This window comes from Puntigrus tetrazona, chromosome 25 (assembly GCF_018831695.1).
Source record: "Puntigrus tetrazona isolate hp1 chromosome 25, ASM1883169v1, whole genome shotgun sequence".
In the NCBI taxonomy this organism is placed as follows: Eukaryota; Metazoa; Chordata; class Actinopteri; order Cypriniformes; family Cyprinidae; genus Puntigrus; species Puntigrus tetrazona.
Window position 1 is genome coordinate 6911819 of NC_056723.1, and position 56723 is coordinate 6968541.

At 39.9% G+C, this 56723-nt stretch overlaps 1 protein-coding gene and 2 pseudogenes across 1 annotated transcript; 2 read left to right on the plus strand and 1 right to left on the minus strand.

Annotated features, from left to right (window-relative positions):
• The first annotated feature begins 9400 nt into the window (after positions 1-9400).
• Positions 9401-21486, plus strand: LOC122331112 (cryptochrome-2-like). The gene is given in 14 exon segments (XM_043228572.1): positions 9401-9783; positions 11251-11358; positions 13465-13607; positions 17883-18156; positions 18305-18311; positions 18314-18444; positions 18810-19121; positions 19205-19333; positions 19335-19357; positions 19585-19787; positions 20107-20190; positions 20346-20452; positions 20454-20579; positions 21029-21486. Coding segments are annotated over 13 exon segments (1803 nt in total). The 5' UTR covers positions 9401-9621; the 3' UTR covers positions 20574-20579; positions 21029-21486.
• Positions 21487-23985: 2499 nt separating this feature from the next.
• LOC122330374 lies at positions 23986-37370 on the plus strand (annotated as a pseudogene).
• A 1994-nt stretch (positions 37371-39364) lies between these two features.
• On the minus strand, positions 39365-42052 carry LOC122330504 (annotated as a pseudogene).
• Positions 42053-56723: the final 14671 nt, after the last annotated feature.

The window sequence follows — 56723 nt, forward strand, 5'->3', positions numbered from 1 at the left end:
CGTAGAACTATGGTCAAGGAGCAACGAACCAGTCACCAGAGAGTAGATGATCATTTAGTACCTTTACAAGAGCGGTGTCTGTGCTATGTGATGGACAAAAGCCAAATATACAAAGAGAGCATTTTCAGCTAGAAAAGACCGAAGCTGGGAGTCAGCAGTGCTTTCAATAACTTAGCAATCGTTGGTAAATTTGAAATTGGTAGAAGAGATTAGGGTTGGGTTTTTTTGCGAATTTGGGTGACAGCAGTTAAGCAGCTGAAACAATATTTACGATTTGTGGCTCTTTAGCCTGCCATCGTGATAGATGCCACGTCGGTTAAGCGGCACATGAACTGATTGTATTTTCGTGTATAGCATAAAATAAGCATGAATGAACATCAGAAAGTATTTTATTTCAACAACAAATAAAAGATGTAAATACAATTTTTTTAAGTTTAAATCCATCAGCGTTAATCTACTCTCCTGATTTTTTTTAGCAGAGAAATTGGTGGGTTCGGGATTTTGATTGGTCAGATTGCCTGTCGATTATGTTCCCTGTGAAGGGTTAACCGCTCACAGAAAATTTGCCTTTGTGTTTATCTTTTACTGTACAATGAATGGTTCTTTCTAGAACCAAAGTGGTTCTTCTGTGGCATTGCTGCAAAAGCGTAAGGTGAAAGCGTAACAATGAAACGTTTGCTTTGTATTTTTATTGATTTAGAATTTAACAACAGCAAAAGACTCACATAACTCAACCAAATAATTATCTGCTGACACTAAATAAAAATCACCAGTATACAGTATACAGAACCAATGTGCAGCTTTATTTACAAAGTAATCAAAATACAAAGATAATCCAATCAGATGGAACTTGACTTGAAACAGATTTGACTATTCAAAGAAAAAACAGCATACAACAAAAATACTACAAACGACATAAAAACTACAGAAATCCAAGGTATGAGAATTGTTTGTGCAAAGCTACATTTACATGATGCCAAGAATATAAATGTAGAAAAATAGTTGTGCATGCTTTACCTTTTTATTACAAAAGATGTATTAAGGTATTCTCCTCCGTGAGAAAGCGACATGTTTTTCAGATCCTCGGGGAGTTAACGGTTTGTAGCCGAGCTCGTCTAAAATGTGCTGACAGACAGTTTGTGTGTAATTAACCCTTTCAAAGACAGATTCAACCTCCAGCTCTCTGCATTGGCACTTGAGTCCTCAACGTCCCATACTTATGTGTTGCTGACTTGTTGATTTTGGCTTTTGTGTTGTTATGTATCCAATCCCTCACACTTTTTTCCAAAGAAAGACACAGGAATTCGTAGACCTCCTTGGTTTTTTGGAGTGGATTTCTGGCCAGGTCTTCGTATCTCACCAGCATGTACCGTCCACGAAGCCACGCGACGTCGGCTCAAGCTGAGTAACAAAAGTTGTAAGGTTCTGACCCGTGGCTTCTTTTCTTCTTCTTTTCTTACAGCTAAGAGGTGACAAAACTAGGCCAAGGAGAGCCGCTGTCCTGCAATATCCAGATCCAACACCAGTTAATCTGAACCAGTTCATCAAGGTCTTGCTAGGTGTACTAGAACTCTCCAGGTAGGTGTCTTAAGGCAAGCTGGACCTACACTCTAAAATTCAAAAGGTGTTTCACAATGCCATATAGAAGAACCTTTAAGAACCTTGTCTAAATAGTTCCATGAAGAACCTTTAACATCTAGTGTGGTTCTTTAAAGAACCATTGACTGAATAGTTCTTTATGTACAATTAAATATTAACAATAATAATAAATAAAATAATAATAAAAATAATTTTTATACAAACACACCAAAAATGAGCATACATTTAGAGTTTTGATAGCCTTTTTGTTACAAAGGTAGACAGATTTAATATAAATCTTAATATCTTCCGAAAATGAAAACCATTGGGAGAACTTTCATAGTTCTAAATTTGTGCATAAAATATTTGTCTGCAGACCCAATCACAAGCTCACAGTCATGACACCACGTCGTTTTTATAACATCAAATAACTAGTTTAAAGTTTTAGAAATTAACACTTGCACATACATCAGCATGATAAGAACTACCTAAAATCACAGAAACTATCTTTGTAAAAAAATGAGTTGAAGTGTAGTTTCAGTTTGTCTCATGTCCCATTAGATTGCATGGAGAGCGCGGGTTCATGACCTGTACTGCAGCCAGTCACCTGGAGGCGATCGACCGGACGGCCTCGCTCTTCAAGACTACATGAGGCCAACCGGACTAGATAGACAAAGGTGAGTGTTACTATACACGTGACATCTGATTCACATCATGCTAACAATCCTGTCAGATCGGCCATCCTTGTGTGAGTGTACAGCTCGCTCAGTCTGCTCTGTTAATATCTCTGGGCGGACAAACAGAGAAAGGAGGAACCTTTCCCGAATGACGACATAAAGGAAGATTCCAGATTGGGGATTAAATTTTTCTCAAAGGCGAAGCAAGATACACCTATCATCATTTCTAGCCACTGGGGCTAGGCTAGGAACTTATTAATGTTAAAAAAACTCATAAAGTGAAATTTTCATACCATAGGACATCTAAGAGCCTGTAATTCGGGTTAATCATGTAACTTGAAAAAGCTAAAAAGAAAAACTTGATTTTCCTCACGACAGTCACAGCTTTGACATCTTTAAAAATTATTATTTTCCCTTCATTTACAGATGTCTTCTAATTACACAGATGCTGCCATCCTTTCTTGCCATCCTCACTATTTTTCACCCATGTTCTAGAAAATAGCCTACCATTTAGGAAATCATGTAAGCAACTTAAAAGCGTTCATACGAAATTAATTGGTTGCTGCCATCTAGAGAGTCAATTTGTAAAATAAATAAATAAAACTAGTTTTCAATTTTAAACTGGGTTTGGTTTAACATAAGGGATATTCTAAAGAGATATTTCAGTCATGTTAGTGGATTTTCAAGACGGCAAACATTGTGCAACTAATTATTGATATAATAAGAAACGTACAGCACTAGAGTGACACTGAATTAAGTGACACAAAGAAAGTGTTGTGTTTATGCAGCAATTTTATTTCCACTGTTAAATTTGACATCACGTATGATCTTTACTCTTATTATACATTATTAAATAATATATAAGTGACATAAATTATATATATTGTGACGAGCGTCGAGGATCGATCAGTTGCCCTGGGAACAAACACGGAACACCTACACCAGCCACTCCCAACGACGGATTCGCCACACCTGGAGCTCATCAGCCGCGGGCCAGATAAGCCCGGCCAGGCGGCGGCTTCAGTGAGCCACGAGACTCCGAAACGCAAGCTAACCTGTTGTCTCTTTCTTTGTCTCCCAGAAGCTACAACGTGTGCGGGCCTGCCTGAGCTACTTCCCTACTACCTCACAGTGGACTCCTCCACGTTACTAAGCCACGGGAAACACCGAGACGACTCACCGCTGCACTCACCGGATTCACCGCTACACCACCTCGACTCACCGCCGCACTCCGCGACGGACTCACCGCTCACCTTCTGTGTATTGTCCTAATAAATACACCCTCCGGGGTTTTCACTGCACCTGTTTCTCTTGTGCTTCCTCTGCCTCGCCACAAGTGGTGGAGAATGCGAGCAGTTTTTAAGCGCAAGAGAACGGAGGAAACAAAGAGAAAGGAAGAGCGCTACTCGCCGCCTCTATTAAAGGTTCCCCACAACATCAACTTCTCTCTTTGTTTTCCCCCAGGCAAGCGCCGCTTCTTCGGCGAAGATGGAGGAATTCCTCAACGCCTCTCAGAGGTTTCCATTCGCCAGCAACAGATCGTCGAGCATTTGGCTACCCGCCAGAAGCGAGACCGAGCAGGAGGCTTCGCTGCTCTCGCGCCGCCACTCAACCACGCCCGCCGTGCCTGGATCCCCGGATGCAAGCCACACAGCTGCTACCCAAAATGGCCGCCAGCGATGACCCTGAAATATATCTCGAGATGTTAGAGAGCCGCCGCAACCACGGAAGGATGGGGACCGGAGGGATTGGGCACGTAGCGTGGCCCCGCTGCTGTCAGGAGAGCCCAGCAGCGCCTATTTCAGCATGCCGGCCGACCTGGCGAATGTATAACGACGACCTAAAGAGGGAAATCTTGGGCAGGGTCGGTCTATCACGATCGTCACGCGCAGCCCAAGCCTTCCAAGAGTGGGTCTTCCAGTCTCCGCCAGCGGCAAGGACCCAGGCCGCCGAACTTACTCGGCTAGCGCAACACTGGCTCCTGGATGGGACACCAACCCCGCCATCATTGTGGAAAGGGTGGTGATGGAGACCGGCTCCTGCGGGCTCTCCCCGGAATTATCGCCAGGCGGTCGGGTATGAGAAACCCCAAGAACGTCATGAGTTGGTTGAGGCGGTCGAGCTGGCGGAAGCCGCACAGCGCCGAGGCCGGGAGCGGCGCCATCTTTTCCCGGAGGGTGTCCCAGGAGCGGCCAGCGCGCGGAGGGCACCCGGCGACCGACATGGAGAGGGCGGCGGTCCCGACCGTGAGAGATGAGCCGATGCCAACCGAAGAGGCTTCCAACTCCTCTAGAGCGTGGCTGGCAGGCTGCAGTCTCCACCGGGGAGCTTCCCGCGCGCACCGAAATCCCCATCGGCCTGAATGGACGGAAGTTCAGAGCCCTCCTTGACTCTGGCAGTACCATCAGCCTGGATTCAGTCCCCGCCTCCTACCCCCGCAAGACGAACCGCTGGAAGCGGCTGCCACTGACCTGCGTCCACGGGGACACCAGAAAGTCTCCACCGTCTCATCACCGTGGACGGACGACAGGAGGAAGCTGGCCCCTGGAGGTGGGCCTCGTATAAGACCTGCCGGTACCAATCATCCTCGGCGGGACTGGCCGGGTTTTGAGGCGCTACACACGCGACACAGCCTGTCAGCCCCCTCAAAGCCCTCGCCGAAGAGGCGAGAGGAGAGAAAACCGCCGCCCTGCCGTTCTCTAGCATCGGACAGCAGCGGAAGAGATGGTAGAGTCCCCTCGAATACTACTAATGTATTCTTTGATGTGTTCCAACAGGTAGTCGGAGGGGGCTCGTTCGCCGGGCTCAGCGGGAGGATGACCGGCTCAGAATTGCTGGAACCAGGTACATTTCATGGATGGAGAAGAGACGCGGCCCGGCCCCATCCTCTTCCCCATTTCATTGTGGAGAACGGCCTACTCTATTGTGTCGCCATGCGAGAGGGAGGAGAAACGGCTCCTGGTAGTGCCCCGAGGAAAGTGGACACCATCTTGGAACTCGCCCACGCCCACCCACTGGCGGACACCTCGGGCCGCCAACACTATCAAGAGGATCCGGACCCGTTTCCACTGGCCGGGCTCGACGGAGATGTGAAACTGTTCTGCACAGGCCTGCCCCGGTGCCAGAAGACCTCGCTTCGCCACCTCCCCTAGTCCACTTATCCCGCTGCCCATAATCGAGGTGCCCTTTGAGCGCATCGGGATGGATCTGGTGGGCCCGCTGCCGAGGTCTGCCGCGGCCACGAACACATCCTGGTGATCGTGTGGACTACGCCACCCAGTACCCCAAGCCATCCCACTCCAAGCAAAGCCACCGCCAAGGCGATCGCCCAGAGCTCTTCACCCTGTCCACCAGAGTGGGGATACCGGGAGATACTGACCGACCAAGGCACCCCGTTCATGTCCTCCGAGTGATGGCCGACCTCTGCCGGCTACTCACGGATCCAGCAGCTGCGCGCCTCAGTGTACCACCCCCAGACGGACGGACTTGTGGAGCGGTTCAACCAGACACTGAAACAGATGTTGAGAAGGGTTGTCTCCGAGGACAAACGGGACTGGGACCAGATGCTCCCCTACGTCCTCTTCGGGTGCGAGAGGTGCCCCCAGGCCTCCACGGCTTCACCCCATTCGAGTTGCTGTTGGCCGACAGCGCGAGGCCTGCTGGGCGTGGCAAAGGGCCTGGGAGCAGCAGCAGCAGCGGATGCCCAGAGGTCGGTCGTGAGAACACGCCCAAGCCATGCGGGACCGAATTGAACGGGTGATGCCCCTGCGTGCGGGAGCACATGACGCAGGCCCAGCAGCAACAACAAGCGGCACTATAACCGCCCTGCACTGGCCGGGAATTCCAGGTGGCGGCGGGTCATGGTACTAGTCCCCACCAATGCATGCAAATTCCTGGCCACCTGGCAGGTCCATATACCATTCTGGAAAAGATCGGCCCGATTACTTACGAGTCCGCCAACCAAACCGTCGGCGCACCGAACAAATATACCACATTAACTTGTTGAAGAAGTGGGTGGGGACTAGGGAACACCTTTCCACACTCGCCATTCAGGAGGGCCCGGTCATCGACACCAACGCGCCCTGCTCGCTCCGCACAGAAGACGGAACTCCAACATTTGGTCGGTCAGTTCTCGGATGTGTTTCGTCCACGCCCGGGCAGACTAACCTCCTCCAGCACGAGATCCGGACCTCCCGGCGTCATGCGTCCGGCAGCGGCCTACCGGATCCCTGAGGCTGCGTCGGCGAGCTATTGAGGAGGAGGTAAACCAAATGCTGAAGTTGGGGTGATTGAACCATCGAGCGAGCCGTGGTCAGCCCCATCGTCCTGGTTCCCAAAACCAGACGGCACCCTCCGCTTCTGCAATGACTACGGCGACTCAACCAGGTCTCCGAGTTCGACGGATATCCCATGCCCGTGTGAGACGAACTGCTGGAACGCCTCGGAAGGGCCCGGTATATCTCCACCTCGATCTCACCAAAGGATACTGGCAGGTTCCGCTGTCAGAGGAAGCCAAGCCAAAGCGGCTTTCTCCACCCCGGCGGCCACTGGCAATACCGGTCCTTCCCTTCGGTCTACACGGGCACCAGCCACCTTCCAGAGACTAATGGACATCTTACTCCACCCCCACCAACAGTGCGCACGCGCAGCCTATCTCGGACGACCTTGTGATTCACTCGGAGACCTGGGAAGACCATCTGGAGCGCCTGCGAGGGGTGCTTCGGGATCTTCGACAGGCTGGACTCACCGCCAACCCCAAGAAATGTCACCTGGCGCTCTTGACGAAGTACCTGGTTATCGAGTTGGACGAGGACTGATCCGCCACAGAGAGAATAAAGTCACCATGATCCAGGAGACCGAGGCCCACCAACAAAACCCAGGTGCAACGCCTTCTTGGGGGGTTGGCAGGGTATTATCGTTGTTTCATCCCCGACTTCTCCTCCATAGCGCCCCTCTGACAGACCTGACCAGGAAGGGGCAGCCTGAACGGGTTCTGTGGAACCCCACGCGGAGGAAAGCGTTCCAGAGGATTAAGGCCGCACTCACCTCAGACCCTGTCCTGAGAGCCCCGGACTTGGCTGCCTTCCTGCTACAGGCGGATGCTTCTGATGTGGGTCTGGGAGCCGTGCTGTCCCAGATCCAGGAGGGTGAGGAGCATCCGGTCTTATATATCAGTAGGAAGCTGACCCCGCCCGAGAAAAAACTACGCCGCGGTGGAGAAGGAGGCCCTAGCCGTCAAGTGGGCAGTCCTGGAACTGCGGTACTACCTCCTGGGCCGGCGGTTCACCCTACTTACCGACCACGCACCCCTCCAGTGGATGGCCAGGGCCAAGGACACGGCACGCCAGGGTGACCCGCTGGTTCCTCGCGCTCCAGGACTTCCACTTTGACGTGCAACACGCGCCGGGACAGCCAACGCCAACGCCGACGGCCTATCGCGGATGGTCGGCTTTTTGCGAGTCTGTCGAAGTCACTCCCCACCCACCCCAAATTTCCCGTTATTACGCTCTGCTTTATCCACCAGGACCAGGACAGCGCTTGGGGAGTGACGAAAGCGCCCTGAGGATCGATCAGCGTTGCCTGGGAACAAACACGGAACACCTACACCAGCCACTCAGCGCCGGATTCGCCACACCTGGAGCTCATCAGCCGCGGGCCAGATAAGCCCGGCCGAGGCGACGGCTTCAGTGAGCCACGAGACTCGGAAACGGAAGCTAACCTGTTGTCTCTTTCTTTGTCTCCCAGAAGCTACAACGTGGCGGGCCTGCCTGAGCTACTTCCCCTACTACCTCACAGTGGACTCCTCACGTTACTAAGCACGGAAACACCGAGACGACTCACGCTGCACTCACGGATTCACCGCTACACCACCCCGGACTCACACTTGCACTCCTCGCACGGACTCACCGCTCACCTTCTGTGTATTGTCTAATAAATACACCCTCCGGGGGTTTTCACTGCACCTGTTTCTCTTGTGCTTCCTCTGCCTCTTTCACAACATATATATATATATATATATATATATATATATATATATATATATATATATATATATATATATTACTATTAATAATTATTATTGTTATATAAATATATATATATATATATATATATATATATATATATATACATATACATATATATATATATATATATATATATATATATATATACATATACATATATATTAATATCACTTATATATTATTTAATAATTATCATCATAATTTAAAATAAGCCTATGAATTTGTTAAAAACATGTATAACGTTGCAAAATGTTATATTATATATATAATACAACAATCTGATTACTATTACTATTAATGATAATTATTGTTATTTTATTATAGCAATATGTTAAAGTCTACATTACATTGATACAGTTTTAACAAACAATGCACATAAATAAATATACATTAATGAAATTTTATAATACAAACAATATATAAAAAATACTACTACTAACAACAACAGTAATAATGATGTATTATATTACAGTATACTATTTTTTACTATTGATTTACACTAATATGCATCATAAATCATATATTAATTATACAGTACTATTATGATTAGTACTACTAACTGCAACAAACAAGAAGGACAGTGTATTATATAACAACAATAATAACAACAACAACAGAAAGTGTATATATAGACTACATTGGTACACTATTGATACACATAACTTTTATCCATATTATAAAAAAACACACACAGCACTGGGGCATCGATGCGTGAGTCAACCACAATATCCTTAAAAGTTCATTGACCCCAATCTGAACCTCGTTTCATCTAAACGCAGCGATACGAACCACCACGAGGAGGAGCTAAACGCCTCTTAATTGTAAACACGTTAACGCAAGCGCTTATAAAACACGTAGACCCAACTCAACAGGTATCCACAACTGGTTATACGATCCCAGATATTATACGATTTTTCCCATTTTCGTCACGTCCTCTCGTGTCACGCTCAGTGTACGTATTTAACGAAGACCTTGCCGCCCTCGACTCTGAACGGAAGACGCGCGCGCCTCACGCGTTTCACCGGTTGCATGATCTGATGTCATAATTTGACGATTATTTCACGGACACGGCGAACAACACACCAGAGAAACGTGACGGGGCTGGACTTCCACCTCGGGGCTGGACCAATAGCGTCTCGCAAAGCCGAGTCACTCATTCTGGTAATCCGTACACGTGTCATAGCGCTGCCCAATGGAAGAAACGAGAGCGTCTACAGCGGCTGCTCCTCATCTCAAACTTCACAGAGAGGCATAATGTGGCTCCTGGACGGCTGAAATCGGGATCGTTTGCTCTTTCGGACTACCGTCTTTAAAGCTTTAGGATGGAATAAAGCGCAGCCATGGTGGTGAATTCCGTGCATTGGTTTCGCAAAGGGCTGCGGCTTCACGATAATCCGGCTTTGCAGGAAGCGCTCAATGGCGCGGATACTGTGCGGTGTGTTTATATTTTAGACCCGTGGTTTGCGGGATCGGCCAACGTGGGAGTGAACAGATGGAGGTTTGTGATTTTAGTTTTAGTTTTTTGTACGTAAACGCATACGTCGGGAAGTTTGGTTTAATGGCGAAGCGCGGATACGGTGGCGCGTAACTACGCAGCTCTTTTGCACAGCCGTTGTTGTTATGTTTTGGCCCTGGACATGCGCCGAGTCGGTGTGCAGGGCAGCTGGGTGCTTTGCTGTGTCATTTTAAAGCAGTGCTTATGCGTGTGTCTCATTTAAGCGCAAAAATTACATTCTGACTTTTTATTACCGACATATATCATTAAAAAAAGCGCGTAATATTGACTCGCGAGGGGCCCGACTGCTGTTTACAGCAGGTGAACGAACTTTACAAGTCAGCTGGCCGCTTCAGTCCAACTTCTGTAAATCCAATAGAGCCTGTTATTTTTAGTTTAATAATACGCGCCGAATTAATTAGTCGTTATTGCGTTGAATGTTTGCGATTGTGGCGGCTCAGACCCGTTAAGCTATATGGAAGCTAACAGGCTAATGTGGTTTTGCTCACGCCCACTTTTGTTTTATATAACCGCTAAAATTACCAATTTCATTATTGCGTCATTGAATGTGTCTGTCGGTGAAGTCAAACGCATGCCGTTTGGAGACGAGGTTTATTAAAACCTAAACGTAAAAAATAAGAAATCTGAATTGAAACAGGCGAGTCACGTGATAGGACGGTCCCGTTTTCACGTGTGCCGTTTTACCAGACATACCGTGAAACGATCTGTTTATGAATGAAGAATAATCACAACTTAAAAAAAACTGAATGCATATCGGAGTTTTGTCCTGCATTTTGTCAAAAAGCCGTCGGACTCGGACGATAGTTTGAATTTGTAAAGATCCGTTTCTGCTTATGTAATTATGAAAACAAACTTATATAAGTTTATTGCTTTAAACGCGATGCGTGTTGCGTCAGACAATGAGATTTTAATTTTATTTTTAAAAAAAAGAAAGTTAAAAAGTTTCGTATTGGGGGTTAGATTCGTCCGTTAACTCGAGATCTTCTGAATCAATTCAACGGGATTTGTTCAACGATTCTTTCGGTTATGACAACAGGAGCGACGACAGAAGGGTTATAAACGAATCATTCACTTCACCAGTTCATTAAACAAAACTATTGTCTCTGAAACAGGCCTTAAAAAACCTTATGAAAATATTTATAAGAGAGAGGTTAAGTATTTTGGTGGCATGTAGAAGAATCCAATGAAAACCTGAATCGATAACCAATCAAGATTTGGGTGGTCAGTACAAGGTGCTATTAATATTGCAATTTGCTGGAAATAATTTTTGTACTTAAAATATGTAAATTGTCTTAGATGTTGACAGAAACAACACGCTTATATTTACACTTCCTCATGGAAATATCTCCTGCTAGTTGGTAATAACTTGTAAAATGTAGCACTATTTACGAGGTCATGGGATATCCATTTCAACCTTTGTAAATATTATAATGTTTCACGTTTTCTCTGGCAGATTTTACTGGAATCTTTAGAAGATTTGGACACAAGTTTGAGGAAGCTGAATTCTAGGCTATTTGTGGTGCGAGGACAACCAACGGACGTCTTCCCAAGACTCTTCAAGGTCTGTATTTCTATCAGGATGTGTGTCTTTTTAGCCTCACTTTGGCTTTTAAAATCTAAACAATTATCTCTGACAACTTGAAGCGTGGAAAGTTTCCATCAGGTCTGAGTATATACTGGTACACAAAGCAATGCTGGGTTTTTAGCAGCGTTTTATGTGTTTACTATGGTTAGCGATTTAAGCTCATTTTTAATGTGTCCGCAGTGATGTTAGTGGCCATTAGTTGGTTCATCGGCAATTGATGATTCGTTTCAGATGATTTTTCTCAAACTGAAGAATCTGCGAGCTGTTTTGGCGGCAGCCATTTTATAATGAATAACAAGCCTAGACGTTGATTTAAAACATATTGCCAAATATCAGCCTCTGGCTAATAAGTTTAGCAAACATTAGCTCTTGGCTGGTTTCTATGGTTCTGTAATATACACAATGCAGTGTAAACTGCTGGGAAGTCTATCGTAGAGGAAGCTGTGGGTGTTGTGATCGCTGGTCCACCACAGTATCAGCTGAAGAATATTGGCAATGTATTAGATTTGGCAAAATTATGTTCAATTTTTATAGTTTTGCCTTATCAATACCAGACATAAAGCATAAAAAATGTAGTTTGACGAGGACGGTGTTTGGTGGAAATCTCAGCCTTAGTAGTTTTTGTTTTATAATGATAAGAATAACTAATCTGAATAACAAAGTGTTTAGAGATTATATCATTTTTCGTGAGCTGGTAATTAGTATTGCAGTGTGATTTTTAATATTACAAATGCACAACCATTTAAACATTGTGAACCAGTACAATTTAATTTTTTTTTATCTAAAACAGTAATAATCTGTGAAAAAGTCAAATCTAACAAACTATTGTAAATATTCAGTCCCTCAGAAGTCATTCTGTTACTCTGATTCTGTGATCAAAAAAAAAAATCTTACTGTTATCGTTGTAAATTATTTTTTTCAGGATTCTTTGGCCAATAGAAAGCTTTAAAGGAATAGCATTTACAAATACAAATATTTTAGTCACATTGATTAAATTAATGCAACTTGCAGAGTGAAATGAAATAAAAAAAAAAATATATATATATATATATATATATATATATATATATATATATATATTGATTTCAATAACACAATCTCACAAAATTAAAGGATAAAGTATCAGAAGATTGCAGATCTGTAGTAAAAATGCTTTCTACTTCTGCTCAACTGTAAACAAAAAATAATAATGATGATAATCGGCTTTAAACTGCTTGTTGTGTGTGCAGTCTCTATAAAATTACTATCATTTTGAATCCTAGCCTCATTGTTTTTACTTTGTCATTCACAACTGTCCCTGAAATGTATTGCTTGAAATGTTTGGGAACCCTGAGTAATATAAATGTTTACTAGCTATGTTTACTATGGCGTCTCTTTACCATTGTGCGTCTTTGAGTTTAAGAACTTGTTCAAATCTCTAACCTATAGGAATAACGTTGAATGCATCCCACAGCATTTAGATGCTCCAGTAATGTCACATTCAGCTAAACATCTGAGTCCTGACTCCTGATCGATTTTTACACCAGCATTTCAGAGTAGTTTGTTATGAAAGATCTCATTTTAATGCAGTCGGAGGAGTCTTCTCTCTCTCTCAAGCACGGCAATGCATCAGTCAAGTGGCTCGTACGAACCCTTTGGCAGGTTAATAGTGCTGTTTATGCAAGGGGGTGAGGGCACCAGCACACCAGACCTTCAAAGTGCACTTGTATAACCAAGAAGTCACAGAATCCGCCTACAGTACACTTCTTCTGAACTGCTGAGTAGCACGGCGTCTGTTTTTGTGATGATTACCCGAGAGATGTGTGAAGGGACATTGCAATGATTAGTAACGGTTTTACTTTGTGGGCCTTTTTTGGTAATCTAACGCTAAATTACTTTATCAACAGATGTACTCGCTATCAAAAGAAGCAGTTTGTCAATGATGTTAACTCCCAAGAATTTTGCCTTCACTTTTATATAACATTTTTTTTTTTTTCCTCTCTCCATTCCTAGAAATTAGGAGTAAAAATACTTGGTGTTCTATTTTGTTTTGATATTTTAGATTTAACATTATACATGTATGATCTGTCTCGTCTCTTACAGGAGTGGAACGTCACGCGTCTCACGTTTGAATATGACTCTGAGCCTTATGGCAAAGAAAGAGATGCAGCCATCATTAAAATGGCGCAGGAATACGGTGTGGAAACCATGGTACGAAACACTCACACGCTCTACAGTCCAGACAGGTGGGTGACGAACCGAAAACACACACATTGCTCATGAAAAATTGACAGATGCAGTATTTTTTTAAGGTCTTGTAAAGAATACATTTTATAGGTGCGGTTTATTTGTCTATAAAACTGTATTAAGTTTACTCAAATCATGTCATTATTTGACAGGTAGTGTATTAAATTAATTTTTAACGAGCATGTTTTATTAGTGATGTCCATTAATAAGTATTTGAAAAGTTTTTACAGTACTGGTTCAAATATTTATGCTCTCAGTGCTGCATTTGTTTGATCAAAAGTATTACTGTGATATATTATTGTTAATTAAAATAACTTTATAGTCTTCAGTGTTGTTTTTATTATTATAATCATTATCAGTGTTGAAAATAGTTGTGCTGATTATTACTCTTGTTTTGTTCAGAATTATTAGTAAAAACGTTTGATCAGAAATATAAATTTCTTAAAAAAAAAAAAATCTTACTGACCTTAAGATTTTGAACAATAGTTTACATGAAACTAGAATCAGCAGAAACAAACACATTTGATGTATAGTTTCTCAAAAATGAAGCGTATGTTTGTGATCACCCTTTCTAATCTGTTTTGAAAATTTGTGCGTTCTTGAAGCAATCAGACGAATCCAAACAAAATATGAAATTATTTCCCTCACAGAACTAATGAGCTTAAGAGTATGGTATTGTAATATAGTGTTTTTTTATATATATATATATATATATATATATATATATATAATCCAATTTGTTACCATGGCACCCCTAACATCACATTTTCAGAAATGTGCCCCTCACGCAGTGTAGCTAAGTGAGTGCTCTCATTGAAGCGGCATTAAGAGACACTTTATCATATGACACTCCAAACTCACTCAGGTCTCGAATGCCATCATAGAGAATCAGTTTCACATTCTTTTGAGATAATTGTGGCAATGGGTTTGACACGGCATCTCGTTCTCATTTTGTCCATCATTTGCATGCCATTTTAGTCCATTAATGACCAGGCGTTATGTAAGCGTTATTGGAGAAACTAATCTAAAATTCATTACTAGTTCCTGATGGAGCAGTTATTATTTGATATTACATAATTTCAGAAATTCATCTTTTGTTCATTACTCACGCACCTTTCACCCATCAGGCTAGGTAGGAAAGCGCATTACGTGGGCTGTTGGGGTTTTTCTGCATTGATATTATTACTACTATTATTACTAAATATGCATGAATCTTTTGGTTTGCTCAGTTAACATTTTTTTAATATAAGTGGAAAACATCTCACTGATGGTTATGTGGTAATTGGTTTGATTGACATCTATATTGTAAGTAGAACGTAATTTATTAGTATTTTAAAAATAAATCAATTCATAGCTTTCATAGGGTTACATGTATAGTTGGTGACGTGTGTGTGTGCAAATATATAGTATTATTTATTATTTTAATATTTGCATTATTTACTTGTAGAATTCTCAGCTATTTTTTTAAATATAAAGTAATCATAATTGTGTATTTTATAAAACTTGTAATCTATTTAATATAAGTGAATACATGAATACAAAAATTAAAACATTTAAAACAAATGTTAAATTAGTTGCACAATTTAAAAAAAAATCACAGTACACATTTAAAGTGCATCCAAAATGTTCATCAAAATTCACTAGAACAAATTTTTGTTGACTCCTATATGTTGATTGCTATATATAAAATATAACTTCTTTAATATTTAAAAAAATATTTTGCCTTTTACAAGTTGTATTTATCAATTTATTGATTTTTTTTCTTTTGCATATAGTAAAGCTTTAAACACTGATGAAATTGTAAAAAAAAAAAATATATATATATATATATATATATATATATATATATATATATATATATATATCTATATATCTATCTATCTATCTATATAAGGTACAGTACAAATGTCAATAGGACAAGTACAAATCTGAACTACTGGGCCAGAGTGAAAAACCTCAGCTATAGGGCAACTTTCCCTAATCATTGACTAGATTCCTCAGTAAACTTTGCCAGCACTTTTAGCATAATGTGACATAACAATGAACTACGCAGCACCGTGACCCTGGCTTGCTCTTGTGTTTATGTGCAACTCACATTCTCTTTCTCATGCCTTTCCTGAGAGTATTACCAAACAGGAGAGCATGACTCTCCCCCTCTCAGATGATCGTGCAGATACACTACTCCTGACGTGTAATGTAAAACAAGTGGCCTTTTGCGTAGGTTACATAAATGGGATGGATGTTGGTGATACGCCCAGACTCTACGTCTCATTGAGAGGGGAAGAGAATGAGCTTGCAAGCATAAGCGTGTGTGAATGCATGTGCGGGTGTGCATATGACGTCTGTCGCTCTCCTGGACGATACGAGACTCGCTGCTGCCATCTGACGGCGGAAAGAGGCTCTGGCGGTCACACTGTGAAACATGTGCTGTGTGTGGGAGGGTGAAATAGCTCAGCATGCAAGTCACCACTGCAAACATGTGCGAGCCGAGCGCCGGGCTTTTCCTAACGAGCACGCGGGTGCCCCCTGATTCTGCACCGTGCCGAGAAAACCGGCCAATGGCAAGGGCTCCACCCCTGACGGATATAGGCAGTTGTATAAGATCAGGACTATAAATAAGGGACAGGCTGTTAATATGTTAAGGCTGTTGTCTCTCTCTTAGAGGAGCCACCGAGGCTATTAGCTCTTCTTTTCCAGTCTTTTAGAGCCAGACAGGCATATGTGCTTGCATTTGGAGAATGTGGGGAAATGTTACTTTAGGGGCACACTGCCATGCCAACTTTACTAGCTGATCGAAAATCGCTTTACTTTTAAATGACCTTGTTTCCTTGAGTAAAACTGGGCTTTTGCTGTTCAACTTTTAAGTGGAAAACCTCTCAATAGTGCTTGTGTGGTAACTGGTTTGATATACATACTTGTGAGGTTGTAAATAGAGTGTATAGGTAATTTTATTAGCATTAAAGTTTATTGCTAGTGTAAAATAAAACGCATAGCACTATGTAGTAGAATATTCTAGAAGCGGTTTGTCCTACAATCAAGCAAGGTTGCATTAATATCAGTCAGGGCAACAAGTTGTTGTTTTTTTTTAGTTCAGATTTGTACTGATCCCACTGTATATATATTTTTATTTTTTTATTTTAATAAATTAGATGTGTTTAATTAACAGTACCGTTGAAAAGTTTGTTTTTAGGTGAGAATGTTTTCCAGAAAGTCTTAAGGCTGCAGTTTTCTGACTAAAACTGTAAAATGTGAAAATATTAAAATAAAAATTATTTGAACATTTTAAAATGTAATTTATTCATCTGATGTTTTTGGGTTTTTGTGTCACTTCAGAATCCTTTAGAATTTATTCAAATATGTTGATTTGCTACTCAAGAAATTATTCTATCATCTATCATCATTATTATTATTATTATTAGGGATGCATTTTAGGGATGCATTTTTTTAAGCTCTGCTCAGTATCCGTTCAATGAAGCGTGCATCTGTTCACATAGTAGCCTACCTCTCATGTTCAAAGTCCGCTCAAAAAGCAGAGTCCACTTAAATACGGGCAAAACAGGAATTTTCTGTGTAGTATACTTGCTCCTGTTTGCAATAGCACTACTGTGCTGTAACATGCTGTAGTACAGCTGACACTACCCTCTCGTGAGCAAACAATATTTATTCATCTGTCTTAATACGCATTAGTAAATGTTGCAGTTAACATTAACCAATAATAACAAATGAATTAATAAAGTATTGTTCATTGTTAGTTCATGTTATCTATAGTAGTTAACTAACCCTATTGTAAAGTTCTATCATTATTAAAATAGCCTAAATTCTGTCCGCTTCTAAATTCTGCTACTTTCAGTAAAAGTGTGGTTATTTTAATGGCTTTTGTTTTTTTATTTATAATTAATATTCATTATTACAAAGCATTTTCAGTTTCGGCCAATTGCATCCAGAAGTTTTCACTATATTCCAATAATAGTGTAACGTACAATGTATGTTTATGCCCTACATTTATTTTTGTACTAATGTTGTTGTTGTTGTTTGATCCACAAATCAAGTGACAGCCACTCAGTCCTTGAAATGAAATACCTGGAAATGAACTTTGTGATTCCTTTTGAAAATTATTTATTATCTACACTTTATCAGTCCGTCAACAAGATCAAATCAGACTGGTTTAAACCAAAGAAATTTCTTCTCCCGAGTTCTATAAATATTCAACCTTGGAGCAAAAATAGCTGCTTTTATGCAGTGATATCTAAGACATGTTTTTGCTTTTTCCTCAGGATCATAGAAATGAACAACCACAGCCCCCCTCTCACTTTCAAGAGATTTCAAGCCATTGTGAACCGACTTGAACTTCCCAGGAAACCATTGCCGACCATCACTCAAGAACAGATGGCCAGGTGTCGGACACAGATCTCAGAAAACCATGATGAACATTACGGCGTACCCTCTCTCGAGGAGCTGGGTTTTAAGACTCAGGGTGACGGCTCTCATGTATGGAAGGGTGGTGAGACAGAAGCCCTGGAAAGATTGAATAAACACTTAGACAGAAAGGTGAGAATAAAGACTTTTGACTGGTTAATTAATAACAAGAAATGCAATTGTGCATTTATACATTTCTAGATAATAATAATGAATGCATATATACCTGTCAAAGTTATTTATTTTTATTTTATTATTTAATCATGTTATTTTGATTTAGGCCTGGGTAGCAATTTTGAGAGGCCTAGAATAACCGGTCAGTCACTGTTTGCAAGCCCAACTGGCCTTAGTCCTTACCTACGATTCGGCTGTCTGTCATGTCGCGTCTTTTACTACAATCTGCGTGAACTTTTTATGAAGGTAAGTCTTTGATGTTTTATGGCCACTTTAATCATTTAATACTCAGTGGTAGAAATTATGAAAGTGCATGCTCAAATTAAATAATTACACTTGCCAATGGATGCATTTTATTTTAATAATAGAGGGTCCCAGAATCGAGCCTTAGGGGATACCACAAAAAGTGATTATATATATGCACTTCAGTGTATACTTTATAAAGTTTTAGTACAAGAAAATAAAAATTTGGCAGTAATAATATAGTATCAGAATATGTTATAAAAACATACTGTAGAACTGCCGCAGCATAGCAATATATTGTGTATGTTGGACATTAAATATTTTGTCATTTTTTAAATATTTTTTTTGCACTTCTTGCACTTGTCTAGCTACGGAGACGCTCCAGTCCACCTCTCTCACTCTTCGGCCAGCTGTTGTGGCGAGAGTTTTTCTACACGGCGGCAACCAACAACCCCAACTTTGACCGTATGGAGGGAAACCCCATCTGTGTGCAGATCCCCTGGGATCACAATCCAGAGGCACTGGCTAAATGGGCAGAAGGGCGGACGGGGTTCCCTTGGATCGATGCCATCATGACCCAGCTAAGACAGGAAGGCTGGATCCACCACCTGGCCAGACATGCCGTGGCCTGTTTCCTCACTCGTGGAGACCTGTGGATCAGCTGGGAGAGCGGAATGAAAGTAAATGAGACGGCAATACTTTGCCTTCTTTCCTTTCTTGTTTTTATTCCTTTTTCCTGCATTAATCTTTCTCCTCCTTTCAGGTGTTTGAGGAGTTGTTATTGGATGCGGACTGGAGCGTGAACGCAGGCAGCTGGATGTGGCTGTCCTGCAGTGCGTTCTTCCAGCAGTTCTTCCACTGTTACTGTCCTGTGGGGTTCGGCCGCAGGGCCAGATCCCAGCGGAGACTACATCAGGTACACTCACCAGCCCTGAACCACACCTAAGCATGTCTTACGTCACCGTCTAGTGTTATATATTATGAGAGTTCCGTAGATTTGTGTTGCATAAAGGCTTATGTCAACCACCACAGGTTCTGGTCTTTCTTTATGCAATGATACCGTCATTTGTAATAATTGTATAAAATAAAAAATGTAAATTATTTGCATCTGTTATAAAAAACGTCTTAAATTCTCACTTACAGGAGGTACATCCCGCAGTTAAAAGACTATCCCAACCGCTACATCTACGAGCCGTGGAATGCTCCAGAATCGGTGCAGAAAGCCGCCAACTGCATTGTGGGTGTGGACTATCCTAAGCCTATGATCAACCACGCTGAGAGCAGCCGGCTCAACATTGAACGAATGAAGCAAGTTTACCAGCAGCTGTCGCACTACAGAGGCCTTAGTGAGTAACACCCAGTGTACCTATCCATCATAACATAAAGTTATTACAGCCCTCTTATGGAGGAAATGGGAAATAAGATAAACGGCCATTCGACGAAAGACCACATTTCTTTGACTCAGTATCTGTAAGCGTGGCACGGATGCAGCTCGTCTTTGACCCATAAAAAGAATTTGTAGACCGTTTGTAGTTAGGCAGAATTTAGTTATCTATCAAAGAGATAGATGTGACATCTGTGTATCTGTTATGCTGTTGTATGCAGATAACAACTTGATTGGCATTTACCAAAAATTGCAACAAAGCCTCTTTCGTTTCTTGGCAGGTTTGCTCGCCTCAGTCCCTACAATCCAGGAAGAGGCGGAGCCTCCCATGTCAGATGACTCTCAGGCCAGCAGCAGCACTGCCGGTGAGACGATCATTCATCACGCTAAGAGCATTCACTGTGAACTACGCTCCATGATCTCACAAAACACGTTTTACAATCCCAAAGAAAATGAATGCGTAAAACATGTTCTTTAGTAAGAACAATGTGTTGGCTGAAGCACTATAATGTTTTTGCAGGTCAAGCATCCACTCGCTCCCCATCACCACACCAGCCCACCCCTGCACCATCAACCCCGCCTAACTCAGAGCCCTCCACCCCAAACTCAAGCCCAACAGCAACTGCCCCCGGGCCCACACCCAGAGGAAAGGGTCCGACCCTCTGGGCTCCCAAGCAAACAGAAGTCAAAAGTCAAGCACACCAACCAAGCCAAAGGAGTCGAGCAGCAGACTGATGACAAGCAGTGACCACAGGTAATACATCTATTTAATCTTTTTGTATTTTTAATACTTTAAAATAATTCTAATTGTATACATAAAGTATTGAAACGTATTGAAAAATGTGTGTGTGTGTATATATATATATATATATATATATATATATATATATATATATATATATATATATATATATATATATATATATATATATAATAAGAAATTAAATGGTATAATTTAAAATTGTGAATTAAAAGGTCATAGGTCATTACCCTTTTTAAGTTAGTAATTTTAATAGCTAGCAGCTCGGTTTAATAAACATGTATCCATTACTTAATGTTTCATGATGAGGTATGTGGGAGTTATTTCATAAACCAGCTTTATTTCTTGCTCAATTTATTTTGCTGCATTCCACAATTGAATTAAACATGTTCAGAAAAAGTACAACGAACATTGATGAGGATTTCTATTTCTGCCCTTTTCAGGTTAAGACTGCGCTCGCAGTCCCACGTCTAAAAGAAGTCCCACGTCGCGACAGACTGAAAGGGCAGGAGAAAAAGTGTGCAACGGCGCCACCTTCAGCAGAACAACAGAAACAGCAGTAATAAAAAAAATAAATAACAACAGCAAAAAAACAAGTAATAAAGGCTGCAGTTCCGTGAATGCGTGTGACAAATCCAGGGCTTGTTGTCAAACATTCAGAATTTAAAACAAAAAAGCTGCTTTTGTTCCAGTTTTGACCTGCTAAACTAACCATGAATGTACGAAGATACAGATCTGTATCAGATGTGTAGTTCTCCTGCATTGCGATCTGACACAGATCTAATGAATATTGCCGTCGCTGATGAAAGTCTAGGCTAACAAGCGACTGGTCCATACAAGTATTCATGGAATTTAGCCAAATTTTATGCAACTCTGGTTTATGGATTGATAATAGATATGATGAGGAACATTTAAAAGAAACGGCCTACAGTGTTTTGACCACATGAATTTGAGAATTGTCATTTTTTTGTATTAAGTCTGATGTAGTTGAACTCTATAATTGCTTGCAAGCTACAAGCAACTAGTTCACACAAGCAATGAAGAATTTTACTTCTTCGGTTTCTGGTTCAGTAATTTGTCCCCATAAATATACGCTTTGTGTATGTAACTCTGAATGCAAGCATTTCATTGCCACTGGCTGCACTAAAGTTTTCCGATTTTTAACTGCATCAATCCTCAGTTTAGAATTCAATAAGCTCGATTTATTTACCAAGTGATTAATTTTAACATTTTCTAACAGTCGCGAAGATTAATTGTACATTCCACTAATGTATGCGTTCATGATAATTTAACAGTTTAAGATGTTCTCCGGCAATGTGGAACAGCTTTATTTATTTATTTTTTTGTCCCTTTTTTTCGTTTTTGTATTGTATAAAAAGTTTTATTTTCATTAAAAGGCTGACTGGATTGTTAAGCTGTTCTGTTTGTAGGCAGTAATTTATTTAAGCCTTTTCACTGCATGCTTCTGTCAGCGACAAAACCATGTTTCCGCGATATATTGCATCTACGATGTTTCAATGTAGATTACAATATATCAAATAAATTTCTTGAACCTATTTGAACCTGTTTGTTTTTCTTTAAAATGAAATCGTTAGCGCCCTTCGTTTTGCAGACTTTAATGAATTCTTGCAGCCGTTTTCACTTTCTGATCACACAGAGATTTTATTTTTTAATTTTTTGCTCGGTGGATGTTGAATCCCATAGATCTGCACTGAAGTTAGGACCAGAGCCAAACGCAGGTATCACGTGAACAGCTAATAACAGCAGCATAGTGATGTACATTCCTGCATGCTCTGGTTTTAGTCCTGAGAAACACTGACTTCGACCACCACTAGAGGGTGACGTACGGCCCTGATGTTTGTATTTTTAAAAGAAGTCTATATAAAAATGTTCAAGGGTTCCTTATTTACATTCAAATTGTTTATGGTCTGTTATAAATCTGTTAATTTATAAATCTTTCCAGGTGTCTCACTGTATAATTTCCCAGTGCATATATTTGTATTATTTTAATACGATTTAGTATTGTGCATTTACTTTTTTTATTTCTAAATTTTCAGTTTATTTTGTATTTGTTTTGTTCTTGTTATCCTGTCATTTGTGTTCTGTTTTTGTTTTAATTTCTTTTGATCAGATTTTGCATTCTTTTTTGTTGTTGATTTGTCATCTTGCATTTGAGTGTTTGTTGTCCTTTTTCTATGCGTTTTTGTTTCTCTCTGTCTTTGGGTTGTGTTGTTTTTTTCTGTTTAATTGCTTTGTTCTGTTTTGGTGCGTTATGGTTTTTGTCCTTTTTTTTTTTTTTTTTGTTCTTTGATATGCTCTTTTTAGTAGCGCTGTTTTTTCCCCCCTATCTCTCTCTCTTTGTCTATGTTGTTGTTTTTAACACGATGAGCGATTAGAATGACATCTCTGAATTTCTCCTTTGTATTAAAGCAGTGTGCCATCAGTGAACCGCTTTCGGCATCCAGCAGTGTGCTGGTGTTTATCTCAGACCGGCGTTGTAGTAATGCAATAGAGCTGCTGTATGCAGGGCTGATGTGAATGGTGTCCTGTGGGAGCTGCGCTAATGAGGGAAGAGCTCTCAGCTCCTGTCCAGGTCAGCTAATGTCTGCTCTTATAGAGCGTAATGACCATAGAGAGACTCTTATCTCGGCCTCTTTGCCCGTTTCCCCTCTCTTCGTCCTCCATCTTCTGCAGAGTCCCGCAATGAAACGGATCTCCTCCAAGTCAATAACGCCAGTTATCTGCGATCGCCCCACCGCACGATGTAAACGAAGAAGATGCATGTATGATCCATCAATAACGTATTTGTTTTTCCATTAATGAAACGCAAGTAGATCTGAATCTAATTAACAGGGTTTAGGAGGAGTTCCTAATGAACTTTAATGATACAATATATATCACAGACAGCCTTCCAGATATTTTCATCCCTTATCAATGACATCGATTCTCAGCAGGCATCTCTTCGCCGAACCGGCCTGCACTTGTGTGGAGGTGGCAACTTGAGCCGCATCGATCTGGACCATCAATCACTGGGGTGGCAGACTCTTTTAGTGGAGACTACGCCTCTCTCTCCCTCGCGCTCTCTCTCTCTCTCTCTCTCTCTCTCTCTCTCTCCTTTCTCACTCCCTCACTCATGCACTGCTGACTTTAATGGCTCCATTGAAGGACACACGCAGAGCAGAGCAAGGAGTGTCAGGGGTGTACAGTAGGATGTTTTCCAGGGGAAGTGAGGACATCCACTACAGCTTCCCGTGGCTGATGTAACGCCCCCGAGGACCCTCGTGGAGGACATTTCTGTTTGGAGCGCCGGACTGGTAGAGAAAGAAAGTGGCATAATAGTCTGCTCCATCGATTCCCCCCACCCCAAGAAGGGTCAGTGGCACCCCGCCCTGCCCCGCAGATGGTGCTCAGCCTGGCCATGGACTCCAGAGAGGATGGGGACAGCTGGATGGAAGAACAGTGGGAGAAATGGTAAAGTACTGATGCAGTCGTGTCCCCTCGCGGCCTTTTTACGCTGCACTTAACTGACCTTGGTTCAGCTTGTGTGTTCTGAAATAGGCCAGTAGTTAGTTTGGTGTGCATGAAGGAAATATATCTAGGGTTACGGATGGAACTGAAGGTTTTGTAAGTCAATGAGCGTAAAGCGTTTCTGATCTAAAATTAGGCTTGCTTTGAATCTTTTGCATGGTACGAAATTATAAATCCGACTCTAAAGTAACGACTGCGGTGTGTAAAAAGACGTTAATAGACGCGCTTGATCGAATTCGTCGTTATATTAAATTCTCTTGCTCATCTTGTTATCTATCTGGAAATGCGGGCGGCTGCACGATTACAGGTATTCAAACAGGAAGTACTGCAAATTTTGTGCATTTAAATGATCAGTAAACGGCTAGCTTGCAGATGAAGGGTAGGAATGCTTAAAACGACTTTTTAATCCTAAACATTAGGTATAACGCAAATAATGCTGTCATTGCGTACTTAAAAACATTGTACGAACTTACTCATTTACATTCAGGAATAAAAACAGTGACAACCAGTAACTGTGGGATTATATTAAATGACATTAAGAGAAACCGCTCAGTGTAGAGCATTGCAGCAGTAGTCATGAAGTTACCAGGAGAGCAGGAGAGCCGTGCCCTCTCTCTGTGTATGATTGTGTAGCGACGGCCTCGTGGAGGGATGACGTAGTGTGTGTCACTGTCTGCATGGGGGTGCTGGCGCTTTGCAGGTTAACCCACGACATCAGTCTGAATGAATACGAGGATGACGACCTGTCAGAAGTGACCGAAATCACGGATGAGAACGGAATCACTCTCAGCCAGCTCGACCTCGACCCTAAAGTAAGTCTGTACCCTCAAATTAACCTGCCGTGCAGATTTTTAGTCTGTTTTATAACGTTTTCAGGAAAAAATATATCAGTAAAGGCATAAAAGGTACTGTAAGTTTTTGTAACTTTTTGTGTGAAACATCTAAAATTGTATATATTTAAATGTATTTTATATGTATATATCTGAATGTATATTTTGATGTCAGGGAGGTGTGCCAAAGCACATACGGGGGTTAATTATCTGCTCTGAGCCTGTAGCTAATCTCCAGTGGGATAAAATCAAGCTATGAACCTGAAGCGTGCTACTTTTCAGGAGTCAAATGTTACACTTAAAGGAGAGTTCACCCAAAAGTAGATTAATTAATTGCAACTTTGAAATGTACAGAACACGAAAGATTTTAGACAAACGTCACAAACTAAAAGAGCAGCCAGAACATTCTGTAAAACATCTCATTTTGCATTTTATGATCAAAAAGTCAAACAGGTTTAAAAATGACAGAAAATAACCAAAAAGGTAACTTGTGCATGACCTGTCCCTTCCTTTTCTGACCTCCCTTGTGTACGTACTCCCTTAGTTAAAATTTAAAGAATACGATTACTGTTAGTAATCACGGTTATCTTAATTCAAAAACAGTGGCAGCCCCCACCACAAAGTAAAATGTGTGTGGTTTATATATCTTTCCACCCTAAAACCAAACAGTCACTTATCTTTCCATGAGACACAGTCTGGAGCTAAATGAGGAATCATCTGACGATGCTGAGCTCTGCGAGCTGTTTACCCCAAAGCAAAAATAGATTTCTAGGTCAAAGGCACAACATCGGTTTCCATGTACTGCAGTCCAAATATGTGTGGAGATTGAGTATATCAGTATTCATATGACTGAGCTCACAATAGAGGCTGCTGTGTTCAGTTCCAATTAGCAAAGCAGTCAATTAGCATTAGCATAAGACATGAACACTGAGGGAGATGTCAAAGTCAATCACATCTGTTTATCTTGGATAACAACGTACAGCCATTTAAAGTTAAACGAAAATCCCTCATAATTTCACAGGCTTTGTATGTAATTGTTAGCATCCTATGCACTTTCATGATAAAAAAAGGCAGTTTAGTGTAACTAAATGTTCTAAATTCTGTGTTAATTCCATTTATCATGGATATCACCATGTGATCTTTTAAATTAAAAAAAAATATATGATTCCACTTTTATGCAATAGTTAGTATGCCAAAAAAACCTGCATTTGAAGGCAATACATCTAGTTTATTTTTCAATGTGTCTGTTAACAATCATAGCTCAAGTGTTAATGCTGAGAAAAGCTGTTTAATGTAGTGCTGCAAAAGATTAATTGCAATTAATCACATTCAAAATAAATGTTTTTGCTTGCATAATATATCAATGTGTACTTGTATATAAAAACGCAAATGTATATACATTTGAAAAAATATGTATTTGTATACTTTTTTATTCATATTCATAATTTCAACAATTATCAGCACTTAAGTGTTAATGCTAAGAAAAGCTGTGTTAATAGATAATAAAGCAGTTTAGCATAATTGACTTTGACACAGAATTTATAATATTCGGTCACATCTGATTGTTCAACATAATCATTACACTGACTTAAAAATCCTTTTTATTTATGATTTTCACAGCACATAACTGGCTATGACAATGTGTTCAATAACACCAGATATTATTATCTAACCACTTAAAAATCCTTCATTTTTGACTTCTTAGCCTTTCAATATAACTGACATAATGTTTTATGGTAAGAAGAGCTGCATTTAAAGACAACAAGGCAGTTTAGCATAATTAAACATGTTATAATCTCCCTCCTCGTCATTTCTGGGTGTGTTTATTTTGCTTATGTCGCGTGACACGCCTCATTGTTCTCCGGGATTGAATTAGCTTTCCTTACAGCAGCCAGGAAGGGAGCCACAGGCTGATGTCATCACCGGGCTCCGATTGGCCGGCTGCGTCTGACTGCAGCTCCTTTGCTCTCGCCTCTAAAGCTCTGCTGCCTGCTCTTCCCAGGATCACATGACTCGGCCGACCAATGGCACGCCGAGGAGCGGCCGGAGGAAGGGGGTGGTGGAGCTGCAGACGGAGATGCTCCACTTGGACCTGATTGATGCAGAGGGAGGAATCTTGGAAGAAGAGGAGGAAGAGGAGAACGAGAGGCAGCCGGTTGATGCCGTCGATGACAACCACAAGGAAGAGCAAGGCGCAGGGCCGCCTGTCACTCAGCCTCAGCTAAAGGATTTCATCCCTGCCGTCGCCATGGATACATACCGGCCCAAGAGACCCACCACCCTGAATCTTTTCCCCCAAGTGCCAAGGACTCAGGTGAGATGGACAGTTTTGGCAGCGGCCTACGGTCTTTAAGAGGCTTGCGATTGCGACTGAGGCAGATGGACGGAGATTAGAAATTGTTTTACAGTAGAAGTGATGATTTCCATACTGCACAAACACGATCTCGAACGGTAATGCCATCGAGCCGTTCCCTGAAGGTACGGGCGTGTATTTTTCAGTGTGCATGCACATCGGCGGCATGTAGCGTTGGGTTTCTTTGATACTCCCGGCGGTGATGCTGATGGCGTTTCCTGTTTGTGAGCTCCGCTCGGCCCACCTGCTATGAATCACTGCTGTCCGCCCTCCGTGCGTAATGCAATCCGACAAGAAAGAACGAGAATGGATCGTTACTGTTGACCTGCGAGGTCAGACAGCAGGGGCGGCACTTTATTGTGCCGATTTTAACAAAATATGAGGTGGGAGTAAAAACCCTGTCGTACGTGGAGCTGACATTTGATCGGGTTGTGATTGGCGTTTTTGGGATAGCTTCTAGATAACTTGTTGATCTATACATCATGTTGAAAGAGGCTGGGGCATGTTGTCCCAGTTTTTACGCCTCTTGAAGTATTTTTGGCTATATTGAACATTTCCACTGATACTGTCCTGTAAAACATTCCCAATGGAAAAGCAACATACTCTTGAGATGACATTAATGAGCGTAGTTTTATCATGTTTTATCATGATGATGATGATACTGGAATTTTAGTTTTTACTCCATTATGCATTTCCAAAGCACTAACATGAAGAGATTTATGACAGTTTTGAGCTCTTTAACTAAAAATGCCAACCTGTATTATTTTACAAAACACATTTTTAAAAATAAAAAAAAATTAAATACAAATATTGTATTTAAATAAAAAGTAAAATGCAAAAATAAATGCTATAATATAAAATTATTTAATACTACTATTAAAAAATTATATATATATATATATATATATATATATATATATAAATAATTTTTATATACACACATACAGATATTACTTCAGTCTTTGGAAGTCATCTCTCTCTGAATTTCAAGTACATCATAGGTAATGAGGCTGAGGAAACTAAATGATTTAAGTACTGGCCCAGCACTGATCTCCTGAAAAGACTTCCAACCCAGACTGTGAACTTAAAATGACCTTTTCAATTTTCTCCAGTACTGCAATAGGATTTGTTTATGCTGCTTTCTGTAATTTCCAATACTGCTCTGCGTTTTATCAAGAAGACATATATAAATCACAAATATTCTACGTATAATAGTTATGTGTATTTTGTAATTCAGTGCGGTTTAAATGCATTAATGAATACTGTCATCATTCACTCATGTCCATCCAAATATCTATCCTTCACAGCGATGAAGGAAGATATTTTGCTGAATGTTTTAGTTGCACTATAACATATATTAAATGTGTCAATAAAGTACTTTATTCCAGATCTTCCGAATGCAAATAATACACATCTCATTTTTGATTAATACAGGTCAATAAAGTTTTGGAATGATACGAGGATGAGTAAATGATGAGAATGAGAATTTTGCTGTGCTGAGCTTAAAAAAAATGCCCATTTAACACAATACAGTTGTTCTGCAGTAATTGCATAAGAATATTTACCATCTTATAGCATTAGTGCTGCCCAGTCCGGTGTCCTGAATTCTCAAATCACTGGATATTAAAACCGACGGTCTTTTATAATTAATACTTGCAAAATCCTGCTTGTATTATACCCAATTATTTTGTCAACTGATTATTATGAGGTCGACATAGTTGCTTGTGTGGAAAAAAAAAAACAGGCTGTTGCTTGAATATTTGAGCACGCTGAATCACATCCAGGTTGGCAGACCGTTTCACGACCAGAGAAGATGGTGGATGACTGTAAATGTGCTTCCCTGTCTTTAATCTCATAATCTTGGCTTGTCGAATCTCTCTGTGTCTGCAGCACTAGCACAGCCGCTGGGCTCAAAGGGCATTTGAGGAATTAGCAAAGAGCTTTTCTACTGAAAGTGAACAGAGTTATTGGGTAATACGAGTTAAATTGTGAGAAGTCTGCTCTAAAAATATCTACATTGGGACTGAAATATTTCAGCTAGAGGCCTTGGTGTTGGCCGAAACCCTCAGAATCAGTTTGAAGCGCTATTGACAACCTATTTCTATTACTTAATATGTAATCTGACATGTTTTTAAATGAAATGGGATATTTTAACAAAATGTAAAGACTTGGCTTACGAGGAAATGTCATGACATAACTAAATGCAATTGGAGGGGCTTTGTAATGTCATCCAAATAATGTAAATAAAAATACACCAATGCTTTGTGTACTGTAACACCAAGAACGTGCATTAAGAGACAGGGAATTAATTTTCACATTATTTTTTTTTTTTTATCATTTTGTTTCAATTTGATTGACTTGTGGATGAGAACATGCTGCTATTTTGACTTGGTTTAAAGACTTTATTAAATTGAGACGTTTTCCATTAAAACTGTATGTCTGGGCAGACGTAGTGCCTTTAAAAAAAATAGGCAATTAGATTTGCATTGGTTATTAAGTATGTTATTAGGTGTACAGGCATTCTTACACTAAAAAGTATCTGATATACAATACTGATGACTCAAAAGTCCTTGATATTTTACAAACAAGAATGTGCATTTTTAAATCTGCTAAAGGAACTTTAGGAGCACATTAAAATACAAATGACACTGCATACGACACTGGCATACAGCTAAGTATACAACTGTCAATTCTGTAGAGATAAAGAAAAATACTTCTGATACATTAATAGACCGAGATAGGCTCTGATTAATAAACTAGATAACAATGAACTGTGGTAATCGAGTTTTTCTCCTCATAGCACTAAATAAGAGCATCATATCAGCCATCTGTGTCTTCCTACTCCGTCCACGAACACTACTGTGTTCCCATCTACCCCACACTTACGCACACACTGACACTCTCTCACGCATGCCAATTCCTGCATCATCGATGGGCGCGTTGCTATGGCAACATAGGAGTGTCAGTGTTAAAATGCGATATAGCAGCGTGGTCAATTGGTGAGTCAGTGTCAGGAAAGAGCAGTACATTTATCGGTCAGATTGCGCTCCTGTAACCCTCCTAGTTTTATGGATTGTTGTCAAATACGGTTTCTGTTTCACCATGAAAAAAAAAAAAGCTCCAGATGACGACAGTGAATAATGCTGGAAAAAAATACATGATTTATCCAAGATAGAGGAATGCCTGTGTCAATTTTAGTTTATCATATTTGGTTATGCCAAGGTATATTTTTGTAAGTGTTAATCTCAACAATATCGGTCTAAAATCTCTCAGCATTTTGTATTAAAATCTATTCATTTTACTTCAATTGCAGGACACAATAAATAACAATTCCTTTGGTGAGAAAGAACGGAGGAAAGAAAAGAAAACCCATTCCTCTTCACCACACATTAAGGGTGAGTAATGGCCACGTCTGAAGAATTGCTGAGACTTGAATTTCTCAAACAAATAATCACCTCTATGCATTAGAGGAACGTCCATAAATGAAAGAAGTTGTAGGTGTATTGTTGTTCATATCTGTAGGTGTTTTTGTAGTATTTGTTTCCATGGAATGAAAACGTGTTTACGTGTTGTAATTAACTTAATGGGATTTCCATCAATCTGCTTACCCAGAGAGATCATCAGATTTCTTCTAGTACGAAAAAAGGCCTGGATAGTGTAAAGCTAATGTGTTTTGTTTTTTGTTGAGATACATTTATGAGTTTAAATACAATGGCTTTGGACCAATTTTGATGAGTTTACTATATACTAAAACAATATGCTTCCCTTATGATAAAAAACTTGGCCTATGTAAACATTTGCTCCTACCTAAACACTACCCAAATCTAATTTACAGACACTTGTCTGCGAGTAATTCATGCATGTTTGACTTTTCTCCTTTTTCCCTTTCCTAATACTTTAAGATTTGCAAAATCAATCTTTTTCTGGTAGCAACTTCTCAAATTGAGATCTGCCACCATCCAATCAGCAACCAATGGATTTAAATAAGTCACCGCCCTACAATAATTTCCTTTTCGGAAAATATTTTCTCTTGAATGTACATCACAATATGGATGAAAATCACTACTTTCATTGCTTTTTGACTGACAAATACATGACTGTTTGAATTTTACATAAATACATTTGTTCTAAACAAGCTTTAATCTCACATTATTTGCTTATACCTTTTTTTTCAGAAAGGTTCACAAAATGACTCACCTCCATATATATAAAATTTATATTATATATTTATTATCTAAATAAATAAATATACATTTATATTTTTAGTTTTTTTTCAACTTCTATATTAGTTTAAAAGTCATCACGATTGATTACTTCTACAGAGTGAAACTTTAACTATGGCAATGACTGACATTTTTACATAATCCTCTTCAGATGTTTTTCTCCATTAGGCTTATTGCCTAATGTATAATCTCTCTGTGTGTGTGCGAAACAGGAGATCCGGCGGCCAAACCTGAGCAGGTTGGCCTGACCGATGGGGACAAAGTTCAGGCCAGGGCTGACACCAAGCCACGGGGCTCTGCCTCCTCCACGAACAAAGCCTCCGCCTTTCACACCAAGAAGAAGGACAAGTTGTCAGAGTCTTTGAACAACCCCAACGTGGTGGCGCCCCTCACGCAGACAGTCATGAGGGAAAAATCTACGGATGTGACCCTGATAGAAGGTGTCCTTGACATTCCGACCATTTGCAAGGAAAAAGCCGGTATCACACCGTCAACGGCTATCGGGAACAAGTGCAGTATCCTGTGGAGAATGAAGGTACGTGTGACCAGTTGGTTGACAAAAACAAGGACTATCACATTTCTGAAGGAAATGCAACGAGAGAGATCCACCTCACGCCAGTCAACGGTGAACAAGAGCGACCATTTCTGTCCCAGAGCAGCGACAGCAACCGCATGTCCATTAGTTCAGACACTGAGCTTCCACCCCTTCACTACTACCCATCGGCAGGTTGTCCGAACCCCTCCATTAGCGAGGAGGATGAGGTGTACCCACCCACGCCCCCGTGCCGGACTGTCAGCCTCAGCGATGCAGGGGCGCAAGTAAGTGGGCGAAACACGCAAGCCTAAAGTGGCAAAGGAGGACACAGGGAACGTAAAGGCAGTGGCGGTCAGCACAGATGCTTCGGGACTGACATATGACTCGGTTAAGTACACCCTGGTGGTGGATGAGCATGCTAAGCTCGAGCTAGTGAGTATCAAGGACTGCTACAAAGGTTACGAAAGTGACAGTGACAATACAGTCTATGAATCTGCCATAGACGAGGACGAGGAGGACCAGGAAGTGGATGAAGAGGAGGAAGAGTCGGGAGCGAGGGGCATGAGGAGAGACATTTCATGTTTGTCTGCGGACTCCACCACAGACACCACCTCAGACATGCCTCGCTCCCGCAAGTTCATGAATGTCTTTGTGAACGGACGGTCACGTTTCTCTGGTGAGTATTAAGAGCTTATTTGGAATTTGTGAAAAAGTAAATGTGAAATTTAGTTGTAAAACGCATTCATTTTCTTATCATAGGTGTTGCAAATGTGCACAGATCTCAAATATTTAAGATTTCTAAAATCCATTAAGCCATTTCTTGTGTTTGCCGAGTTACTTTTACCCATGGACCACTTCTATTCTCCACAAGGCCTAGTTTCTGAGTTTATTTTTTGTCTTCCGATATGTTACAATGAACTTGGAAAATAAATAATACATCTGTTTCAGAAAAGTATCTACAATCCATTTAATGTGGCAGTTGCGTAGCAGAAAAGGCCCACTGCTCCCAGTAGATGACAGCTTTATAAAAGGGGCTGAACATGCAATATAATTCAGAAAACAAATTATGTCTTATACATTCATAAACCTAAGTTGTTCAAGGGAAACTAAACATCCATTAAACTATATGCTGTGGATACACCAAATGAAGCCAAGAGCAGTGTAAGAAAGTCAAAGAATGGCAAAGGGCCAAGGGTTGAACTTTGTGGCACCTTTTCAGTAATACATCTGTCAAGACTCTGCAAGAACTACAGATTTCCCTCATTAATGGATTTGCTAATATTACCAGCTGACTTCTACCAGCCAGGATTAAGATGATGAAATTCAGTCAGCAGTTCCTACCAAAATGTGTCTATCCTTTGAGGTTCTTGTTGTGACAATAGCGCTTGTTCTCCCACTCAGGTGCTGAGTTTGGATTCTTCTCCTGTGTTATTAATGGAGAGGAAAGAGAACAGAGCCACAGAGCAGTGTTCAGGTAAGGATTCAATAGAAAATTTGATGCGCTATATTTTTTAAAAGCAAGAAATATTCAAGTGACTTAAAAGGGTTATTGTAACATCCCGGCAAAAAACTTTGCAGGCCATTTAAAAAGGAAGCCTATTTTTGGGATCAATTTAATTTTTCCCCTGCATTTTTGACATTTGTTGTTTTTGAGCATACTGGATTACTACATTTTTGCTGCATTTCTTAATTATTAATAGGGTTTTTTGCACTGCTTTACAGTACTAAAATACTGGGACGATTTTGCGTAAACTATTTCACAGTACCATTTTGCCGGTTGCATTCGCAAGCCAGTTGACAGCTACATCATTTGTGCGCAGCGATCAACAAGAAAAACAAAAAAAACAACAAGCGTTAACAAGGCGGGTGTCTAGCGATTAAAAGAACGGAAAGTCAGCTGGCAATGCTACATGTCATTGAGGCTGATAGAAGCAGAAAAAGATTGAGTCTTTAGATAAATTCCGTTTATAATATAAATAAGTTCATACAATGTTTACGCAGCGTTTTAAATCATGGCGGGTGAGGACGTTTTCGTAAGTGTTTAGCCAATCAGCATATACTTGTCACCCTACTCTGAAGTAGGAGCTAATTTAGTTCCTTCAAACCCTTCCTAGTTCCTCTGGTGCAAACATGGCAAAAAGTGGGTTGAGTCGGTTTTTACAAATTAACTTGAGGATTTTTCATTTTTGTTTACAGGTTTATTCCTCGCCATGATGACGAGTTGGAGATGGAAGCGGATGACCCCTTACTGGTTGAGGTTCAGGCAGAGGATCTATGGTGCGAGGCCTATAATATGCGCACTGGATCCAGAGGCATCTTCCTGCATTTTATGCTGTCAAGGTGACAAAGGATGAACTTCTTAAAGGTAAATCTTGGCTTTGTTATACCATCTGAGCTTTTGTTTCTTGTGTATTAAGGAATAAAGGCCTTCTCTGTCTTCTGTGATTTATTTAGAGGTCAAAAGTGACTGGATGGACAAATTCTGGGTAAAATTCCTTGGTTCTGTTCAAGTGTCGTATCACAAAGGAACGATGTGCTTTGTGCAGCCATGCACAAGGTATACTTATCTATATTTGCCTTGGATTTCCATAATAGCTACAATGACATGATGTTCATATGCAATCTGATTATGTAAACAGATAGCAACAAATAGGCGAACAACAATGCAGTTCAGCCCCCCTTCGCCTTGCATTCTGGAGATCAACACAAGAGGAGTGAAAATCATTGTTCAAGATGACTGCCGGACGTCTGGAAGGGTTTGTATATACTCTATTCTTCCTTCCTGTGATGCAGTAACCTTTTAAACCTCAAAGTTTTTTTTTAACAAATCAGTGTTATTTTATCATTTACGGAAGTAATTGAATAAAGGCTTAAGGGTGTCAATTTAATTTAATACAAATTTACCATGACACGAAATAGTATAGCATAGTAGTAATGTATTAAAAATGTATATTTGACCTCACGGTCTAATAATGCCTTCTGCCACTGAACTGTGACACAAAATATTCAGTCCCACGGTTATGCAACGAAGCGTCTTAAGACCCGATTGGTAATCTGTCGCCATAATGTGGGGGGATCTGGCCCCCTAAGCCGTTGTGAGTGAATTAGTGAGTGCGCTCAGTGATGTAAATCACAGGGTTCAGGAGTTAAGCGCGCATACTAAGACGACCTAGCACCACACTGACATCATGTGGCTGCAGCTTAAACTAATGTGTTTCAATCCCTGCTGCTGATTAGACCACTCAGTCTTTCTTTCCATATTTTACAGGGCGAGAAGTGCTTTCACTTTTTTCAGTTGAAAAACATCTCCTTCTGTGGGTGCCATCCGAAGAACAAAAAGTGAGTTTGAACAGAAAATTATGGTTTCTCTCAAAACGCTATTATTAGACTACTTCTGAAATGAAAATAAGTGAGGGGTTAAAAAAATTCATTAAAAACTTACATTTTAATACACTTATTAATTTTTTTAAAACAGGAACAGGATTTATTTGACATGGAAATTTTGTTCAAATTGTATCATTTTAATGAATGCTTGCTGAATAACAATCAATTTATTAAAAAAAGTAATAATATGAATGGTAGTGTAGATTCAAAGACTAATACAAAATTCTTAATTTGGGACTGAGAGTTTGTGGTATCTTATTTACAGTCCATTTTTACCCACCTGCAACGCCCTCTATAGGGAAAAACATACAAAAACAACATTACAGCCACATTATTGACAGTAAAAGTCTATCGTTTGTTTTTCAGGTATTTTGGAGTAATAACGAAACATCCAGCATACCAGAGATTTGCCTGCCATGTGTTCTTCTCAGATGATACAACCACAAAACTGGCTGAATCCATAGGGTGAGTTCTCTAGTTTTCTTTTTTTGATTTACTGTTAAAACACCAAGTCATATATTGAGGAAAATATCTACTCTATTTAATATACTTTTCTTTTAATACAAATTTCCGTATATAGAAATACATATACAGTGGTGTACATGATTATTTGCTAGTTAGTTGCAAATAACGCGCACAATTCTAAAAAATTAGTAAGCCATATGATTGTACAAAACAATTGTTTTACTTATTATTTACTTATTTTACTTATTACTTATTAGGTTTATAGTCTGTTTTCCCAGAAAGATTTTTACATCATCTTTTGTTAAAAGTCAACTTTTAGTTCTATGCTAACATACAGTGAATAGGTATAAAAGGACCACAAAATGTGAGATGATGATTATTTTTGCTAATTAGATTAAAATACTAGAATCTTGCTGTTGATTGGTTAAAAAAAAAAAGAGAATCGAGTGCAACGTGCCTTTCCACTTTTCATATTTCACATAGTGAAGTAAATCACATTGTTAACTTGTGAATAAATATTTGAAAACTCAAAAACAGAAGTGCAAGACTAATGTTTAGTGCTTTAGTGAGGGAATTAACTACAATCCTGTGAAGCATTACAAATGACAATCAAATAATAAACATATAGAAATAAATAAATTGATTTTAAAATGTTGACCTTATATGAGGATAAGTAGTTTGAGAACACAGGAAGACTGTATACTTTTGGTGCAATTTCTCGCTGATTTCTGATAGGTGGAGGTTCTGTAAAGAATCATGGGTAATGTAGTTTTTCACCGGGAATTTAGCTGTTAAACATGATTAAGAAACAATTTAAAATTACGCAGGCTGATGGATTTATTAAAAGTGTATACCATCGATTGACAACGGCATCAGTTTATAATCATCAGTACGCATATAAAAAAAAATACTTTTGTTTCTACAGGAAAGCTTTTCAGCAGTTCTACAAAGAACACATGGAATATTCCTGTCCGACAGAAGACATCTTCCTCGAATGACCTTCAGTCTATTCATATTTTTCCATTATCACATACTATATGAGGTGTCGCATGATGGTGGTTTTGAGCCTCTCTGTAACGTGTCATGTTGATGATATAATGTTGATGTCTATTTTAGACAAATGTTAAAATCGAAAACAGATATCAGCTACAGCGCAACTACTTTCACATCGTACAACTCGAGTATTACTGACTGGTGTAAAGCCTTACGAAGCTTAACAACAACAACAACAAAATGTTTGATGTGACTTGTAAAAAAAAAAATGATTTATGCAAAGTTTGGTTCTGAATTAATTGAAGCACAATGTTTAGTGCACTGGTGATGGATGAAACAACGTAAGACAGAAATGAGATCTTAAAACAGCTGTTTGTAAGGGTTTTTTTACCTTGAAATGTCGGTTTCAAAATCTTCCAGATGGCTCACTCGATCTGAGGCGAATCTTTCTGTTTCCTTGTCGGGCTCCTCTACAAACGCGCCTGGGAGCGCGGCGATAAGCGGAGTACGAAATGCCGCGAAAAGGCGGATTGCTACGGCAGCAACAAATACACGTGTACAGCTGTTGACTGTGATTACGACGGCGAATATCACTCTTAACTGTTGGGGGCTCCGATGTCGCAAAATATACATAAAGTTACATTTGCTCTAAAGCTAGACTGGATCCACAATACAAGTTTATCCGAAACCAAAGCATTGCTGGGCCATGTCCTTCTTCACTCAGAAGGAAGTGAACCATGTAATTGAATTCAGCCCAGTCTGTCCATCTAGTGTCCCACTATGCGAAACCCCAGGTTAAAACACACTTTCTAACGTTTCTCAAGTAGTTTTGAAAGGTTGGTTAGCAACGCTTTGAACCCAAGGTTATGAAACCTGGATCCAGAGCACGGCTGTGCCACAATTTCAAGTGTTGTATGTCACATAGGGTAATTGCTGCTGTTTATCTTCAGTCAGTTGCGCACTACAAAGTCTCACAAGTACAATATGGCATCCATGCTCAGTCTGTGAACGCTTTTTCTTTTTGGTTCTCGTATTTAATGTTTATGTGTGCTTATATTCCCATATGTTGCTCTGTTAAACAGAGCGTAGTCTGGGCTTATTCGCATTCTGCTTCAGTCTCAGTATCCCTGACGTATGTAGCTGTGAAAACCAAATAATTTTATTTTCTTTTACATATATAAGATATCTTATTTATAATTATATTAAAATGGAAAGATCTTAAAATATATTATTCTGGCACATAAAAATATATACAGAGAGGATGCAACACTATGGTGCTGAGGAATATGGCTGTCTGGTAATGAAAAATTTGTGCTTTCTAATTTTCCCCCTCCCAGATAGAAAAGAAAAGTTTTCAAGCCAAGGCCTAAAATGGACCCATCTTCGCCAGGCCTTTCAAAATGGCACATCCTCACAGCATGCGCTTACCTAATATGCAATACTTACTAAACAAGCAAAGTTTTCATTGAATAGATCGACAGGCCAAGTGGTTTTCTGTAGAACAGTGTGAAGATGTTTTGCTTGGTATGGCCATTTTGAAAGGTGGTATTCAGTTAATAGGACCATTTGTGTCTGCAAAAAATATCTGTGAATCTATCCTGAAAAATCACAAGTTGTGCCTATTTCATTTATCACTGTACATTGTTTTGTTTTTATGAATGATCATAAGTCTTCTGTGGAACCCATAAAGTTAAATCCTATTTGTAACTGGATTGTTCTGCTGTGTAATTATTGAAGTGTGGATGTGTGCGTGCGTGTACATACACACAAACAAAAGATTTATACATGCACTATTGAATTGTTTTTAAATTATCTTTTTTTAAAGTTCACAAGGGCTGAAAATACTTTTTGATCAAAATACAGTAAAACCAGAAAAATTTTAAATAACTTTGTATTTACAATGTATTTTATTCATGTTGCAAAACTGAAATTTTCAGCATCATTACTTCAGTGTCACATGATCTTTGATTTTGATTTGATGCTTAAGAAATTATCATTTCATTCATAATTTCAAAAGAACGTGTTAACTTATAATTAAATTTTTAGTTCCTGAAAGTTAATGTAAATTAGTTTGTCTAAATTCTAATCTTACTAATTTTTGTTTAATGAAACAGAATTTGATATACATTATTGCACTTAAATATGATATTCTTTGGGTTAAGTCGATCACAGATCAATCACTCTCCTACTGAATGTTTCTTTTACACAACAGTTCTATAGAAATGAGAGAAAACGTAATTTTTAGACAATATGGCTGTCCAATTTATTTATTTTTGTTTCGGCAACAGAAGTAGTTTGGTTGCAGAGAAGCTCACAGAACTAGAAAGAAGTGAACACAGACGCGTATCAGCGCTATTGAAAAGCCTCTTTTCTAATCAAATAAGTGAACCGGCACTAACAGCAGACAGAAAAAAAGATGTTAACAAGCAGGTCTTTGCATGTTAATTCTCAGAAGAGTCAGTCTCCTCTGTAGAACCGTCGCTCTCCATTTCGATCCTCTTGCGTTGATGAAGGGACTTGCGTGGCGAGGCCTTCTTGGACGTTTCCTTCTGTCCCACAGCGCTGCTGCTGCTGTTGTTGGACGTCGGGCTGATGGCGACTTGAGCTATGCTGGAACAATCACAGAAATATAGCGTCAAATGCTACTACATTAGATTAATAACATTAGTTAAACATAAAAAGATTGTTGGTAAGCTCTCCATCTTTTAATAGCAGGCGGTTTATAGTTAACCAGCAAGTGACTGTAATATACTCTTTGAAGCAAGTCCGTCTCTCTCACAGTCTCTCCAGCTCCTGGTCCATCTCTGGATCAATCAGAAGGTCCGATTTATTGGGAAGAGCACCTGATAAATAAATAACAATAAAGCGTTTATATTTATTGAATTATTAAAAAATTACAAGTATTCAGAAATACATTTAAGCATCATCTAATGCTCACCGATGTCTTGGTTTACTCCCTCGTGTTTTGCCAAGGCCATCAGGAAGCCACAGAAAGACACTCGCTGACTGCTCTCTAAGATCTCCTTAATGGCAACAGTGGAAGGAAACCTGAGAAAAATGAAATGAGCAGTGTTGAGGATGGCTATAGTGGGTTTTATTATATTTGGTGATAAACAAGTTACTATATAAGCCTGCTATTATAACTCTCTGTAAATATAGATGAAACAATTAAAATATTATTATACATTTTAATATAAATAGAATATTTTTAAATAATAAAACCTAAATTGTCAGAAGCATGTAACATTTCTAAAACATTAACAATTTTTTAATAAAAATATCAACGTAAAAGCTTGTTTAATATATCAATAAATTATATATTATAAATAGTACAATGTATAAATTCTGAATGTATGATGGGTGTTTAAAATGACTTAATTTTTGTCTTACTTGTGCTTGAACCTCTCACAAAGTCCTCAATACATTCACAAAAGACGGAGGAGTCCACGCCTTCTTGAGTGTCTGGCTCCTCGTTGGCTGCGCGCTGGATAACTGCTCCACCGAGGTGGAGGTCGGGACTATGACAGTGTTCGGGTTCTTCCCCCGACAGCAGGTCTTGGTAAATCACAGACACACTCTCCGCAAACTCTGCGAAAGTGAATGAGGATGAGATCATTCCGATGAAAGACGGAGCCTCAAGTAACCATAGAAACATTCTCACAGGGTAGTGATGATGTCACTCTGGCCTTTTTGTTACAAGCGCAGTTCAACTCTCAAGGTCAGAACGGCTTTTGATGTTAGCAGAATATTTAAATATCACCTTAATTTACTCTTTTAACATCAAGATTTTACTTTTCATTTTATTTGACTGTATGAGTTTATTTTAAGTGGTCACACTGTGTTTTTTTTTTCAATATTTAATCTGAATTCACTAAAACCGTCTCTCTTTTTTTTTGCAATAAAGTAGGTTTTGTGACTCAAAATTGTCAGAACCTCAATACTATCTAAAGGAATAATCATTACAGTTACAGTTTCATATTATGTTTATGTATTGTATTATATTATAAAGTGTATTACCTTCATAATAGAACTGAATCTGGAATGAATAAATAAAATCTGAGAATGACATTAGACAGTCCGTGGCATCATCTATCAGGACAATCCTAGAATAGAAAAAAATAAGCCGTTAAATGTCAGTAATAAAGGAGGAAAGGTCAAAGAGACACCAAAAAACTACCTGGCTGCATTTTGTACCATCTCAGTAGGAAAGTCAGGACATAACAGCTGTAAAAGTGAACTGTATTCTGACATTGCCAACAGATCTGCAAGAAGAAACAGCTGTATTTGATCACTGTAAACACACCAATGCAAGCAGTTAAAGTAAAGAGTCATGGCTTGACTTTAAAAATGATAAAGGGGACATCTGCCTCTACTTACCCCATTTTTGCCAATCTGTCTGAAGCATTTCCAGAATATATGGATGAAAGACTCTCTGTTATGAGGAGTCGCCTTGATGTAACTGAATTCTCTGAAGAGCACATGATTCCCATTCTTCACACTGGTAAAACTGTAAAGTGACATTGTAATATCTGTATTTGAAAATATCACTATGTATTACTAATATACAATATACAACTTAAATATTATTTTAATAAATAAAAATAGCAATGCATATTACATTTATTTTTGTGTGTGAATTTATTCATGAATAACAATAACATTTTATTTACATAACCTACAATTATCCATTAATAAATAAGCAAAAATGATATAACTCTATAGCTATAAGTGCTAAATAATAACAACTTACTATTCTGCAAAATATCGGACCAGACCAAACTGACTGTATTCCTCTTTATGTTCAAGCAGCTGTGTGACTGCATCGTTGAGATAGAAGAGGACATTCGTTTCAGCTGGAAAGAAAAAGCAAAACGCACTGGCATGACAGTAATGTATTAAAAATTGTCAGTGCATCTGTCAATCATTCTGCAAGCAGTTGTCCTGAAACCGACTGCACCTTGTCAATCTACGAACCATCAAAACAACCACCAAAGCAATAATAAACGAAACATACCTAAGTATTCGTCAACAGTGAGATTGAATCGATCCGTATTCATTTTCATGTTGTTTTATGGTTTTAAATTATTAGCTGGGATGCAGATGCGGCGCATGACTCTGCTGGTAAGCCATTCAGGACGGAGTCTAGCAGCTTTAGCAGTCAATGTGTGCCCACTCTGCACTGCGCCAGACACAAAATGCGTAGCTTCTTAGGCCTCAGGGCTAAAATTCTGGTAAAAAGTAATATTTTTCTATTTAACAAGACTATATTCTCATATTTAATTTGTGTTTTGTCAAGAAATATTTATTTTGTATTTAGGTAAGACCCTCAGTATCTTTGCTCAAATTCATCAAGGGATATAAAGCAACCAATAGAAGACGCGGTTGAGCAGCACGTGACACAACACGGAAGTAAGCCTGGGTGGAGTCTCGCCTCTTTTTTAAAAATGCTTTGCTGTGTTTCGTCAGTTTTGTTGATGCAACCGCGGCTATGGAAACCAGCGCATGCGCAACACAGCCGTTTTACTGCGCCCATATGGCTGGCCATTTAAATACTAATCCACGAGGATCTGTAATTAAGTATTTCTGTGCTGCCACAGTGCGTGTACATATCATTTCCAAAAGAACGCTAAAGAGGGCATTTAGTTCTTTTAAAAATATTACAAGATGTATGTTATTATAAATATATTTTATTATGTAAATGTAATAAAATGACATATTCTACAATGCGAATTGATAAACCTTTGACAGATAGTTATGTAATTTATTTTATGTATTATGTATTACACGTGTTATACATTTTATTTTTATTACACATTTATTTTTATTACATACATTATATATATATATATATATATATATATATATATATATATATATATATATATATATATATATATATCACCTAAAAAATATTTGTATTTATTTATTTATACATTATTTATTGTGTGTGTGTGTGTGTGTGTGTGTGTGTGTGTGTGTGTGTGTGTATACACCCTCACATACATAATATTTATGTGTCTTTTGCTAATTGTTTTAACACACCACACCATAAGTGTCATAATATGACATTCTGTAATTGCATGCTTACTTTATTGATGCACAAATATATTCAAACACTACATACTACCCAATAAAAACATGCTTAACCGCATAAAAATGCACTGTACAGCCTATAACAAACGAAGTGGTGGTTTGAATGAAAGCTAGGCGTCTCTCCCTCTATCTCCCCGCCCTCGGGAGTGCAGCTAAAGCCCGAGAGTACGACCAACATTGTCCTGTGCCGATGAAGATCGCTCCCGTCTTCCTCTCTGCGCAGGTAAAATAAAATTCCGTATTGTTTCATAATCGCAAAGAGATCGGAGATTATTGATATGAAAGGCGTTTTTAAGCGTTTTCGTCTGCCAGTAGATTGCTGCCTTATTCGAGGTCTCGGTTTAGTGCGACGGATCGAATAATATCGTCTGGGTGACAATGGCAGTGTCGGACGAGACGGCAGGGTTGGTTTTGACGTTTCAGCGTGCTTCTGTCGGGGGTGCCGTGAAAATGGCGATACTTGCTTCAGCCGTTGCAGGACTGCCGGCCAGGCCGCGTATGCTGAACAGCTACCAGTTGCAGCTGACTTTCGAAGCCAAAACAACCATACCGGGAATAGTCGTAGAAAGGCCGTAAGCGACCAGATTTGCTATGTCGCGATTGCAAGTAGTGCGTATTTAAATGCAGTTATCTCGTAAAGAGTTTAGCTCGAGCGGCAGCCGTGGTTACCATCGCTCTCCCGCAGCATCTTCGACGGTGTTCTCATTACGTGATGAACAGTGAACCGCCGCAACGTTTATAAAATCCCCCAAACTACTTAATTTAATCTCATTACGCGCCGTTAAGTCAGCTTTAACGAGGTTATCAGGTATCGAAACATTGCTCTGCTTATTAACATGCTTGTTTTGGGCGGCACTGGCGGTAGCTTCTTGAAGGGCATAAAATTTTTCTACGCCAGTTCAGCGCTTTCTTTTGCCGTTGTTTTCACTTTTGTCTCTGGCTTGTATTTTGCAAGATTTATTTTTCAGCGCCGGACGATATAATATGAAATTCAGTTTCTTCTGGGAGATGTATTAGCACAGCGCCTTGGCTGCAGATTCGAGATGTGCATTTTGCCGCGAAGTGAATCGTAAATTCTTCGCCCGACTGAGTCAGCCGAAATGCACAGACGATGATTCGCATACGTTGTTAAATAAGCCGGTCGTTTTTCATGCCGTCTTGGTCAACATTTCCGTTCTTAATGCTTCGATGCTCGTTGCATGCACGATGAGCTTAAAGATACCCAATTAAGATTCAACTTGAAGTTCGCGCTTCAGTCGCAAACTTCGCTATTGGCTCTCGTGCGATTGCACATATTTTAAACTGCGCTAGTAAAAAGCGAGCAACCAAAGCTCTCTCCTCCTTTTTGGCTGAATAAGACGAGATATCAGCCATGGGGATGACAGTTAACGGACGGTTGGTTTCATCGACAGAAATGTAACACAAGCGTGAAAGGGATCCAGATTCACCCCGGCGGCGCTCAGCTTGCGGTTGCAGCACCAATCCGTAGTCATGTTCGCCACTTAATGTTTTGCAGATGAATGTATGCAAAGCATCAATAATTAAATGATGGAAATATAATGTTTATACAGTTAGCAATTAATATTAAAAGGACCATTGCGCTATTATGTGTTTGTCATGTTAAAAGCCATTTAGCATCACTTCAATAAATGAAGTTTATTGATGTTGTTGTTCGCGAATATTAAATTCTTGATATTCAAATTTTTTGAGATGTTTATTTGGCAAATTTGTGTTAGCCGTCATGTCAATACTCTTCAAAAGTAATGTTAAAAGTAGTATTTATTCACACAAAGTCACTATTTATTTGCTGGAAAACAAAAGCAGAATTAAGTGAAATTGTGGAATTTTACCTTTTATATATATATATATATATATATATATATATATATATATATATATATATATATATATATATATATATATATATATATATATATATGTTATATATGTATATATATATATATATATATTATTATAATAATATTACATTATACATTATACACACACAACATATGTAATTCCATTTTTCTGATAGGCTGATTCTAGTTTACGATCTCTTCTCAGAATATTTCTGATGTTGTTTGAGGTAAGAAGATTTAGCATTTTTTTTCTGGATTTGAATGTATAGCATCTCTGTTAAACAAACAAGTGTTTATTTATATATTGAGGTGTGATGCTATTTTTTAATATTGATATGTTTTATGGAGTTAGTTTTTCTAGCTACTTATCTTTCCGAGGTGAATGCGCAGCAGTGACAGTGGCCAGCCATGCGACGTTTTCCCGTAGCCAACCGAGATTGACGATCGCGATATAGATGCTGCCTGTGCCAAAGCTGACTTTTCTCTGGCTACTGGCCCGCTCATCTGCTACTGGAATTTCAGAGCGCGATAATCAGGGGAGGTGGTGGTAAAAAAAGCGCTTCTGTCTGATCGTTACGGTTCACACCACAGATTTTTACATCAGTTTGAAATATACGCTACATTGTGTTTTGCTTGAGTTTACTGAAACAGTTTAATACGGTTTTATCACGAAGTTTTGCATGCATACTTTGCACACACTGGTGAAGATAAAAGATTTTCATATACATGGTGACCGGAACAGCGTGCGTCCAATATGAATAGCGGTGCTTTTAAACATAGCGTTGTGTCTTCGAAGGCGGTCAGTTACATCAACTCACTTGCTCATTTCATTTTTTATTGTTCGTCGTTAGCGACAGATCTTCCATTTTCCTCAGATTTGAAAGCAAGATTAAATGGATACAGGAAGAGCTGAAAGCCTTCCAGAATAGAAGACAAGAAGAGCTCGAATGGGCAAATACTGACTTCATCAAAAATTTGTAACAGAACAAATGTTACAGTCTGGGTCTCAAAGTGATCGAGGCAAGCACTCAGCCAGTCGGCAATGACGCGGCCGGCAAGTAGCAGTCCATTCGTCTCGTAAATGCCGTTAGTTACCATCGCAGTTTACACGACAAAAGTCTGAAATAGTGCTAGTTGCCGCTTCGCGAGCTTCAATCACTGATTTTGCCCCGGAGAATGCTTAGCTTCTCCTCACCTCAGCAGTTCTTTACTTGTGACTACATATTTACGATAACGCTTGTAAAGCTTTTGTTTGATATCTGAGTTTTGGAACAGCAGAAGCGATACGCGGTGAAAGTTCATTTCGGGATTGAGTGAGAGTCAATGAGCAAGTAGGCGTCTTGTTTAGAATACCGTAGTTTAATTCATTCAGAAAATATGGAGAGCGTGTTCATTTGTTTCGTGTGAATATCGTAAATTCTGCGTATCACAGAAAGGCTCGTATTTTCAAAAGAAATTTTTGCCTGTTTTCATTATTGTTAGTGTCTGTACATACCCAAATATATCGATACGTCAGTCATTACACGGCATAATTAATTCTTCAGAGTATCGATTGTTTAATTAAGATATTATAAATGAAAACAAGTAACGCTAGAGCCTTAATGTTGCATTGAAGTAGAGATACACATAAAATCTGAAAGTGGTTTTATCTTCATTTCGAAGGGCTCGTTTGCTTCGTAGCTACTGTCAGTTGTTCAAGCGAACACTTGCAAAATAATGTAGAGATCGTTTGCAGATTTGCCAGTGCCCACGTTCGCACAGCACGGAGACAAGTGGTCGAGTGCTGGTGTTAACCAGCCAGTTAACGCACATGAGCCGTGGCATGCCCCATGTACATAGAGATCACAGCAGGTCCAGACGGATACACTAAACGCTTCACGATTTCAGAGCACTTCGTGAGCAGCAGTTTTAAACCTGCCAATCATCATGAAATGTGGCAGTCAAATCATCAGTCATTGTCAAGTACCTCTGTTCAGCAAATACCTTTTGAACTTTTCAGCGAATTTGATCCAAAGATCATAACACTGCCGTTGCAGCGTTGCGTTAAAATTGTTTGAGTCATTTATAGTGGGCAGCAAGTTCGAGATGGCCAATTGTTGGCAGTGAGACCATAGTGGATACACTACTCCTCCAGAATATCAACTTGTACAGGTGATTAATATAAACAGCCTTACGTTTTAAATATAAATGGCATCGAGATATTAGCAGACAACCACATTTTGATATTTACTTCAGTTGAAAAGCAGCTGGAGAAGAATGGCAACCAGCCGTTTCCTGCAGACTGGTTCTGCGCTCAGCAGTGATTTACTGCCGTTTGAACAACAGCAGGCCGCAGGAGGCAGATGGCAGAGGTGAGTTGACAGGCCTTTTAAATATACGTTACCCGAAAGTTTAATAATAAGCTTTCATTTAATGTATTGTTAGATTGGACAATATTTGCTGACACAGACATTTGCAGCTTGAAAAATGTAAATGGAGGAACACTGTAAATCTTTCAAAATAAAGTCTTTAGCAATACATTAACTTCATTTCAAATTAAGTTACTATAGACTATTGCACAAAAATTTTACAAAATGGCAATATTTCAAATTTGATATCCAAACATTTTAGCATGCGAAAAATAATAATTAGGTCACGCTTAGGGGGATAACGCTTGTTTACCCTAATTTAATTCTTTTCTTTGTGCACGATGACGATGAGGCTGAAGCTCTTCATGAGCTTGGGAAGCCGCCCATATCCTTCTAAATCTCCTGGAAGATTTCATGAAAAATTGTAAGTCAGAGCCATAACGTTATCTGTTTAAATGTATTAGTTTTGTCACTTTATTTGCAAGTCATTATTTGATTATAGAAGCAAAATACAGGAGAGAAGTAGTTGAGCAGTGGAGGCTTTGGATTAAGAATCTAAATTGACAGCGGATTATGGGGACACTTGAGCAAGCAAAAGTGTACTGCTCAACTGGGAGGTGCGGATGTGCAGCAAAGGCCATTAGGACCAAAACTAGTTTTTAGTTATTGGGAAGATGCCAATGTGATGTTAGTGACAATGGTATTGTTGATTGGAGAAGAAGTTTAGACATAGCGTAGGTCATGTAGTGTTACCATGACAAATGTCATTAGAAAAAGATGCAGCAACATGATTGCTGTTCATAATGGATGGTCATTGTACTGTTTTTTTTGATGCGGTGCCAACCATTTTGGAGAAGTTCGCGAAGAAAAAACTGTAGCCAGGCACCTGTGCCATTGATGCAGCGCTTCACGTAAGTTTTAAATGTTTGAGATAATGATTTCAGCAATTTGATCAGTTATTAATAATTTCTAAAATGGTCTCGTATCAGACAACTCCAGTAAAATATCAGTGAGGATAAATTGAGTGATGGATGGGTCAAGAATTGGCCCATCAACATCAGGCTTCACTGCTCGTCAGGAAGCTCATCACTGCACTCTGAGCACTTGTTAAAAGTGCCTCTGAAAGCCTTCTGCGCAGCTGCTCATATGCGTTGCGTTCTCACAAGTCAACAAATCTTCACCTTTAGGTTTTGAAATTGGCTGTCTCCGGTCAAGCCCGCCTTCTCTTGCGCAGCAAGTGAATGATCTTCGTCTGGTGTTAGAGATGCCAGCTTTGGAGGCTTTGGGATCAAGCCATGAGTAGTAGAGAAAAGCAGTTAATCCATTCTTTGGCCGATGCTGACAGTCCTCACCATAAGGTGTTTAGCTTGCATTATGACATGTATGTTACAATTCTGAGCAAGCACATTAATACAATAAAATAGCTGATAACTGGTCACCTTAGCTATTCTGGGCCAAAACACAGTGAATTTAGCACACCATTTGATGGGAATTACAAATGTTTGTTTTTCAGTATGCCAGTGATTCTGCTTAAAGAGGGTAAATAAGAGTACATATGCAATAATATTCAATACATTTGTTGAATTCTCAACTGGAGATAAATAAATGTTTGAGCGCATTATGAATTACTCACTTTGTAATATGTACAGATTTGATTATTAATTATTTTAAATGATTCATGTTTTGTTGTTCTAAATTATTAGTCTTCATACTGACATTAACAGTGCTTTATCATCTCTGAATCTTTTACGCTGCATAAAATCATTCAGCTGCCAGAATGGCTTCACACCATTGTGTTAATCGCAAGTGTATTAGGCAGTCAACGACAGATTTTAAGAAATTCAATAAAGTTCATTGCTTTATTTTTTATGCATAACAGATGTAAAGAATGTGCCGATAAGCAGCTGTTGAAAGAAAGGGAGAGGTGGTGGTGGGAGGGAAAGAGAAGAAGAGAAATTGCCACAAAGCGCTCCACTCGTTAGCATCTGTCAAACATCGTTCCCAGTTGCCTCGCAAAGGTATCATCAATTCATATTTCGTTAAATCAGTTGTTTTAAGCAAGGGCAAATTACCATTCTTCTTATGAACAGGCCGCAGACTTCCTCAGTTAGTGCTAAATTGCTCGTTGTCTAAGAAAGCCAGATTACAAAGAGAGCTGTTGAGACGAGTTATTTCAAAGCGTTCACTTACACGATATTTTAGTTTATCGGTCTCACCAACTGTTGATCGGAAGCCGGGTAATGATTCATTATACTGTGCCTTGCCGTTGTTAATAGCCTGAGTTTCGTAGCAAATACAGCTTCTCAGTCGATAGCCGCCGATTGAAAGGAGAGATTTGCTACGGGAAGAATTTCCAGAGGGTACTGATTTCCGTCATCATCTCTTGCGTTGCTCTCAGCTTATTTGCACATCTTCAACTTGCTAAACATGCCAAATTTGAATGTGTTCGTTGTTGGAGCAAATGACAAATTCGAAATATTAGTAAGTTTCAGTCAAGATGCCGGTTGTTCCGATGGAAAGAGATCAACTCAGGCAGTTCATTTCATCTGGCAGGCTGCTCGCCTGCGGCTCAAAAGTAGTCAAGCATAGCCTTCTTCTAGCCGCACACTGCGGGTTTAACGCATAGTGAACGCTTCAAAGACTGAGCCCGCATTGGCGGCCCGACGGTCTTGCCGGAGCGCATTGTGACGCGAAGCGGAAGCACGTTAAAGACGCACAGCTTATCGAGAGGTTCGTTTTCTGCCGCGACTGCCGAGCAGGTTGGGGTATCTACTTTCTTCATCGTTCATCGAAATGAAAACATAGTTATCTGGGGTATTTTATAATAATAATACTAGCAGTAATAGTAAAGAGTAGATTTCAATATGCCTCCGATTCTTGTTAAATGTTTAAAATAAGTAAATAAATATAGTACATAATGCTTATTGCATACTGTTATTAATAGTACTGAAAGTGTTGTTGTTATAGACATGTTTAATATTTGTTATTACATATAGTGTTTTTGTTAAACTCAATATGGCATAAAAATAAGCTTGTTTATTTATACCTCTTCTTGATTAATTTTAGTCGTTTTCACGGTTTTCACTAGAAATTAAACAGCAGAGACACGTTACGAAAGGAGTTTGATTTTTGCAGGGTGAGCAGTGATACTTTAATTTTATTATTATTTTTTCCTCATGCTGTCTTTCTCATTTATGACTTCTGAATGTATCCACTCCTTCAATTCAGTAATGTCGTCAAGGCACTATCAACAATGTCAAATACCAAGTGCCACAAATTTCTGCGAGTCATACCAACACAGCGCAAATTAAACATATGCTGTGCATTTAAAGTGATGGCGGTGGCGGTTTAGCAAACATTTATTTGCCCGAATATTATGATTTCGATTAGGCTTTTTGCTGCAAATCCCACGTACTGTTTTACGCTACTGTACGTGAGATAATGACAACGCTTGGGGACATACGGGCTCGCGCATGTTTTCGAAGATGAAATTGTTTTTCTTCACAAATTGATGCTGAAAGCCGAAAAAGGTAAATATGCTTTCGAAAAAACAGCATACCTCGGACACGCGATTTATCCATGCATAAATCGTTTTTGGCGTACATATCATTTGAGCACACTCGTTTATTCAATGCTCTGTTCTGTTGCCTATGCCTACCAGTTCACATAATAGTGCGTGCAGGCTACATTTATCGTTTATTGCTCGTACGCATCGTTTGTCTATTTAGTTGACCTTTATCAGCAGATTGTTTGTTATAGTTATCAATGTTAATTCTCACACTGTTGCAAGGCTTCGCTTTTTTGCACGTGTTTTATATATATATATTTTAAAATGTTTGTAAGTTAAACACCAAGAAAAAATTATTTGATAGATCTTCGCTTCACTGGCTAAAGCAGTGAGCAGAAGAGGAGGGAGATGCCAAGAGAAGAGAGTGGATGGTGGAGCTGGAGACATCATACCACAGCCCAGAAGTGACAGGTCAGAAACGGTTCTTTCTTTTCGGGATACATTCGACAAGCTGTTTCTGCCAGCAGAACAGCAGAGATTTAGAAATCGACTCACTCACATGACTAAATAACATCGACACAGTGTCAGCATCAGCCAACAAGAACCGAAGATATGAAGAGGCTTGATGAGGTAGAAGTCCCGAGGCCAAATATCCAGGCCAATATTGGCAGCGTCGATGGCAGTTGAAGGGCCGCCCAATGATTCCAACAAAACTACGTAACACAAGTTACTAATCAGAAATAAATTCCACTTTGCTTCATCGCTCTAGCGTTAGTTCACGTTATCCTCGCATTCTCAGTTGTTATTCGACCGAAGATACGGTTGTACTGCACAATGTTTCGTAGGTTCAGACTCAGTATCCTGCAAGATAAATACAGTTACAAGTCCTTCATAACATGTCAAAGAACTCGGGAATTTGTGCTGTCATTGTTCTGGTGACAGCAAGGTATGAAATAAACACGATTGGGAGTTTTCTGTGTTGCTGGCTCGATGCTGGTTGCTCTGATAACATTCAGTTAGAGAGAATTATTTTTACTCGTTTGAAATTTCCGACACTCAGCCTGTCGCTCAGTTGCGCCGTATCAACGCCGAATGCATGGGCGGGAGCAGATCGAATGAAGGATGGCTTGGAAGCGAGAGACCTATCAGAAGAGCTCAAAGAAAATTCCTTCTCCGACAGAGGTATTCACTGTGGCTTCATTTCAAAGACTATCATTTTAAGTCAATATTTATTAATAAGAAATATGCAGAAAATTCATACAAATTCGAAAGTTTATTTAACAGTAATCACAAGCTAAAATGCCGTTAAAATTCCAGATGTTGGCTGGCTTGAAAGCTGAGAGTTGCCCATTTGAAAAAGAGCAAAAAGCTCGCAGATCTGCTGCACCATCGTACAATCGTTCGATCGCATGCATGCGCGCACAGATGCGCTTTCCCCACCATGATGCACTCGCTTTATAGGGTCGAGCGCAACAGGCAATCGAGCGCGTTACTCCAGCTTAGTGTCACATCTCAGGCATCATTCTTAATATTCGATGTTACGGTTGACTATTTAATGTTTTATGAAGTCAGATTGTTCGTGGTTTAATTCAGTTATTTTACGTTACACTAAATGCACAATTTTGATAATATAAACTATAACATCAGTCTCGCTCTTCTTTTCTGTGAATGCTCAGCGACCAGGTATCAGCGGCTGATGCAAATCTTCCTGCCGTGCCGCAGCTTCCACCTCTTTCTTCGCTGAGCTTGTTAAAGCAGTTCAGTTTGTGTACTCACTTAATCACGTTAACAGATCATCACTTCTCGGCCGGTTTATCGGGTCAAAGCGTAGAGCTCAGTACGATTGGAGAATGCGAACATATGCACACCATAAGATTTCCTGCGCATTTTCAGTAATATTTTATATGTTATATATAGCAAGTCATCTATTGGTTTGTGCAAATGAGATTAAAGATGCCTTTTCACTTGCTACAGCCTGCCGGAACCAAACCAGAAGATATCATAGTGAATTCGAACTCCAAAACTGACACCAAGAAAGTTAAAACCAGCAGTCCCGCGGTTGTGTGGCGCCAGTACATTTTGCCTGTTTCTTGAGTAGGGGAGTAAAGGCCATGAAAAGAGGCCTAAAATTCCTCTTTTCCAAATTGCCATCAGCAGGCCTGGTGATATACACAGACCACTCTTCATGCTAAGAAGAAGCTCAATGTTAATTTGATTTGCCTTTAATATAAAATTAAAAACAGGATACGAATTAAATTAGCATTTTGCTTGCAATGCCGTTCACTGGTGCAACTTTGAGCACTGTAGGAGATGAGTCAAAAGTAGCGTATGAAAGATAATGCCAACAAAACAAAGCCTTCAAGAGGACGCCAGCAAACAGTATGGTTCAGAGCACTGCGAGCCGGCGAAAGTGTTATCGCTTGGGGTGAAAGCACCGCATTTTAGATAAAGACGCCGTTGTTGGCATTACAAGTTTCCAAGCTCACCCCAGAGTAAATGTACCCAGCGCTCAACAGTAGCACAAGTTTTTTTGCCTTTTCAAAGGCAGTGTTTATAGTTTTGCGCCTAAATGTTCTTATTAAATTCATGGTCATTCCCGGGTTTAGGTTAAGCTCGCCCAGAAATCGACCAAGATGCTATGACAGCCATTCATACTGGGTATAGAGAGTACCTCGCAGTAGAAAAGTCACACACAAGATGTAGCTGTTGTTTGATGACACTCAGAAATCTTTAATATGGTCAGCTGCATTCAGCCCATCATTAACGCCACAATCGGTTATTAGGCAATAATGATGAAACTTAATGATAAATGCACTACGTTACTGTTGCTGTGAAAGACGCTTACCAGTATTCTCAAGCTAAAAAGATACCGCCTCAGCCGTAATGATCCTATCCGTTTTAAAAGAAGTCAGTGAAATTTCGTGTTTGAGCAGTTGCAACCTAAGTTTTAAATCAAAGTGTGTAATTATACATTTTAAATAATTAAAATATTTTATAAGCGTTTTCGTTTCATGATTAAGTTGAGTTAACTTAGCAGTTACAATTATTACTAGTTAGTTCGATGTTCATGAGCTAAAGGATTCGTCATTTTTAAATCAAATGAGAAAAGAGTTACATCGTTATTCTGTCGACGAAAAGTGGCCCGATCTGAAGATTGCACTCGGGTGTAACAAAGTTGTAAAGTTTTCTGACTCTGCAGGGTGTATAAACCTCCAGCTGGCAGTAAAGGATGAGAGGACAAATCTGCCTCATCTTCGTCTGCTTCTGGGTCAGCAGTTGTTGCAGTGATCAAGCGAAGAAAGAAGGCACGAGGTAAACAGCCTCAACATTCTAACAGTTGAGTTTGTTTCATTAGGCTATGTTTTATTTATTTTTAAATGCATGTTTATTTCTCAATCTCAAGATATTTCAGCGGAATCTCACGCCCTCGCGATGAGCAAAGCAAACACTAAATGTCTACATGTTCGTCGCGGTTGCAAGACGGTCTTCTTCACGACTTTCAGCCATGCAAAGCTGAGCTACGATCGGTGTGCTGGTAATTCAGTAATTAGGTCAAGCTCATATAGACGATATTGCTTCGACTTGGCAGCCCAACCGAATTTTCCAGCGCGCGATGAGGCCACGTGAAGCTGTGATTGGCCGTCTGCATCTGACATTTCTCGAAGGGCTCACTTTGCTTTCTTCGACAAACAATAGCGTGCCGATGAGTTCTCGGAGCTCTCGCCGTTTCATGCCGAGCAGGAGCAACCACAGCTCGGTCGACTATGAGGTTCATCTTTCATCTCTCTGGCTTCCGGATCTCAAGGGGTGGTTTCATTCATCCAGCAATTCGGCAACATCTAATTTCCAACGCATTGCCTAACATGGAGCTTTGTCTTCAGTCTGCTCAGGTTGGCGCAGTCAGTGATTGCGGTGCGTAAAGACGCCAGAGCTATTCGACAATGCCGTAAAGTTTATGCAAGTCTTCCTTCTCGCGGAAGGACCAAATAATAGTCTCGCAGATCTGCAATGCATTACGGATTTCGTTTACCGCACATGGTGTTTTAAGACCTTTTTTACTATGTGAAAGCGTTTGTTTATTGTTCCCTGTTTTTCAGAGCTACGTTCGATTGCAACCGGCATATCGTAGTGCCAGTTTAATCAGCCAAGGGGCTTCAGCAGGGGTCAGTTGTTCACATCGAGCATCGCGATACACAGTCCGCATCGCCGCGCTTCATACATGGTGGTCGCCATAACGCCGTGGAGACTGTCTGGGTCTCATTGGTGCAATGTAAGACACTATATACCTCTCAGCATGAACCTTTATTTCTAAATATCCTGCTTGGATGCAATAAACATGTTGAATATTTATATTTAAGTTTTTATCATTGTCGTTGTGTTCGAGAGCAAATGAGCATGTTGAGGAGCAGGATCAACGCTCAGCCAAGAAGAATACCAGCAGTTTCAGCTAAACAGAGCGACCAGAAGAGATCCACTGGCTCCCAAGCTCGGCCAGAGGGAAGCGCCCAACAAGACCATGCAGCAGCATCACGCAGCATGCAATTGAGCCTGTTGGGCACTCTCCCGGAGCAGGCCTACATAGCCTGCACAGACCGGTGACGCCTCTCTGAGGTCGCTTCCCGTTTAGCTGAAGCTGCTGTGTCTTCTGGCTGAACGCTTGATCCTCTCCAGCATGCCTATTTCTTTCTGGGACAGCTTGACAAATGATAAAAATAAATATGGGCAGTTCAGCATGATAATGCATCAAACAGGATGCTGAAATAAAAAGGTTCATGTTTGGGGGATATAGTGTCTATATCACAATGAGCGTAAAGACTGGTCTCCAGCAGGCGCAGAAAGGGCTACCACTGTGTTGAGCGCAGCATTATGACTGTGTATCACGGTCTCCGATGTGAACAGCGATTTCTTTAAGAGCCTTAGCTGGAGTCACTGGGTACACATTCATACTAAGTTCTCAATCAGGCAGCCAAGCCTACTGCTGCATCTGAAAACAGAAAGTCATACAATAAACAAACACTTTCCACTGTAAAAGGTCTTAAAACTATGCATTTAAACCAAATCCATGTGCATTTACCAGATCTCTGCTTGGAGTTCTTGATTTGGTCCTCTCATGAGGAAAGGGAAGACTTACTGGCTGTACAGACTTCAGTATATTGCATTGTCAGAATAGCTCTGATTTTACGACCACATCTCTTTGACTCAACCTGAGCACAGACAAGAGACCAAAAAGCTCCATGTTAGGCAGTACGCTTAAAAATTAGATGGTTACTTAGTTACTGGATGGATAGAGGCCACCTTTGAGGATCAGGTAGGGATGGAAAGATGAGGCCTCAGGCTACTGAGCTGGTAGTTCTTCTCCTGCTCAGCATGGTAAAGAGCAGCTTGAGGAACTCCAGGCTTTCTATCAGCACACTGGTGTTTGTGTCAAGAATCGCAAAGTGAACCACTTCAGTATCAGATCTAGACACAATCACAGCCTACATCTCGCCTCCATGCGCTGGAAAAAATTCAGCTAAAAATATAAGTCAAAACAATATCAATCTATACTAGATCACCTAATTACTAGATTACACCTCGTAATCATGGTCTCCAATAGCTTCTTATGATGGCGCTGAAAGTCAAAGTGAAAGTTCGCCTTATAAGCTACTCTGGGCCAGACATGTGACATTTGAGTCTTTAGTTGCTCCACGCAATTTCATCACGAGGGGTGATGAAGTTCCCACTTGAGTATCTTGAAGGAGAAATAAATATACATTTAAAAAATAAAGAAAAATATAGCCTCTAATGAGCGCTAACTATTAGAATACCTAAAGGCTGTTTACCTTCAATGCCTTCTCTTCCTTGGATCTCTCTGCTCTTGTTGTTGGGAACGAGATGAAGATAGGCCAGATTTGTCCTCCTCATCCTTTGCACTCAGCCTTAACTGGAGGTTTCTACCTACTACTTACAGTGGCTGTGGAAAACAACTGTTACACGACTCCACCAAGTCTCAAGATGAGTTACTTTACGGGCCGACAAG